Source organism: Panthera pardus, unplaced genomic scaffold (genome assembly GCF_024362965.1).
Source record: "Panthera pardus isolate Hobbes unplaced genomic scaffold, ASM2436296v1 HiC_scaffold_11, whole genome shotgun sequence".
In the NCBI taxonomy this organism is placed as follows: Eukaryota; Metazoa; Chordata; class Mammalia; order Carnivora; family Felidae; genus Panthera; species Panthera pardus.
This window is the reverse complement of record NW_026526666.1, coordinates 33,413,757-33,480,915: the sequence shown is the minus strand read 5'-3', so window position 1 is coordinate 33,480,915 and position 67,159 is coordinate 33,413,757. Positions and strand designations below refer to the sequence as shown.

The 67,159-nt window shown below is 47.0% G+C and overlaps 1 long non-coding RNA gene across 4 annotated transcripts; it reads left to right on the top strand.

Moving 5' to 3' along the window:
• Positions 1-10,902: 10,902 nt before the first annotated feature.
• Positions 10,903-45,821, top strand: LOC109246222 (uncharacterized). 4 transcript variants are annotated; one of them, XR_008418768.1, is made up of 7 exons: positions 10,903-11,147; positions 32,041-32,206; positions 33,166-33,259; positions 33,871-39,414; positions 41,007-41,053; positions 42,191-43,514; positions 45,652-45,821. It is a non-coding gene; the product is annotated as an uncharacterized LOC109246222 (long non-coding RNA). The 4 variants fall into 4 exon arrangements; XR_008418767.1 differs by lacking the exon at positions 45,652-45,821 and adding an exon at positions 32,647-32,694 and having other exon boundaries at positions 42,191-43,257; XR_008418769.1 differs by lacking the exon at positions 45,652-45,821 and having other exon boundaries at positions 33,871-39,363; positions 42,191-43,257.
• Positions 45,822-67,159: the final 21,338 nt, after the last annotated feature.

Here is a 67,159-nt window from a genome sequence, read left to right as displayed (position 1 = left end):
TCAGGGGTGCCTGGGGGGCTCAGTCGGTTGAGCGTCCAACTTCGGCTCAGGTCATGATCTAGTGGTTAGTGGGTTCGAGCCTCTCATTAGGCTCTGTGCTGATGGCTCAAAGCCTGGAACCTGCTTCGGAATCTGTGTCTGTCTCTTTGTCCCTCCTCTGTTCACACTCTGTCTCTCTGAAAATAAATAAATGAAACATTAAAAAAAATAAGAGAAACACATCTCTGGATGTAAGGCACAAATTCTGCCCCATCTACTGACTTTCTGGTTTCTGGGTGAGATGAACATTGTCAGGGCGCGGGGGACCCTTAAAATCACCACTAGAATCCCCAAGGGCAGGAAATCCAGCCGTAGAGCAGAGGGTCCCAAATGGCTGCTCAGACTACGCACATTTCACCCAGAGCTTTCCGGGTCCGGTGTTCTTGTTCACTCCTGACGTTTTCCTATGATGGATTTCATGGCAAGAGAGCTCTTTGCTCCCTGCCTGGCAGTATCCGTGGAGGTGTGGGTTCAGGTGGTATGGGAAATTCCTGGTGCCGTCCTCGCTGGCGGGACTTTCCTAGCTGAGATCCACAGCCTGAGGTCACACGTGGTCCCTGTCAGCTGTGTGGCATAAACAAAAGTGCCCACCTGGTTCTCATGAATTTCACCTGCATTTTATTTCTCCTTGAAGCAAGAGCCCAAACGGAGGCTTAGGCCACAGCTCCAAGGGTGTCCAGGGAAACCAGAACTGACCCCACACACACATACACACCCGTGAGGCAAGGCGTTTCTGCCACAGGCTCTAGAGATCAGCAAAGGAGAAGCCTGAGCCTTTCTTTTTTGAAAGAGGAGAACTGTTGCCCACCCACAGAGCACTTCCTAGCAGCTGGTGCTGCACCGAGTGCTTTGCCTACATTATCTCCTCTCACTCTCAGCACTCTGAGGAAGATACTCCTATTAGCCCCATCTTACAGATGAGGAAAATGAGGCTCACCGAGGTCCACTTTCCCACAAACACACAGCTGGGAAGTGGTGGAGATGGGACTCAAATTCAGGTCTGACTGCAGACGTCAATCTGTTAACCATTGTGCCACATAGACTCTGACGGCTGTGGCAGGCAAGGGAGAGGCTTTGTACTGAACGTCTGGCTGCACAGCCCCATAGGGCTTGGCAGCGGGAGACATGGGACCTTGGAGCCATGGCACGTACCCATGTGGGCTGCAGCTGTGGCTGGAGCCCAGCAAAGGCCTCCACCTGGACGGCTTTTAACTGGGAGTGGGGAAGGGCGTGCTCAGGCCATTTTGCTTTCGGAAATGCTTCCTCCTACTCTCTATTTCTTCATGATCTTTCCCAGGTCAACAAATGGCCGTTTGTTGTTGTTACTGTCTATAAAGAGTAGCCAGATTAACAGATCTGGCGTTTGGAAAATCACCATAGGTGCCCTGTGTCTGCTTTTCAGTGTACCCGTGCAGCCTGAACCTGAGGCCTTGGCTCCCCAGGGCCAGCTGGGACATCCTGGAAAATTCTCCCAGGGCTCTCTGTTCTAGCAGGGGCTCCGGATGCAAGCCTCACCTTTTGCATAAGAGCCACCATGGCAGGCAGTTGTCCAGGCTGCCCTGGGGAGGTGGCAGGTGCTAAACGTCTTCCTAGGTGCTGCATGGAGCAGACTTGGCTCCATGGTCCAGCTCGGGGACCAAGAAGGCCTAGTTGTCTCCCAGTGTCTCTGCCCCCTCCTGGTCACCCCCTCACTCCCCTCTGTGGCTTATTGTTCACACCCTCCCCCCTCTACACACCCAGGCACTTTCTGCAAAGAGGGCTTTGGAGATACCAATGCCTAGTCAGTCTAACCTTCCCAGGGTGGGAGGGCAGAGTGGAAAATTTGCAGTGTATACAAAGCCTGATGCTTAAGCAATAAAATCTCTGCCTCGTGGAAGTCCAGGATCCATAAGCAAGGAGGGTTGGCACAGTAGCACGTGAGCAGGAGGGCTTCCTGCCTCCAGAGGTTTTGCTTCATAGGTGGCACCTGCCCTGAACTCTCCAGAACCGCCCCCCATCCCACTGTACCCTCTGTTACTGCCTCTTTCCCTCCCCCTGTGCAACTCCCCACCCCCTACCCTTCCCGCTGTGTTTCAGGGAGGTTTCCCAGCACCATTGTGGCTGACAGATCAGACCCATCTGAGTCAGACTGAGCCTCCCATTTAGTCACTTAGGCCTCTGGTATCCGGGTGGCCCAGGCCTCATGCCAATCCCACGACTGCTAATAGCAATTTGATCATACTCACTTTTATACTTAAATTTCCTTTCTTCCAGGAGCCCCAAGCTCTTTAATGAATGCGAGAATTATGCTGCAGGACAAAAAAACAAACCGAGGGAAAATATCCACCGTATTCCAATTCTGCTCCTCCTTCCCGGACTTACACACTTGCTCTGAAAGGTGGATATTAGAAATTCATAAACTCTGGTGGGCGGTATGGATCTGGAACGGAGACCTGAGGCTTCATGTTGCCCCCATGCCCCACCAGCTTTCACCTTCTTCTTTCTTGGGTTTGCGGCTCCAAGACCTTGGAACTCCATTTAGATGAGTCTAATAGACTTGTGTCTTAGAAGAAGAAAGTTCGGTATGGTTATATTAGCCTCCTGTGCCCCTAGAGGTGCTCACCAGGCCCAGCTGGTGGTTGTATGCCTTAGAACAGGTGCCTTGGAAGACACAGTCACCTCAAAGGGCAAGAGTGAGATTTGGGCTCCCCCCCGCCCCGCCCCAGCAACCTTGTGTTTAGCACCTGTGAAGCTTTCCGAGGGGTGAAGACAAATACAGAACATGGATGGCCTACTCCTCTGTGCCTGGCACCACTGGGTGCGGAGGGAGGGGAGGTAAGCCTGTGGGGGCTTTGGCTAGTACCTGACCTGCCCTTCTTTTCTTTATTCAAAGGTCCAGCCATTTTGTATGATAGGAAGAAAAGGATTAGTCTTGGAATCAGGCATGCAGCTTCTAGTTCTGACAGCTCCCTTTCTCACCAGGGGTTAGGGCAGTATCCACAAGGTTTTGCTTGCTTTCTATAAGAGGAGAGAGTACTATCTAACTTTAATTATCGAGATTTGATCTTCTGGCTCAAACTCATTCTTCACACTGATGACAAAACTGTCTTCCAAAAAGAGAATTTGCTTCCTCACTTGAAAAGTCTCAGTGGCTTCCCACCACTGTAGGAAGGACTTTCACCTCCTTTAGTAAAGCATTTAAGACCTTCTATGATATGTCCCTTATTCCCTTTTCAAGCATGTTTGCCACTGTGACTCCCTCTCAGAACGTGGTCACACCAGACCACTCACATACACTTTCATGCTTTTGTCCATTTTCTTTTCTCAATTCTCTGTGGAAATCCTCCTTACCATTCAAGGCCTGGTTCAAATAGCATCTTTCTGGGACAGTTTCTTTGATCCCAAGAGTCAGAATCCATTGTTCCTGCCACTACACCCACAAAGGCCATTGCTTGTGCCCGTGCTCAGTCATAGAGATGCGAAACGTGTGCTTTTGGAATGAGACAGACTTCTTGGGTTGAAGTCCTGGCTCCCTCACTTTCCTGCCATGTGACTTTTGGAAAATCACTAATCTACAAAGAGTAAAGCCAAAGCCCACCTTACCTAACAGTGTCGTGAGGATTGATTGAGTTCGTGTCTGTAACATCCTTGGGAGAAGAACATCGTGGGCGAGCGGAAGGTGTCAGTGTTTCCTAATATCGCATTCTAGGTCAACCTGCCTGTGTCCTAGGTGGCCAGCTCCAGGTCAGGGCCACGTCGGGCGTTGTGACACTTGCCCCGCCCACCTGCACTAGCACGTCTTGTAAAAGGTGGGCATTCGGTAAGCACTGAAAACATTTGTGAGCGTTTTATTTCTCTGTTCTTCTGTTTCTCTCTCTGGACAGTAGTGACAAAGAGTAGCGAAAAAGAACATTCTGGGGTCTAAAGAAACCCTCCCCAAGCACTCCTCCCAGGATAGAGCCCATTGTTAATTGGAAAATAAATAGCTCTCAGCTGAGCATGGCTTCTCCTTTCATGGGCCCCCCCTGCAAGCAGTGGCTGTTTGGGAGACAGTTATACCTCCTTTGAGGATAATAATGAGTGCCCCAAACTCCTTTGGAAGAAGGTTGAGAAGATAAATGAGATAATCCACCTGACAGCTCTTTGAGCTCTTATGAAAAAGATACCCTTGAAATAGAGCATACAGGTGTGCCTTGTTTGGGTTTGTGAATTTGGGGGACTTTATGAAAATCTGCACCTACCAAACAGACAAATTAAGGGGTGAAAATTAGCATCCCACACAGCCTCTTGGCTTGACAAAAAGATTCACAGCAGGATGCCTTTAAATAGCCAGCTCCCCTAGTGCATTTAAAAGATGACTCAATTTATAAAGAATTTGATTTACATACACCCGGTCAGGAACACATCTACTACAGGAGGGGAGGCGCATATGTTTTTTATAATAAAGATTGATAACTGTGGGGTTTTCAAAATATAAAATATTTCTCTCTCTCATGATCTTTCATCATGCCGTTAACACTTCCACTGCTGGGAAGCAGCTCCGAAAGCGTGCAGATGTTTGTGCGGAGGCTGAGCCGAGCCCTCCTGAGCACACCTCACGGAGTGTGCGGGCATGAAAGGACCCTGCTTGGCAGAAGCCCGATTGAAATAAAGAAATAACTGGCTTGAGATCACATCCGCATGCAACACGCTGTTCCTAATTGGGCTAAAGCATTTCTAACTCAATAGAAGATTAAACATCAGCAAGCAGTGAATGTCTGATGAAAAAGTAAAAATCAGCCTCATTTAGGAGGGAGACCATATACAGCAGATGCAGAAGCCACTAGATATGAGTGAGCTCCTTGTTCAGATTTTCTCTTTAGAAGTGTTTAGGTATGTCCTCTGTGTGTGTGTGTGTGTGTGTGTGTGTGTGTGTGTGTCTATTAGCAGATGCTCAGCGCTCGATGGGGTTCAGGGGCGTGTGCTGGTCAGAACAATGACCCCCCCACCCCCGCCCCGGGTGCCTGGGAGGCTCAATCAGTTAAGCTCTTCATTTCAGCTCAGGGCATGATCTCACGGTTCATGGGTTTGAGCCCCGCGTCGGGCTCTGTGGTGATGGCTCGGACCCTGGGAGCCTGCTTCCGATTCTGTGTCTCCCTCTCTCTCTGCCCCTCCCCCACTCATGCTTCTATCTCTCAAAAATAAACAAAAAGGTTAAAAACAATTAAAAAAGAATGCAGGTGGAATTAAGTTTGCTAATCAACTGACCTTAAAATCAGGAGGGCCTCCTGGATTATCCAGCTAGGCCCAGTGTAATCTCATGGGCCCTTAGAAGTTGGGAGAGGGAAAAAAAAAATCAGTGACGGGATGGGAGGGGAAAGGGCTCACTGGCCATGGCCGGTTGTGAAGACAGAAGGGGGCTGAGAGCCAAAAAATACAAGCAGCCTCTGGAAGATAACAAAGGAGAGAAAACTGATTCCAGAAAGGATCCCAGCTCTGACAACACCTTAACTTTAGCCTAGTGAGACCCGTTTTGGACTTCTGACATCAAGAAGTGTAAGGTAATAAATCTGTGTCGTTATGCATTGCTAAGTCGGCGGTGATGTTACAGCAGCCGTCGAATATTGATACAAAAGTGGGTGGGCTGGTTACGGCAGCTTCCCTGGGTAGTTCGTGCTGATGAGGCCCGTGTCAAATCTCTGGTGCTTTCATGAGCACAGAGGCAGCCTCACATTCAACCGCTGCAAGCCCTAACACCCGGTGCCCCATTCTCCTCTACTCCCACATGCAGGGGAGAATAGGGACATTGTGGGCTGGCCTTTGTGGCCTCTGTGCCACAGAAGCTGGGGAAAGGCCTGGGATTTCCTCTAGGGCAATGAGTCCTCTCTTTCGGTTAACCACCCACATAAGGCCAGCCCTTGAAAGCCAATGGCACACATCTATCTGAACAATTCCAAGCTCCTCCCGTCTCCACAGTTACTGTGCCTCCAGGCCCCTCTGCCCTCAGCATCTACCTCTCCAAGCAGAGCCTTGGATGGAGCACACTGGCCACCTCAGAAGTCCTCGTGTCTGTCCGCCCCTCCCTTCATCTCCCCAGCAGGTAGATGTGGCTGGTTGGCCTGACATGGAAAATGATTTTTTGGAGGCGCACCGGAACCCCGTTCTGCCTTTGAGATGTGCCTCAATGACCCCCAGGGGATTTTGCGCCCTCCTCTCCCCTCTGTGCCAAATCTCCCCACCATGGCAAGCCGTCTTGGGCAGGCTCTACTCCTAGACTGGTGGGTGTTGAGGGGGTGAGGTCAACGCAGAGGAGAAAGAGCAGGAGGCTTGTTTGGTTGGAAGTTCAGCTGTATTTCCAATTTAGCTTTTCTCAGCAATAAAGCTCATGTTTTGACTCCTCAGTGGTCCCAAACCCTACATTAGAAAGGTGCATGATTAGTTGACCCCAAAACAGTTACCATGAGCAGTGTCTCCCCATAAAGCCAAAGTTCTGAATTTCCACAATCGTCTATGGTGAGAGGAACATAAATGTGAATCTCTGCTCTTCATCAGCTGTGTGATCTCTAGACCTCAGTTTCTTCATCTCTGAACTATGGATGATAATAACATCTAGCTCCTGGGGTTGTTGTAAGGGTTAAATGAGATGATCCCTTTGGCCCGAAGCGTGGTCGCCGTGTTATAGTAACACGAAGGGAGAGCGACTGCTTCTGTTACTATTGTTTTTGCTGTTCTAAAAGGTTAGCAAAACAGACCCTTTCTACCACAGAAAGGTAGTTTCAGCTGAAGTCTTTAAGACAATGAGTGTCAATTTCGTCCATGTCTTCATAGTGAGATGCTGGCCGCCAAAGCAGGAGGTGAAAGGATGTGGCCCAGAACTGGTGTTCCAACAATGAGCTGACAATCGGAAGATTCAGAGGCCAAGAGAGTAACCGAGGCTGGAGAGAAAATTTCTTTCAAAAGAAATATGTGTTCTGTGGCACCTTCCTCCTTGCCCAGCAGGGTGGTGAACGTGTGTTCTGTGGACTTGAGGGGTCCCCTAGGAGAGTGGACTGGAATTGTCTTCCAGGTCGACGAGGCCCTCCTGGAAGGGCGGTGCGACCCCAAAAGAGAACCTATGGGGAAGAGGTCTGCAGAGGTCCGCAGGCAGGTGGGGGATGGAAGCAGCTGGTGGGGGAGGGTGCAGTGCCTGGGTCAGCAGAACTTCAGACGAGCTGGAAGATCCAAGCAGAGCCAGAGAAAGTCCGCTTTAAGTAGGGTGATCACTAGTCTCGTTTGTCCAGGACAGTCCTGGTTTGTATCTGCCGTTCTCGTGTAATTATAAAGCACGTCCACTTTCACTCTTAAAAGTGTCTCCGCTTGGACAAGAGATTACTCTCCACCGAAGTCAGAGGTAACCACACCCAACCCACGGGAGGGGTCTCGGTGCCCCCTCCTCCTTTTCACCCCCCTTTCACTCTCACAGAGCCTTCTTCTGCTTCCATGAGGGGGTTGCGAGAAGAGTAAACCTGTGGCTCTCCTGGCAGGAAATAGAAGAGCCCAGCTTGCCTCCACCCCTCACCTTCTGCCTTTACTGCTGGAACCTTCCAGCCTGAAGCAGGAGCACACTGCAGGTGACAGAAGTGAGTTGGTATTTTGTTTATTACATGAACTGGACATATTAGCTCAGGCTGTGTCTGTTCCTGTGGTTAGAAGTGACCAGAAGACTTAATTACCTCAATGGAAAGGTAAAGCTGTGGGGTAGCCTGAGATTTCCCAGGGATATGGGGGAACGCTCGCCCTCAGGGTGGGCTTGACCGGGCAGTGGGGGAGCAACAAATATAAGTCTTTTCTGTTGACCCCCTTTATTTCTTGTTAAAGATATCAGTTATGTTGTTACTATTGACCACTCACCGTTTTCATTCTGGCTTCATGGACACCCAGGCAAATGAGCTCTCTTGCTACCCAGAGCTTTGGCCTCAAATCACTGTATGACCTATTCTGGCGAACTGCCACGGTCCTCATGCAGACCTCCGGGAATTATTCTCAACTGCAAATTTCAGGCCTAGACTAAAGACTAACATTGCTGGATGTTCTCCTCAAGAAGGCCAAGAGGAGAAGGAGAGAGAAAAAGGAAAAGTTAAAAACAAATAAACCCAGAGCACCTCAGTGGCGCAGTCGTTAAGCATCTGACTTTGGGTCAGGTCATGATCTCACGATTCTTGAGTTCGAGCCCCACATAGGGCGAGTCTGAGCCCCACTTTGGGTAAAACACAAGCCCTGCTTCTCTCTCTCTCTCTCTCTTCACCCCTTGCTCACTTGCACCCTCTCTCTCTCTCGCTCAGAAAACAAAACAACAGAAAACAACAACCTTTCCTGTAGGGATGTACTATTTCTTTCCCCAATGTTCATAAGCAGAATTATAGCAGAATTACATTCAAGGATTCATCACTGGAGTCCCTGTAGCTAGAAGGTTGCTTAGGGAAATGAAAGTCGTGACAAATGCAAAAACGTTTGTCCGTGATCACGCACCGTCTCGTTCTCCCACCCGACTACGGAATGAAGCCCCTTTTGGATCAGACTCCTGATGGTTGTGGGATATTATAAATATCTGACAGGACAGTGGAAGTGATGCAAATCCATTTCCAAGTCAAGTTTCAGATCTTGCAAGCAATGGAAGCTTTCGTGGCATTAAGGAGAATGAAGTTGGAGAATGGCTCAAATCATCGCAAGCTGTCAAAAATAGGGGCATGGCGGGGTGTACCAGTTAATGATGGGAAAAACAAAAAATTGGCAGAGACAGGGACACCAGAGGCGCTTCAAAGAAAAAGTGTGTGTATCAAACAGTCATGAGAAGCCTTTGGGGAAATTCATAACCCTCTTGCATACTTTTGTGAAAATGTCTCTTTGTGCGATTGGCTATCAAAGTAAAATACAAAGCTGTTGTACAAATATTTTTTTTAAATTTTTCTTAAATAATTCATTTTTTTTGTTCAGTAAGAACTAATGCATAGTTGTATTTATAACTTGTGTTAGATCGGAGAGTTTTAAAAGCTTAACTTAATCTTTTGTTTTATTTTTCAAGTTCAAGCTCCAACAGAACTTTTTCTCCCCCTCCTATTTACAATAAAATTGTCTCTCTCAAGTAGTTTCCTATTGGGTGGTTCTCTCAAAATAATGGAGATTTTCTGCTCCAAAGCCCCTAGTATAGATTATAGTCTTTGCATCATAGAGAGCTTCACCAAGGTTGGGACCAGGGGAGACACCTGAGTGACTCCTGCATGACTGAGAGAGTCACCGAAAGGAACCACCCGGAAAGGAAGAAAGCCTCTGCCCCAAAGACAAATTCCAGCTTCTACCCTTAGGGATGGAGGGAGCCCTTTTTCTTTTCAGTGGCCAGTTTGTCCCTACTTGTCAACCACCAACCCACAGAATTATCAAAACCTCCCCTCAGAGGCTCCCACTAGAGGAGCAGGCATTTTGTAAGTGAGAAAAAAGGTGTTTGTATCCTTTGTAATTTTTATTGCTACTATTTGCATTTTCTCTGCCTGGAAACTAAACTCCCGCCCTGTTGAGTGAAATACCAGGCACTGTCTTCCCTGCTGGAGGCACCTGCCGGGCCTCCTTGCTCCCTTGGCCCAGTGCCCCTGCCCAGTCTTAGCCCTGAGGGTCTCTGATGGCAGGAGGAGGACTCCGGTCCCCATAAAGTGACAGAACAAGAGAGGCTCAGCTTCTCGGTGATGCCTGCTTTACTACGGAGGGTTCTCTGGGGTCTTCTGGGCCTTCTCTGATGTGGAGGGTGGGAAGACGTCAAGAGGTCTATGGACGCCATCTCCCTAATCAGTCGCTCAGACGTTTGAGATTCTGTGAGGAAACAACAAAAGGGGGTTATCCACGCAGCCCAGGTCCCTTCACAATCCCTTTGTTCCTTCCGTTGCAATCTGCACCTTCTCCTACCCCCCTGAAGACCAGGTCAAATCTCCTTCCTTCCTCAGCCTGGAGTGGAGTGGGGGGGGGGGCAGTTTTGGATGCCTCCTAGGGGTCAAGGTATGTCTGCTCAACCCTGTGACCTTATCCACCTGAGGAGGCAAGACTCTCCCACCACAGCTCAAGGGTGCAAGAAAGGTTACGTTTTGTTTACATCAGCATCCTTTCCATTTCAAATCCCTATTCTGCTTGACGGCTGGTACTTCCCTTGACTGCTGGATAGGCTTTTTGTCCTTGGTGATTATGCCCCCATTCTGAGTGGCTCATGATCGCAGCTGGAGAGTGGGGGGAGTGGGGAGCGGAGAGAGGTGGCCCCTGACCCAGGTCCTCTGTCTATGCCAGCCTCCCAGGACTGTATCATCCCGTCCCACCCTTGGTCACAGACACTAATGACTTCCAGGCTCCTTCTGAAGAGGGTCTACAGGAAATTCCACTGCCCACCCACGCTGCTGCTAAACTAAGGGAACTCTGGGACTGTCACAGGCCTTCCCCACACTAAGGGTCAATTCCACCCCTGCCAGCCGGCCCTTGCGGCACAGGAAGGAAGGGCAGAGATGACCTTTCGTTTTCAATTCTCCTACCTCTTGGGTGGTTCCCTCTTTCCCCTAAGGGAGGACCCTCTGAGACGAACCTCTGCGGGGCAGCAGAGCCATGGCAGGGCTTTATCAGGGGTCCCTCCTCAGTCCTCTCTTTCCCTTCTGCTCTCACTGTCTCCAAGCCAGTGTGGGGCCTTGACCTCCTCCCAGGGTAAGGTCTGCCCTACCTTTTGTCTTCACTCTGGAGTCTCAAAAGCTAAACGTTTGGGTGCTGGGTGCCCTAGTTCCACTGGGACAACCTCCCTCTGAGACAGAAACGGTCATGGCCCGCTGCCACATGTGGGAGAGTCACCGTGCAACAGAGACTCTAGGGAATTTATCAACATATTGTCCCTACACAGGGACCCATACCGCCAGTCGTGCGAAGACAGAAAGATAAGCGTGGGCTGTGGAAAAGTGGAGCCTGTGCTCCATGAATATGCAACTCTAGGCTTCGGAGCTTAGCATATTTCATTCTGTTGCAAGTTGAAACGTGTAGGTATATCTCCTTGGCCCAACTCAAAAGGTAGATGTTTTCTGCCTTCTGCGAGTACAGACACTTGGCAGCCAGCTTTCTCTGAACGTTCGTCTGGAAAAGAATCTCCGCTTGTTGTGAGTAGTTAAGTTTATTCAACATATAAATCTCTTAAAACCCATGCACTTAAATGCTTGCGGTTGTGTGGGATATTATCAGTGTCAGGGATGGGCGAAGTTGAAGGCATTTTGGGTCAGTCTACTTTCTTTAAATCTTCTCCAAACATTTTAGGTTTGGCAAAACCTGAATTGCATTTTTGCCAAACCCTTGTGCCTGTAATTTGTAAACCCCTGTGTATTTTCAGGGAAATGTAGTCCATATGTTTCTGATTGATTTACACTTAACTCATCTAAACGTTGTTTTGCTAGTGTTATTTGATGTCCGAAGGGTCTCAGAGCCTGTTTACATCTGTCTAAGCTGCGCTTTTCCCCCCTGAGACTCGGGAAGATCTGTTTTGCCAAGAGTAAACTCAGTTGAAGTTTAGTTTACTAAGCACCGCCCCTCCCTGCCCCCACTTCCCACGTTCGGATGGGACTTGGGTTGAATCCGAACTAAAGAGCTGAGGAAGTTGCATGGGGCTTTGAAGTTGACCAAACACTCTCCACCACCACACTTCACTAAGGGGAATCAGCCCAAAGCCTCCCCACTGGGGATTGTGACCCATAACACTGGCACAGAGACCAGCCCCCAGGCCAGGCCAACTTCCCAGCCTGGACTTGTCCCCAGCGGCACTGGCACTTAGCAGCAACCAGCCAACCACCCCACCTTGACAGTCCCTTCCAGTAGGACATGTTCATCCAGGTTTTATGGGGAGGAAAGCACAGACTTTGAATAAAAGCCATCAGCCCTCTTGCGAGGTCTGCAATAATGATCTTGTAGAGAAAGACTGTGGTTTTAGAACAAAATAAACAAAAGAAATCCTCAGCTAGGGCCCCACATCACCGAACCTTAATTTTAGATAGTCTGCATTTGCCTTGCAAATGAGTCCAAAAATTACCAACCCACAAACATTTAAAGCAATCCTGCCCACTGCCAGAAAGAGTATGCGGGGCAGAAGGAATGAGCCTGGCCCCTTCTGCTCTGCTCAGTGGAAGTGGGAAAAGGGTGTTGTTGGAACTTAGCTGGTGCCCCACAATTTTGGAAACATGATAACTAGAAATGGAGACGTACTCATTGCAACCATATGATTCATCCTTGAGGGAAATGGTGCTTTATTTTGGAGGAAGCACTTTAATGGGCATTGAGGCATGTTCAAGTAAAGTCTATTTGGACTGGAGAGACTCCAGACAAAGAGGAGCTAGGTGGCTTGTAAAATAAGGCGAGGGGTTGTCTTCTCTGTACGCAGAGTTGCCGTTGACTTGGAGACCAGCCTAAGATGTCTCTACCTCTTGCTTTACCCTGCAAGGTATGGGCAACCTAGGTTCTAATAAAGGGACACAGTCAGAGCATTTAACTGGGGGAAAGTTAGGCTAGTCCCTGAAATGTGGGGCAAGTTAGAAGATAGGAACAAAGATAGCTCGGACTCTCCCACCAGGGTTTAAGCTTTCTGTTTCTATGTTGTACTTCCCTTCTGCTATCTTTAAGCTTCGGATAATCTTGATATTATAGGTTGGTCTTGATTATGTTCTGGGGGAGTAGGTGAGGGGCCTGTGCCTACGCCATGAGGGAGACAGAGGAGACTGAGAGAGAATGGAACAATGTGACAAGTGACAGATAGGCCTGACCTCTGGAACATGGACATGTTCCTCGGGGATTCTCAGAAATACCTGGGATCGGGTAGACACACTGAAGACAGGCTTTTCTGAAGCCTCCTGGCATGAGAGCTGAGTTGGGAAGAATTTTCCCCATCTGGAGAACTTGGGGACATCAGCCTCATATCAGTGTTAACTCTGGTGGGTGGGCCAGTGGCAATATTTGCAAGTCCACATGGGATACCAACGGTGCTGTTCCAAGGTCCCCCATATGGGGTCCATGCAGGTTGCCGTCCCACGGTGTCAGGAGCAGACATTTCTCCTGCCTCCCTGGGCCATCAGTGTGCGTATCTGGACCGCATGGTATCTCCCTTGCCCCCCTTCTAGTTTCTCTGAACCTTGTTTTAGTGTGAAGTCATCAAGCTACACTGAGGACTGAGAAATGCGTGTACTCTAAGCATGTTGTGAGCCACAATTTATCATTTTGCAAAGTCTCCTTCTGGTGGTGCGCTAAGAAGAAACCCATCCCTGCTGCTCACCGGCAGTATGGCTTTAGGCCAGTCCCTTCAACTTCTCTGACACTCCATGTCCTCCTTTGTAAAGCGAAGATCATAATTCCCTTCCTTCGGGATTGTTGTCACACACTTGATAACATGTTGTTATTACAGGAATTCTTACAGAGTAATTCTTATCACACATTATTGCCTAAATCCATGGCTGGTGTCTAATTCTTCTGCATCAACTTTGTCCTTCCTCTCTGGCTCTAATTTGTTTAATCTCAGAGAGTGCTGATCCTTGAAAGGTCATCTGGAACACTGGTTCTCAAACCTGGCTGCACATGAGTCACCTGCAGAGCTTTATAAGGCATTTAAAGGAGATGCTGAGGAATCCGTGTTTCTAAGTTGCTTTCCTAGTGGTTTGGCTTTGTCCACAGATGGGGGTTTGAGTTACCCCTTGCCTAGATTCTTACTCTGCCATTAGGCAAGAATTCCTTTCTGCTATTCCAGGCAGGTGGAAACCTGCCCTGTGTTGGACTTTAACAAGCAGGACTCCATACCCCCCTGGGGACCCCTTGCAGTGTCTGATATCCTTTCACGGCGCCTTTTCCCTGTTGCACTCTCGGCTTATTTCTCCAAAGATCTTGATTTAGTTTGTGATTACCATCCAGGCATTGTCTTTGTCTCCCAATCTGGTTACTCTCCCTGTCTTCTCCTTTGGGAGGCGGGTTCAGACATTCGTCTCCTTATTTTCTGAGGCTAGAGTTTTGCTAGACCCTTTACTCCAGCTCTTCATTTCTTCCCCGCACTTTCTCCCGTCTGGAGTTTGGGTTTATTTTTCTTCCTGCCTAACTACTTCTAATATACTAAGTCAATAAACAGATTCTCTGTGGTTACATATGGCAAACAGCTGAAATTTACAGTTGAGAGTAAAATTTCCTCATTTGGGAAAAAAAAAATCATTTCACAGATTTAGAAAGTGGTCATTCTGATCTCCAGGGCAAATAAAAGTGTTTTATAACCTTGCACAAAAGCTTATGCCTTGATTAAATTTTATTATGAATTATTAATTAAACCAAGAAAACACAGAGGCCTAAACCTTTGCTTCAATTTGCTCCAGATTGAGACACAAACCAAAGGCGACAAGAAACCCTGAAGGGGAGGTTTAATGATAGGCAACACATATAAAACTATCTGCACACTTTCATCTGCCAAGGGCTCCAAACCAGCCATGCAAACGAGCCCCCGCGCCTAGGCCTGAATGCAGGCCAGCAATGAACCTGGAAGAAACGGGAAGTCTTCAGCCTCTCTCTCCTGGATGCTGTGTTTGGGTTTCATGGGGGCATCGTGACTTTGAGGACACATCAGCTATTTATCTCATGAGCAGCTGTGGTTAGGTGGGGAGTGGTAGGAAACAGGGTGGAAAAGCAGCCCGGTGTCTTGGAAGCTGAACCAGAGGTCAGGAGAAGCGGGCCACCGTGGTCATGGCTGAGTGACTGACTCAAGCAGGGCCACGCAATACAGTTGTGCAGGTTGCCTGGAAGCAGGGGCAGGTGAGTACAGAAATCCAGCTCATGTTTGCCTGACTAGGCCTTGCTGCCTGCTGTAGGGCTGCAGCCACTAGGGGGAAAGAGCATCTTCTTCCGACTCGAACAGGAGAGTCGCATACTGGTCAGGTCTTGCTTGGAGGCCAATTGCGTATGTAGGGGGTGGGTAGGAGGAATGGGCCTGCATTCTCCTGAAAGGAACATCTTTTGTTTTAGAACACAGAGGGGTTGTCTGGGCAAGTGGTAGCATAGAATTCGATGCACAGATGCTGGGGGTGCAAATACGGAAAAGACCCTGTCTTCAAAGAGCTCACAGGAACTTGGGGAAGCAGGCAAATAAACAGAGTATTACAACACAGTGGTGGCAAACGAGATACAAGATGTCTATGCATCCAGGTGCCCACCCAGCTGAAATTGGACAGGAGAGAATCGGGGAGGCTTTCTTGAGGGTGATGTCTAAATGAGTCACGAGGAGTGGAAAGGGGTCGGGAATGAGGGAGCGGAGAGTGGGAAGGTACTGAAGACAAAGGGAACTACATGATCAACTAGCGGGGGATGAAAGGAGGTCTACCCGATTGGAAGAAAGAGGGGCTCTTAGAGAAGACATGGAGACCTTGTGGGGTTCCCCACCCATGTCTGGTTGTGGCTCAAGCCATTTTCAAATGTGTGCATTTATTCAAATATAAAGGAATTGGTGATGACTATTCCCTTTCCCCACTGGCCAAAATTGGAGGGCTTGGGCCCTCACCAATTTCCCAACACAGTGCTTGGCCCTTGACGTGCTCCAGGGCTAGCTTCTTCTCCTTCCTTACTTCTCCGGCCCGTTCATTTTCAATATGGAAACAGGGATAAAAGACATCTATCTGTGCGTCTTTTACAACATCCAAAAAAAGAACAGATACAGGATGTGAAGGGTGATGTCCTGGCCCTTTGGCAATGGGCAGCACCTATGATTCTGTGTCCCTGCTTCTGAGTTGGTTCTAAGAGCATACTGAAGTTGTGCTCCAGCAGGAAGCTGGCTTCCCTGGAGTAATCACTCAGAGAAGAGGCGAGGAGAGCTCTTCAACTGCCCAAGAAGCCAAGTTTCCATTATCTGGTTATCTTCCGGAGTTCACCACCTCTCTCTGGGATTATCCAGGCTCCCCGTCCTGCCTCCCCAAGAAGATCCTGCATGGGGATCGTGTGGCATTTATTTGGCTCTTATTTATATTGAATTCGGTGCTCATGGAAAGTGGCACTGCTTCCTAGCATGACATCACATAAATAAGTTTGAAGATACTGCTTAATAAGAACCCTGTAAAGAGAAATGGTAGGAAGAATTGAAGGATGCTGTTTCCTCTCTAATATCTGCCATGAATCATTGCTCAGAGGGAAGGCACAGAACAGAGGCACCCAGGGACAGCACTCTGGCTCCCGGGGGGCAGAAGAGGGCCTTCCTGATAGGGCATATGTTACCTTTCTCCCCCGGCTTTGGTCTGAGGCTGGCAGAGAGGGAGGTGGCTGTGAGGCCGTCTGATGAGTAGGCTAGCCTGTCTGATGGACTGGCTAGTCTTTGCTGGCACCCAGTTTTGTAATCTACTCTCCTGAATAAATCCATCTGACCATTGCCTCCAGTCAATTAACCACATCTAGTAAATGCTTATTGTGGGGCCAGCCTAGTGGGGGCAGCTCTGAAAGAAGTAGACTGTTCTGTCTCCACAAAGGATTTACCTCAACCCCGTGGGACTTCTCTTTCCTGAAAAAGATCATACTCTTTCCCTGGCCTCTTCTGCAACCAAAAGGAAAATAAGGCACAATATTCTTAGTTAATTTGGAGTTTCTTGAGGGAGAAAATGTTCTTGGAAAAACAATGCCTTATTCCTTTCTTTAGAAAATTCTTTCCTGGAATACAGCTCAATTATGAGTCCCCTAAAGGCTCCCAACGTGGGTTTTTTTTTTTTTTTTTTTTTTTTTTTTTTTTTTGTTAAAAGAGATGGTGTCAGGCCAGGCCTTTAGGGAAGTTGAAGAAGACTTTTGTTTGCTGCGCATTGCTTTCCTAATGGAGCCCCTTCTCCAGAGCTGGCATGTGAAGGAGGGGTGGGGCTGCCTCAGTATCTGACCCCAAGTGAGTTTGTCTGAAGAAGATGTCCTGCTGTCCCCCAGCAGAATATTATGGAAGCCGAAGAGCTGCCCTTGGAAGGTAGACGAGTGGGAGGGGGGGACAACAGGTGGCCTCACTTCTTGGTAACGAGTGGATAATAAAAGCTGTGTCCATACCCCAGGCAAAGTGCTCAGAGGTCCTCCCAGGGGGGCTGCTTTCTGAGGGGATGCTCTTCCAGTGCTCCCCAGCCACCCGGTAGAGCCAGCTGCTAGCAGATGGAAGGGGTTGGAGGGTGCAGGGAAGTGACCAGACATTGAGAGAAGTGTGCTCAAGGAATGAGAGGAATTTAGGCTGGGAAGCAGGTGGAGGGAGAGTGCAAGTGAGGGAGATGGGGAGAAGGGTACCTGCCTATTTGATTCAGGTCCTTGAAATGTCTCAATGAGGGTTTCAGAGATTATTTGCTTCAACCCTTGAGTTCAGAGTTGAGGAGACTGAGGTCCAGAGGAGTTTTAAGTGGCCTTTGGTCACATGGTGAGTGTGCAGCTCAGCAGCATCCAAGATCTGAGCTGTAGTTCCTGGTCTTATCTTTGCTGGTGACAGTTGAGGTTCCTTTAGCTTGTCCCTCTGAGATAGAGGAAGAGCCATGAGAAAACCATTGACCTCGGAGTCAGGTGACCTTGGTGGCGGGGCCTAATTGCCCAGGTCCCACTTGGACAACATATTTCCCCGGGCTTTCCAGACAAGGGCAGAGTACCACCCCCTTGCTCTCAAGCTGGTGACCTGTAAGAATTAGCAGCAAGAGAAGGCTCGGGGCTGATCTGGAGCCCTTTGGTGTGTTTCTCCCTTCCGACTTTTGGAGGTGGCAGTTACTGGGCAACATGACCCTTGAGGAGGAGATAAACTGCTTCAGATAGGAAGGCTTTATCTTTGAGGTTATTGCAAATGTGCCTGACTCCTTAATCTAGTTCTGTCCAGATCTGAACTGGTAGCCAGATAAACTGCCGGCTGCCTGATTTCTTGTATTTATCAAGTCTAAACAATTATCAGAAGGCAATTATCCCCTGGGAGGCCAGTGGCTCAAGAGATAAGCAGCACCCCGCAGGTCTGGTTTCTGACCCGGATCCATAAGTTGTCACTCAATGCCCTGTGCAGATTTTCTCCTCTTTCCCACAGTCCTAAATTTTAAAGGAGGCTTGATGTTCCGACATGTCTGTTTTGGTGTTTCCTTGCCCATAGCTGAAAATAAAGTCCGATGGTTCTTATAGGGAGATAAATCCTTTTTAAAGGCCCTTTTGTTATCACTGTGGAGTTTGTGAGCACTAGAAGTGGGTTTTAAGGGACCCTTGAGACCTTAGATCAGAGTCTGCTATATCTGGAAGGGACCAAGTGATCACTTTGCACAGCCCCTCCATAGTGTCGGTGAGGAAGCCCAAACAGACAGATTTGGTGTGTTGTGAAAGGAGGGTGCTCTTTGGAGTTAAACTGAGGTGGGTCTGAAGCTTGCCTTTGACACTGGCCAGCTGCCTGACCTTGGGTAACCTCTCGGAGCCCCCATTTCCTCATCTATCATGTGGAAATAGTAATCTGAACCTCACAGCATTGTTGTGAGAGGTAAAAACTGTTTGCCCCTGGTCGAGGTCACACATATAACTGGGGGCAGAGGCAGTGTCAGAACCCCAGTATCCTGACTCCCAGATCTCTCTTCTTTCCATTACATTGTGGAATCTTCTTCTCTGGAGGTCTGCAACTTGCCATTAAATTAAAAGTAAAGCTTCTTCTTTGTCCCGCCCAAAATTCTAGTTCAGTGTTTCTCAGACGGCTCCTCCAGATGGTCTGAGGCTCAGTTCTGCTTAGGACTCATGTTTATACGATGACAGCATCTATATTTTTTCTGGATGAATTAATAATCGACTTGCCATTGTATTTAGGAAAAACCAGACATCACCTCATGGACGTCTCACTGAAAGGAGGCGTCATTTATTCCACTTATTCTGGAAAATTTTCTACTTAGTTTTGGTGGCAGCAGGAACAGGGGTCTTGGGAAGCTTTTTGCGCAGCCTCAGGTTGTTACTCGTCCTCAGGATGACAGGCCTAATCCAAAGTCGGGTGGCCTGAGTCTAAGGTCCTAGGAGCTCTCGCCAGGGCGTTGTCTGCGCCTCGGACACTAGGTGGCGCCACAGGAACATCCTCGCGGCTCGAGGAGCGGTCGCAGGTGGAGAGGACTCGCTGTTGAGCCGCGGAATTCTCGGGCTTTCCACTCGGGGCTGGGGTTCCGGCTGGCCACCTCTCGCCACCCTGTCCTCCCATCAAAAGCACGGCTTTCCTCTGGGGAAAGCCCTGGTGTTGTCTGGCGATGGGAGTCATACTCCCATTTGGTTTTAGGATTCACCAGTTCAGCATTTTAAACCCCAAAGGACGAAACGTGTTTGTTCCTCTTCGCTGCCCCCGCCCCCTGTGTTAGTAAAGATTCATTTGCCTTGAGTGGCATCATTCCAGGGGTTTGGGGTGCTAACTATAGCTCCCTTTTTTTCTCTTTTGAAAGGCTGCAGACGTCATACACGGTATGCTTGCATGATGGACGCCTCCGAGCCGGCCTAGAGAGATTGTCGCGGGGGCTGTGGGGCCGCAGGGAGTTTAGGTGCCCGGCTCAGGTGTCACGACGCTATTCAGCCAGGTGCGAACCGACTGGCCTCTCCTCCGGCCCTGCGCCGCGGGCGCCCCCTGGAGGCGGTCGGGGGAGCGGGGATCGGCGCGCCTCCCGCAGCCCAGGGGTCCCCGCCCCTCTTCTTTTAGGTGCCCCTCAGGATCCCGCAGAGATTCCCAGCAGCCTCTCAAATCGCAATAAAGTTTCCCTACTTCAAAGTCAGTTGCTGTTCTCTCACGTCCACATCACCATTTACACCTGGCCAATTTCCTCTGCTGCATCCAGACAAATGGCTTCTTGGCCCCCACTGGGTCACCCCCTCACTCCTCCAGTTCGGCTCCTTTGTCCAAGGTCCCTTGGTTGGTCTTGCCCCTCAGGCCCTGGTTTAGGCCGGATCCGGGGTCCCTCCCCACACCAAGGCTTGCCGCCGCCTCCCCATTCTGGAGAGTCAAGAATGGAGCCAAGTTTGGTCCCTTTCCTTCCTTAGTGCTGTATGAACATTCAGGTATTATGCTTTCCCTGTTTACCAGGGCTGTCAGATCTGGAAGTGATTTGTGAATAAAGGCAGCTTTTTTTTCTGCCCCAGAAGTTGCCTTTTGACTAGGAAGTATTGTGTCCTGGGAGTGCAGGCCTGGGAAGTTGATGGAAACTTCAACTACATTAGCCTCAGCTGTGAGAATAAAGAGACACTAGACAGAGCATCAAGAGTCCCAGGGGAAGGAGAAGGGCGAGGGAGGACCAGGAAGGGTTACAAGAACCAGGGCCCCCATGTTTGCAGACCTGGGGTGGAGGAATCCTGCCTCTGACATCTGTGACCTCTGGGACTGTGACCTCAAGCAATTCAGGTTGCTTTACTTCTTGAGCCTCAGTTCCCTCTTCTGTAAAATGGGAATACTACTACCTACCTCATAGGGTTGTGGTGAAGATTATTAACTCATGCTATGAAGTGCCCTCCTGGCAAATAGCAAAGGCTAATATATGACAGCTGTTCACGTGATCCAATCTAAGCCACTGCTCTAATCTTTCACCTTGCTGATTACAGACATCTAAAAGTACCAGCTTTTCTCACTGTGGAATTAGGAGAAAGTTCCCTGAGTTACTAGTATTCTCCTTCATTTTATGGGGCTACAATGTCCTCTCCTCATTAGAAAGGAAGAGAGGGTAAATGGCTTATTTTCTTCTCCTGGGACTCTTTTTTTTTTTTTTTTTAAATGTTTATTTATTTTTAGAGAGAGCACACGCATGAGCATGCAGGGGGAGGGGCAAAGGGAGAGGAGAAAGACAATCCCAAGCAGGTTCCATGCTGCCAGCTCAGAGCCCCACTAGGGGTTCCATCTCACAAACTGTGAGATCACGACCTGAGCTGAAATCAAGAGTCAGATGCTTAACTTCCTGAGCCATCCGGCACTCCTCTCCTAGGAGTCTGGAGGAGAGCATTTCATGATGTAGCCAGTCACTGGGGATAAATAAACAGGGTAATGTGGGGGCTTGTCAGCTTCCTCCCTTATTCAAGGGGAGTCTCACACAGGCCCCTTCCGTCAAGAAACGTTGCTGTAGCATCTTGTCGGAACAGACCTGTGCACGGCAGCATGCCCATCTCTGGTTTTGGTGGAAGTCAGCAGGTTTGTAAAGATTTCTGAATGGGAGACTGTGTCAACCATCCCTTTGACTAAAACCCAAGCCAGACATTCCTTTGCCTCTAAATACTTCTTGCTACCGAAAATATAAAAACAGTCTTATCTAAATGCCTTGTTTTGTTGTGTAGAGATGGTCATGTGCTGTTAAAGAACAACTACCCCTGAGGCACCTGGGTGGCTCAGTCAGTTAAGGGTCCCACTTTGGCTCAGGTCGTGATCTCATGGTTCGTGAGTTCGAGCTCCCATCGGGCTCTGTGCTGACAGCGCAGGGCCTGGAGCCTGCTTCGGATTCTGTGTCTCCCTCTCTCTCTTCCCCTCCCCTGCTCACGCTCTCTCTCTCTCTCAAAAATAAATGTCAAAAATAAAATAATGACTACCCTTATCTTTTTTTCTTCCTATTTTATTGAGATGCGATTGATACATAACATTGTGTTAGCTTAAGGTGTGTACTGCCCTCGTGTTGAGTTTGAAATATTAACACGTCGGCACCTTGCATTTGAATAATGCTGTGTTTTTATCTTACTGATACTATGGGGTTGACAAGCACATACCTTTCACTCTGTAGATGAGGAAACTGAGACACAGGAAGAGGAAACTGATCATCCACTTGTTCCCAGTCCTGGTCCAGTATGCCCACAGGCATCTGAAGGTCTCTGAAGGTCTCACCAGCCTCTGTGGTTGGTCACCTCGTCCTTCCATGGGCAGAGTGAATGGACTTGGATTCCTGCTGTGATCCTGTCTGGAAGGAGACAAACCCTTCATCCAGCTCAGGGCCAGGAGTGCATTGCAGCGCTGAGGACCATATGAGACAGTGAACAGGAGAGGCCCAGACTTGCTGCTCTTGCCTCAGTACCCCCCCACGGTGGTCCTGGGCCCGTGGCAGAGAACTGAGCTTGTCTGGTAGTAAATACTGTGAATTGGCCGATGCGGCTAGCTAGCCATCCTCTAGTACGAATGACTCAGTTTATTAATGCTCTGCACAAGATGGCTCCTTCACTTGCCAGCAGCCTTAAGCAGTATTTCATTAAAACTGGCTTAATTATTTTTAAAAGACGGCCCAATTAAAAGCTATACATACTTTGTATGTGTGTGTTTATATATAGAGCTGTATATATAATATATATTTCTAAGCGTGTGTATGTGTTATATATATATATATATATATATATATATACTTAGCAATTTAATTATATGGCATAAATTGTTGGAAAAATACCCGAGAGCTGGCCCCCTTTCTGTTGCTAGATTCAGACTAGAGGCCACCCTGTGAGGGGGTGGCGTTGGTGGCTTCTCAATGACTCCGCAGTGGAAGTCCCAGCTGCGCAGAGCCCTGCCCCAGCATCAGGGCCCCAAAGCTTTGGGAGAGGCAGGTTCTGACCTCTGCTCTCCTCTTGGGATGCTCCTTTCCTGTCCCAACAGCACGGAGGGGCTTGAGCTGGGGAATGCTGGGGGAAGGTGTCCTTGCCAAAAGAGACATGGAGTTGGGGCTTTTGTTTCTGGAGCTGGCTGTCGAACTCTCCTAATGAGCAAATATGTTCTCTTTAAGGAAACAAACAAAGCAAAAACACTAATTCATCTGGATTTTATTCATTTGTTTTAAATACAAACAAACAAAAGGAGAGGGGAGAAGTGGTTATTTCTGCACCAACTATTTCAAATGCAAGTTCCTCTGTCGCTCAGGGTGTTTGGATGGTGCTTGTCACCATAGGACCCACAGGGCTAGTTCCAGCCGTTATTCGGTAAGGCTTTTTTTCTTTCCAAAATTCCCAGCGTTCCTTTAAGGCCCATTTAGCTGCGGGTTTTGTTTATTCTCCCGGCAATCAGCATTTAAAATAAGACAAACAAGCATTTTTTCCTGGGCTGTGAATCCCTGCTGGCCTGCCTCCACCCGCACACCTGAAGCCAATGTGTCCAATTGAATTTCTTCGTAACCCGCATCCCCTTCGGAGACCTGCCCCCTCCGTATACCAACGTGGAAATAGAGAACTTAAGCAGGGCAAATGTAATTTTAAGAATTGCTAATGATGCTGGAAATCTGCAATGCAATTAGCATCATTGGATTTGTCGCTCCTCCGCTCCTCCGAAGGCACGGTCCTCGTCATACCGCTGTGGCAGCGGCGCCTCCGCGTGGGCCTGGGCGCCCCGGGTATGCTGGCAGCGTTTTGCACCAAAATATGAACATTTGGTTAGGCTTCCTCTCTTTCTCTCTCTCAGCAACCGACTTCTTTGTCTCTTTTCCTGGTTGCAGGGGGATGGATTGTTTTCCATTGGTTATATCCTTAGCATTCAGTCCTCAGGGGACTCACTCACTCTGTTTTCTAAGTAAGTGGGACCCCCACTTTGTGACCTCATTTTGCCCTCTTGGATTTTAGGGCTTCCCTTCACCAGCGTTCCCCCTATGCTGGAACCCCAGTAATTCTTGGTGCCTCAGCAGTGGTGAAAGCCGCCCCCACCCCGCCCCCCACCACCATTACTCACCCTACGTTATACTTTCCTTTCTATACTTTCCTTTCTCTCTCTCTCTTTTGTCTTCTCTAACTTCCATTTCTTTACTACCCTCCATGGCTCAGAAGTAGTATGAAGGAGAGTTAAAAATAGGGAGATGGAGGGAGCCAGAGGGAGAGAGAGAGTGAGAAAGCAGAAAAAGAGAAAATGAATTATTGGATTCAAAATAAACCTTTACTTTTTCATAGGCGAATTATTTTTGCTCCTTGAAAAAACTAACATGGGCCAGGCACGGAAAACCATGTGATAGCTGGGCAAGCCGTTGCAGAATCCAGAAGATGATCTTGAGGTGTCTGTTCAGTTTAGCAAAGGTTTCTACTCTGGGGATCCTCTTTCAGATCCAGGGGCCCAAATCAGAAGCTTGTAGAGGGGAGCTATTCTTCCAAGATTCCAGATGTGTCTGCGAGACAACACGTTATGGGGCAAATTGATTTCACCCTTGGGAAACTGGAGATTTTTCAAAGTTATGTCTGCAAAGCCAGCTAATGCATTTCCCCATTAGTGCATTAAAGTGTGCCCTTATTAATTCAAACATAAAGGCAACAAAATAAGCTGTTAAATTTAAAATATAATACATATATAATGAGGAGAATGTGTGAAAGCCTTATTCAAATGAAAATACAGGAGTGTTTGAACTACTGAGGTATCTTTTGTATTGAATTATGAGCATATGTAATAGATTTAATTATTAATTTCCCCATTGTTCTATGCACACAGACAGGGTTCAAGGCACAGTCATTCTCTGGCTTTCATAGATCTAATTTGTATAATTATTGCCTGAATAAAGAATTGCTCCAATTCCGAGCTCTCTTTCTTTCTTCCCCCCCTTCTAAATACTATTTCAATGCTGCATTCCAAAAGGGGAACACCTGCCACTTCTTCAAAGTCAGCTGATCATTTGGAATGATGGACGGCGCTGTTGCCGATGACGTCCCCTTTCAAGTCTCTTTGTCTAAGTGAATTATCGTGCATCCTTTTAATTTTATTGAACAAATTACATTTGTCAAGGTCTATCTTTGTAAATAAATGATAACTAGAGACACATGGATGCGTATTTCTGCTGTTCAAGGGCTCTTGTTCCATTTCTGGAAGCCAGATGAACATGGAACAAAGGAGAAACTTTCCTCTAAAAGCAATTATCTTTCTGCATTCCCATCAGTATAATTATATTGCAGGGAATTTTAAGAAGCTGTAGAAGTAGAATTGAATGCTTAAAACTGTGTTTGCTGAATTGCTATGCAAAAGTTGAGCAGGCTGTATTGCATCACACTAAATAGTCTCGCTCTCTCCTGGCCACATTTCTCGGAGTTGAGAGTGTGCCTGAAGGATGGAGACTGTGGGAGGGGTAGGGAGGAGGAGGAGGAGGAGGAGGGCCATATTTAGGGGTTCATGTGTTTCTTGAAAGGAATATTTAATGACATTTCTGAAAGCCGAGGCTGTTAGCAAAGTGACTAGGGATGTGTACCATAAAACTACCCATTTCCAGACTATTTGGAAAGCTTCTGACTTGCATACTGCTCTCTGCCTGGAACAGAAACTTACTAGCTTATTAACGAATCCGTGAATGGTGGTGGAATAAGGAGGGGATTGTTCATGACATCATGGCGGCAGCAATTGCACTGCCCCCAAGAGCAAGGAGACAGCTGGTTTAGGGAGATGATGAATGTGGTTTGTGTGGCTACTGTGTCAATATTACGTGGCATCAAGGATCGTTTCTTTATCATCGGCTCTCCCCCACATTAGTGAAGTAAACTATATTGTCTTGTCACCGATAGCTGTCAATAGTCTGATCCGTCCTTCTTCCCAACTTTTACCAAACCACCTGATGGACGTTTGGGGAGTGGTGGGGAAGCACCGGTGAGAAATGACAATTGAAAATGACCGAATCCTCGTTCGCTTAGTACTGGCTGGTATACTTACTAGACACTTGATGGGATTCCACTATGGTCTAGAGATCCTGAGAGAAAGAAACCTAGAAGCAAGGATGACTTTGCATCTTCAAAGAGAGATGGGCAAAAGAGTGAATTAAAAGCCAGGAAATAACATTCCTGGTTCACAAGAGCCCATGTGGAGCAGTGTAAGGAGCAAGGTCCCAGAGGTCAGAATCTGGGGCTGCCACTTGGCCTCCTGAAACTATAAAATGAGGACCAGATGATCAAATAGCTTATGTTCAGATTCTGGGTCCAAGATCATGAATCCTAATAGATGGGGCATTAATCTCCATAGGAAAATGGTAGAGGGAAGAGCTAACCCCTGGGGTTGAGTTGCTGGAGCTTTATGAATGTGCTAAAGAGAAAAAATGATTCGTTCTCTTAAGAAAATTAGTCCAGTGCTTTCTAGCTCCAATTTCTGTGGCTGAGGCTTGGTGATAAGCAAGGGCTGAAACCCAAGGGGTCATGGTCAGAAAGCAGTAGGTCTATAAAACAGGTTTAAAAGCATACCTTGGGAATCTCTGTTGTTGAAAAGACTCTTCTCTCTAGAGAAAGTGGCTGATGTGATTTGTTTAATTCAGATCATCTCCCTAAGCAGGCAGTGAAGGGGACGAGCAGAGAGGGCCAGCATGTCCGGCTTAGTATTGAATTCAGTTTCCCCCAAAAGTAGCAGCACTTTAACTGGTGCTAGGAATAGAAATTCCCAAAGACATGATCCCTGTTATCAGGACCAGGTTGTCTGAGTCGGGTGGAGAGGCCAGGTAGGAACTTCAGGGATAATAGGACAGAGTGATGAGGGTCATGACAAGGTTCTCCTGAGAGTGGAGGCTGATCTAGGAGCACAGCAAGGAGCACCTAACTCAGTCTGGAGGTCTGGGAAAGTCAGGGAAGGCCATGAAGGGAAGGGAGGCTTGAGTGGACATTGTCAGATAAAAGTGGGGGTAGAGGAATGGTAACAGGGAAGGATATGTGAGGACCAATGACAACCACATTCGGGAAGCTACTAATCTTTCAAGCTGGCAAGGAGAAGAGTACACGTGGGTGAGGGGAAAAGAATGAGGCCGAGGAAGTCACCGTGTGCCAGACGAGGAAGGGTCTTCCTGGGGGCCTCGCCAGGAAGCTTGAACTTTATGACCCACATTATGGACAAGTAATGAAGGAGTCTGACAGATGAGTGACACATTCAAGGGCAAGCTTTAGAGGGTCATTTAGGGGGCCCAGTACAAAATAAAAAGTGGGGCTCCCTATTCAAAAACAGGAAAAAAAATTGCTGTTAATGGTACTTAAAAAAAGAAAAGAGCTTTTTCCCTTTATTCGGTAGTCTCGACCTGTCATGGTGTTTTTTTTAAACTTGCTATTTAATATTACCTTTGTGAGGCACAGGGATATCCATGGGGCAAGTGTAGACCCTCACAGAGTCCTGGGGCCCTACCCCAAGACTTGGGGTCTTGTGGTCACTAGCTGCTGGGATCCCACTCCCAGAAGCTGCTGGACTAATGGGCTGTGCCCCAGCTCCAGGTGGAGTCAGGCATCTCTACTTCCCAGAGGCCAGATGCCCCCCACCTCGGCAGGCAGTTGCCCCCCAAAAGGGTATCACAATGTCTGTGTCAGGACGCACTAGTTGCAAGGCTTGCCTGCAGAAAGTCCCTGCCAAATGCACTGTCAGCCTAGGGTGGAGGCAGCCATCATCATGCCCACCCCCAGGCATTGTGAGGGCTGCTCACCCAACCCTGACCTCTCACACCCGTGACCAGCCCCCTGCTGCTGGTGGAGTTGGCAGTGGTCACTGGAAGGGGTTAAGGAGGCGGGAGGCTGGGTAGGGCCTACGGTGCCAGGACACAGGTAAGTGGGTGGCTGGGAAACTGTCCCAGGAGGTAGGAGGTGGTGGAAGTTGTGACCCATATAAGCCAAGGCCCTCAGTCCTCAGCACACAGGTCATTGTCTCATGGACTTTACTTCCAAAACACTAAATTATTAAGAATTTCAAGACAGAAGGGTGCTTGGGTGTCTTGGTCAGTTAAGTGTCCGACTTCGGCTCAGGTCGTGATCTTGCAGTTCGTGAATTCAAGCCTCACGTTGGGGCACTGACCGTGCAGTGATTCTCTTTCTCTCCCTTTCTCCCTCTCTGTCCCTCCACACTTGTGTGCTCTCTCTCTCTCTCTCTCTCTCTCTCAAAATAATAGATAAATAAACTTTTAAAAATACATAAAAAAAAAAAAAGAATTTCAAGATGGCACCATGGTGCATTAGACCTCAAGTATGGGGTCTTTCTGAGCATGAGGTCCTGGGCAGTGGCAGTGGTTACTTACCCATGATGCTTGTTGGCAGCAGGAGGCCATAGGGGAGCCAGGCTCAAGGCAGGGAGTCCATCAGGAAGGGACAGGAACTATCTGGGTGATGACTCATGTATAAGGCAGGGCTGGTGGGACTGGGGAGGACATGAGCCAGTGGGATATAAGGTAACTTCCAGTTTGCTAGTGTGGGCAACTGCTACTTTCTTATGAAATACCTTCACAGGAATTTTATCATTCGATGTGCAAAATAGTCCTGCGGAATACATATTTTTGTTACTTCCATTTTACGGTGAGGAAATGGCTCTGAGAAGTGAGGTAATTTATTCAAGTTCATCCAGTCAGAAGACTTGGGACTCAACCCAAGGCATTTCATCTCAATTGCATACTTTATCCACTATGACGTTTGGCCTCTCTGCTGCTCTTGATGGCTCTGGCCTAGTTCGTTCGTTTGTTCGTTCATTCATTCATTCCTTGAGCAAATACCTATGTGCCAGGTGCTCACCTTGGTGCTGGAGATACATTTGTAAGCAAGCCAGACAAGGCCTCTGCTCTCACGGAGGGCACATTCTAGCAGGGCCCAGGTGCCAAATTTAATCAGCGATTCCCATAGGGCTTAAGGGCTGGTGGAAGCCATTATTTATTTTTCTCTTCTGTTTTTTGTCCCAGTTTGTAATGAATTAGAGTTTGATTAGCTGCAACAGAGCAATCATGATGACAGGGAGAGGAATAAAGTGTCCTTTCGACCACCCTTATCCAAAAGCTGTGTGTAATTAAAAAAATCAAACCCTCGTTCTCATATTCTCTACCTGGGCTGGCAGAGGTCTGTTTATTCTGTAGCTAAGTAATTATGTTATTTTGTTCTTTCATTAAAAAATATATTATCTGTTTCAAAGAATGGTGTGAATCTCAGACTAGGAGACTGGATACTCCTGATGAAGGATAAATTTCAGAGTATTAAGTTGTTGCCGAGCCAACAGCAACGGTTCTGAATGCTGTTCAGATGACTCAACAGTATGGGTCAGGAAGGCACTTAGCTGGCTGATGACTCAGCCTCTCCCAGTGTCTTGTACCACAGAAGACTGTCAGGAAGGCCTGTGTCAAATGGCGTTAGGATGAACCAGTTTTCCCCCTTGATGCACAGCCCCTGAACTTGAATGGCTGCCAGATGGCATGGGTGCTAGAACATGAGCATTTAGGGTATGATGCAATCACAGGAAGTTTGGAGACTGAAATCCTTTTAAAGGCAATGCTATGTTTGATAGGAAACAGCATTATAAAAAGACTAATCACCAAGTGAGTAGTCATGGGGAACTAAAATCATTCTTGCAGGAGAACCTCCTGGGCCTGGTGACGTCTCTACGGCCTGCCTCGTGTCAGAGATTCTGGCGGAATGTAACATGAGCCCGTGACACCAGCAGGCCCGAACCAGGCTATGCATTTCACAATGTCTCAGCATGGTCCTTAGCTTCTGAGCTAACGGCCAAGAGGGGACTGGAAGAATCAGTATGGGTCCTAGAAGGTCTGGTTCAGAGAGGGCCTGGAGACAGTAGCGACTCAAGAAGGCTGATTCGAGCCAACAGGCGTCAGGGGATCTGGAGACCATCCTGATGCCGATCGCACGTCCCATGGGGACATCATCATCATTCCGGGCCCGATGTGGCCGCCTGTTGTGTACAGGAGGCCCTCTCGTTATGTGTTTGCTGTGTGAGGCGTGACTCCTCCTGATGGCCTTCCCTTTCCAGCCCTGTGGCGTTGCGTTGCCCTGTTGTCACAGTCCCTCTCCATAGTAACAGACGCTTCCACTGAGTTAACACCTCAACCCATTAAGCTTAAGTGCTTTTCAAAACATTTTATTATTGGCTGAGTGTTTGTGAAGCAGCTTACCTTGGACTCCCATCGGCTTCAAGAGGTTTTGTGCCGTCTTGTATTCCAGAGGAGCTGTGGCACAAGCCCAGCACATTCTAGCGTGTGTAACTCCGCCCCTCCCTTCCCTCTCTCTCCAAAGAGCGTGATGCCACTCTTGGGAAGGCCACGAAGAATTTTGATTTCGTCCTTTATACCACTGCCTGGCCAATTTAAACAGGGACATTATCCCCTTTAAAAAAGTGTTTTGGGGGCAGGTGGGTGGCTCAGTCGGTTAAGCATCTGACTTCAGTTCAGGTCATGATCTCACAGTCCATGGGTTCGAAAGCCCGCACCGGGATCTGTTCTGACTGCTCAGAGCCTGGAGCCTGCTTCAGATTCTGTGTCTCCCTCTTTCTCTCTGCCCCTTCCCCGCTTTTGCTCTGTCTCTCTCTCTCTCTCTCAAAAATAAATAAACATTAAAAAAGAAATTTAAAAATGTTTTAGGGGTGCTTGGGTGGCTCAGTTGGTCAAGTGTCTGACTCTTTTATTTTTTAATTTATTTTTTAATGTTTACTTATTTTTGAGAGAGACAGAGACAGAATGCAAGTAGGTTGGGGGAGAGAGAGAGGGAGACACAGAAGCAGAAGCAGGCTCCAGACTGTCAGCACAGAGCCTGATGCGGGGCTCGAACTCACGAACTGTGAGATCATGACCTGAGCTGCAGTCGGACGCTCAACCGACCGAGCCACCCAGGTGCCCTAAATGTCTGACTCTTGATTTTGGCTCCAGTCATGATCCCCCGGTTCTTGAGTTAGAGCCCTGCCTTCAGCTCCACGCTGAGAGTTTGGAGTCTACTTGGGATTCTCTCTCTCTGCCCCTCCTCCTCTCCCTCTCTCTCTCTCAAAATAAAATAAATAAATTTAAAAAATGTTTTTAATTGTATGTTACATGGATGGAATCTGCCCACCAGAGTCAGGCAATGAGCACGTGACTACACGAGTGAAGCTTTCCGTGCTGATCTATCGAGTGAGAAACCTCGTGGACAATGTTCTCTGCATCCCTTCTGAGACCCTTCCTGATATCAAATGTTTTAACTTCTGTTGGCAGCCAGACACCTCTGTGTGCATTCCTGCTGCAATCACGATGTGATAGTTTGGCCATCCCAGGAAATAATATTCCTTGGAATATTATAAATAATAATATTTATTAACATCTTGCAAAACTTACTTAAGTAGCCACACCAGTCTTTATTATGTAAGTGTAGTGTTATGTAAGAGCCAAGAATCTTGAGTAAAGTTGACCCATTCATGATATATCTTCAGAGACCCATTTCAATTTGTGCACACGGGTAAGGGGTGGGGGTAATAAATATCAGAAGGTCATGGTCTGCAATAGATATAACAAATAAGGTACTGACTGTAACAGAACCACGACATGTTTCTGTCCCTGACGTAGGATTTGCAATATAATTTGCATGCCATGAATTAGATAGGTGGGTTATGCAAAGACTTGAAAAAAGAACTCTCAAGCCACGGTATATTTTGGCAGATAAATTCCAGCCATGAGATTTTGATTTCAGGCCCTTATAAGAGGATGGTAACACAGGGGCAGCATCTAATCTTGAGGCAGGTAGATAGTGGTGAGATGGCTAATCATGAATAATTTTAAAATCAATCCCTGGCTAAGTGTGGTGAGCTGAAAATCACCTCCCGGCTTTGGGCTGCAGGGGGCGCCAAAGCCATCGTGGGCACACAGTAGGAAACAGAGGAAGCAAAGCTCTCTGCATTCCTTCCTCCAATCCCATGCCTGCCCTTCAATCGCTCTGAGACCGAAGATGTCTTTTCCTGAAGTTTCCTGGAGCCTCAGAGAGCCCCACATCTGGAGGGTCTCTGAACTGGAGTGTGATGAGAAAACCCAGGTCAGGAGGAGCTGGCAAGGCGGGAAGAGTGGTTCCAGCCATAAGACTGGAGGAGGGGTGTTGGGCCACAGGTGTGCCTCCACCTTTGTGATGGGAGATGGTGGGCAAGGCAGTGTTTGCATTTTGCCAATCAGACACTCTTCTGAAAACCCTCCCCCTCCCCCACCCCGTGACCCCCTATCCTCAAGTATGGCCTTGATTGGGTGAACCTAAAATATTCCCACGGTATATTGATGACAGCTAAATTGTCATGGCACACCTTCATGTTTATTTTGAGTACTGCTTTTCAACCATCCCACAGATTCTCTGTATTTGTGGCACAATGTTTTTTTGTTTTTTTTGTTTTGTTTTGTTTTAATGTTTATTTATTTATTTTTTTAGAGAGAGAGCAGAGGAAGTACAGAGGGAGAGGGAGAAAGAGAGAATCTCAAGCAGGTTCTGCTGCTCGGAGTGGAGAAGTCCTATGCGTGGCTCAAACTCAGAAAGCATCAGATCATGACCTGAGCCAAAATCAAGAGTCGGACGCGTCATCCACTGAGCCACTCAGGTGCCCCAAAAGAGAAGCTTAATTTACTCTCCTTATTTCTTTTGCTTCAAAGTTTATTTATTTTAAGAGGGTGGGGAGGGGGCAGAGAAAGAAGGAAAGAGGGAGAGAGAATCCCAAGCAGGCTCTGCTCTGTCAGCACAGAGCCTGACATGGGGCTCAAACCCATGAACCCATGAGATAGAAACCTGAGCCGAAATCAAGAGTCGCCTGAGCCACCCAGGCGCCCGTATGGCACGTTTCTTTTTCACCCCCGAGCACCAGGCCACGCACCTGTTTTCACTCTCAGGTCTTCTTTGTGTCTTGTCTTTACTCACAAGTGATGATGATGATGATAGCAGCTGACATTTATATAACGCTAGGGGCTTTTCGAACATTAACTTGTTTAGTCTTCATAAAACCCCTTTTAGGTTGGTACTATTATTACTATTCCCCTTTTGCAGATGAGGAAAATGAGGCACAGAAGTTAAGTCACGTAAGATCACATTCTGGTAAGTAGTGGAGCCAAGGATTCATGTCCTTTCTCGCTGGCTTTGCCAACTGTGCTCTTAACCACTTGGCATCTTAACCACTCCTGCATCTTGAATGGTGTAGGAGCATGCATCAACACTGTCATTCAGAGCACCCAAAAAGGCTGTGGAAATGTGTGCCAGCCATAAAATATTCCTTCCCATGCTTGTATGGGTGCCTTCAGACATTTATTGACCACCTACCCCCTACCTGACCACCACGCTGGGGATAAGACCAAGACAGACATGAGCTTATAGTCTTTTTGAAGTCGACACATTACACAAGAATCACAGTGATATGTAATGAAGCGTATGCTGGACAAAGTTTAAAAGAACAGTAGTCACCTTTATTGAGCATTTTGCGACGTATTGCTAGCCACTGTTCTTGGGGCTTTGATGGGTTTCCTCATTTAATTCTTTCATGCAAGCACAGTTTTTATCCCCATTTTACAGATGAGGAAATGGAGGTAAAGCAAGGTTGTGTAATTGTTGAGCGATACAGCTATTTAACGGCGGAGCCAAGACCATGGAAGAACACATTTGGAAGGTAAACCTAGCTTGAAAATTAGGGACTTTAGTTCCAATCAACTGGCAAGCGGTACTCATTGAAATAACCAGATACGAAAGGTTCTTCATTCATTTAGCCATTCAAAAGCTTTTATCAAGCATCTTGGATATGCAAAACATCCAAGGAGGGGGTGGTGGCCTGTGGTGGGTGGATACAAATGTGGATAAGGTAGAGTGTTTACATTTGCAATTAAGAAAATACGATTCAGTGGCCAATCCGATATTAAGTATTTAAGGTATAAGGATAAAAATTGCTCCTTGGTCTCAAATTGATGAGCATTCGAATAGAGTGAAGGCAGGCAAGTTGGCTCATGTTTATACGTGCACACACAGCATGACGGAATGAAGAGTGTGGACAAGAAGGGAGGAAGCTGTACCTATGGCCCAGGTTTTTGCACTGGAACTCCAACTATGTGGCTTCTAGAACATTAGCCACAAAGGCCCGGAACCCTCACTGTATAGATGGAAGTTGTCAGAAGCCAGAGAAATGTTTGCAAACTGACAAATACTGCTTCAAGTGTCCCTTTCAGCCCCTAAGACTGTATGAATCTTAACCTGTAAATGATTGTTAATTTTTCCATACATAAACAGGGTACTTGTCAAGGCTTTGCCAATCTGCAATTTGGGGAACACAGTACTACGAAGTCTTCCCAGAGTCAGTGAGAGGAACTTCAAAGGAAGGAAGAAAACATGAAGGAAGTGCTCCTGGGGTATCTTGGGTTGGAGCTTGGAGGCGACGGAGAAGAGAATTGTGGGACTGCTGGAAGCCATTGTTGGCTGGAATGAAGGAAGGCTATAGGTAATAGCGTGGGGCCAAATGGTAGCATTTGGGATGTCTGGGAAAGAAGAATATGACCAGGAGGAATGTTTTCCCAGGTTTAAACTGTTTTCCTATTCATTACCATAATGCCTCCGTCAATTACCTGCATAAAGTGCCTTAGGCCGTCTGTACAATGTTTGGTTGCTTTGGGTAACCGGGAGGGGAGTGTCTAATACCAAGTTTTAGAAACTACAGCAGAGGACGAGGCCTCCAAAGCCTCCTACTTGGAGCAGAAGTTTTATAATCTACTTGCACAACTAATCTTTAACATTCATCTGGAGCTTTTATATCTTTCTTCTTCAAGAACCCTCTTTAAGTTGGGCCCTGCTCACCAGCTAGAGTTGGGGGCAAGAAGGCAGAAAGGAGTGAGAGTTTCCTATTTTCTTTAGAGAGCGACTTATATCCTGAGCACCACCAGTGGTGGAGACGGACAGAAAGAGGAAGACACAGGAGAAGGAAGGCAAAGGCACATATGGAGGGCACCACCCAGTAACTCCACTCCGGTTCCTGTGAGCTGTTTCCTTGGCTGATGCTGCGTTAAGAGCTACGTGGGTTCATTTATTATGGTCCTTTTGTCTGTCATTCAAGCGTGTACATGATTTTTTTTCTTGTGTTCTTTTTTTTTTTTAGCCTTTATTTATTTTTGAGAGACAGAGTGTGAGTGGGGGAGGAGCAGACAGAGAGGGAGACACAGAATCCGAAGCAGGCTCCAGGCTCTGAGCTGTCAGCACGGAGCCTGACGTGGGGCTCGAACTCACGAACCGTGAGATCATGACCTGAGCTGAAGTCGGATGCTTAGCCAACAGGGGCACCCAGGTGCCCCTCTTATGTTTTTCTTTCAGCCCCAAAGCAACCAAGCACAGTCAATAAGCAGCTACCAAGAGTGGGGTGAGGGGAATGTCCTACCAATCATCTGTCTTAAGGATGCCATCTTGGCAAGACTGTCCTGTCTGTGCCAGTCAGGGAGGAATAAAGGCAGACCATCGCATACATTAGATTTAGAGGCATTCTGAGGGAACTTAGGAGAGGGTGGATTCTTCTGGAGAACTTTGCCTTAAGCCCTGAATGCAGTCTCTCAAGAGCAGAACATGGATATTTCCTCAGACAGCCAGAGCATTTTTGTGTTATCTTAATAGTACATAAAAGCTATTTGCTGTAATAAAAATTACACCAGGCCTGGCATCTGAAGACTCAGGTTCTGAGATCTGGCTCTTTTACTTCCTAGCTACGGCCAAGTTGCCTCTTTCAGAGCAAAGTAATGAAGGGCAAATGAGAAGCGTTATGACAACACATTGTAAACTGTAAAGTTGTGCAAATATTAGTTAGTTTGTTATTGTTACCTAGCAATACGCAGGGATTGTCCTCGTCTAGGTTCTAGTTAAGTAGCCAGGGTCTGTGTAACCAAGTGCTTGGCAGTTTCCATTATAACTGAAGGGTGAAATTAGATGATAATACGGGTTTCATTTTGAAGACGTAGAAGAAACCACAGGTAAACCACATACCATTTTCCTGAACAGTTGCTTTGGGTGGTAACTACGAATTCCTTCTCGCCAGGGATTGGGTGAGGAGGATTGTGTTTAATACCAAGGATTGTATTTAACTCCCCCACACCCCACCTCAGCATTTTGTCTTGGGTGTTGCTGAAGGCTTGGCACCCTTAACAGCTCCTTCCCCTCCCAGCCATAGCTGCTGCTGCTGCTTCGTCGTCTTCTTTCTTTTTATTTCTTCTACCTTCTTCTTTTAAGTAGGCTCCACTCCCAGTGCAGAGCCCAATGCATGGCTCAAACTCACGACCCTGAGATCATGACCTGAGCTGAAATCAAGAGTCAGCTGCTTCGCTGGCTGAGCCACCCAGGCATCCGAGCCATAGCTGCTGTGCTTCTTAAGCATCTCCCCTCCGTAGTGAGTGATCTTTCTCGCTCGTCTTCCAAACCTGATCCCACTGTAGCCTGGGCTCAGTGGCTGACCCTCTGCTTCATTTCCAGTTCTTGCTCTCTGTCTCCTCCCTCGAACGCAGTGCTTCAGAGTCTCCCTTGCTTCCTACGGTCCTCTTCCCGCACATTCTCATCGCCTGAGAGGGGAGGTATGAGACTCGGGTTCCGTATTCCCGTCTGGGAGCAGTCTGCATTCTGTTGGAGGATGTATTTAGGTGTTTGGACTGAAGGGTCTTTTCATGCTCCTTAGCATTCACCGAAGTGCACTTTCTGATGGACGGATGTTCAGGGAGCACTTTTACGTGGCTGCTTTTCCACTCCTGTGACTCTTCCATAGTTCACCGGGCAGTCTCTTGGAAGCTCCCATAATTGCACACTACATTATGTTGCGAACAAGGAGTCACTTCTTTCTGTTTGGGAGGACACCACTGAGTCTCAGTCAGCCCTGAGAGCCTTTCCTATGCTGCCCTCCCTGCCAGGCCCTGCTACCCCATACACCATTTTCTTCATGGTGTTTTTTTGCATATTCCCAGGACATATTATCCTATGTCCACTTGTGCCTAAACTTTCAGATCTTTCCAGCAGTCCACCTTGACCTCGAGGATAACTTTCTTTCTTTTTTTTTTTTAATGTTTATTCATTATTTTTGAGAGCGCACAAGTAGGGGATGGGCAGAGAGAGAGGGGGACAGAGAATCAGAAGCAGGCTCTTACCTCACAGCAGTGAGCCTGATGTGGGGCTTGAACTCATGAACTGTGAGATCATGACCTGAGCCGAAGGGACACTCGACCAATTGAACCACCCAGGTGCCCCAAGGATCACTTTCTTACATGCTGGCTACATCAACTGTCTGGCCTTGCCTCCGTTTTGATACCTTTGGTCTCTGCTGAGGTTTGGGGTGAATGGTCCCCATCTCAGGGCTCACGTCACCGGTGCCAAAGATCCCCTCCCTCCCAACTCCGGGACTTATCTGCGTATCCTGTCTCCAGTCCCCACAGTTGGAGCTGGGAAGAAAGAGCTTCTGGGCAAGATGCCACCAGCAAGCCTGTCTCCCTAAGAACAGACCTCTTTTCTCGCTGGTGGAAACCTACCCCTTCTCTCACAGCTGTGTGAAAAGAAGCCAAATGCCCATTCTTAATGTGTAACAACTGAGGCTCACATGCAAACTGCTGTTATCTCAGCAGGAGAGCAATTTGCAACCATTTAAACTCCTTTCACTCTTCCTTTCTCCTCCGTGCATGGTTATACACACACCAGTCCATATTTATTAGTGCAGATGGTGAGAAACTCGTCATTGAAAGGGCTTAGAGCACAGAAGGAAATGGATTTTTGGCCTCACTCTGGCCTTATAAACAAGAAGGCTTGAATGATTTTTAGGTTCCTGATTCTTGCCTCAGAAGAGCACAGTTTGCTTCTCTCCAAACACAAGAGGTTGTAAATTGGTAATTCATCTCAGCCAAAGGCCACATGATGAGCAATTGTAGAAGTGTTTTTTCCTTGTTGTGCAAAGAAGGAACCCGACATCTGAGTGTGGGTTCCAGCTGGTGTTTTCCTTTCACCATTTGCAGCCCAAAGGCACGGTCTTGGCCAGGCCTGGGCTCTCAGGACGACTCCTGCCTTTTACCTGCAGCACCATTGCCACCATAGCCATCCCAAGGGGAAGTCAGCTCAGCATTTCCACGTGACGTCTTCTTCTTCTTCTTCTTGCAGCTAAAAAATAAATCAGTTCTAATAAAAACATTTATACTATATTCTTTATTGTCAGCTAATCCTGCCTGAACTCATTAAATGGCAGTGTGTGGGTTATTTGCTGTCAGTGAAATTATCAAAGGCATTTTTCAGCTGGGGCACCGGGAAAACATATGCTTCAATGCCAACTAAAACAATAATGAGGAAATGTTATGATCAGTCTTGACCAGATGACCCTGCCCATTTTAGATTAGTTCTTAATTTCAGCACAAGGGTCATCCTGTGAATTCTTACAATAAGTCACTGCTCACCACTCACATGAAAAAGATGTGACTTATTAGAAAACTCACTGTACTCATTGCAGTTAATGAGATGTGGAAAGCTTTGTAATTTGATTTGCTGGGCCATATGCTGTAAAGGGATACTGCTGATTTCATTCCTCCGTATTTAATTTAAGCAGTATGCAATACCTTCTTCATATGGCTACTTATATAATAAAAATTAACTTGGGGTATAAAAAATACACCATTGTGGGGTTTATTACTTGGTGTGGTTCAGTTTCAAGTGTTTTTCATGGAAACATCTGTAAGTAATGTGTGTGGGTCTAATTTTAAATCCCGCCAAATATTTTCCATTTAACATTTGGTTTAACTGACAAGCCCGCAGAGGTGGTTTTCAGAGTTGTTGGTAACAGATACGTACAGTATTCCCAAGGCTATAGCCTTCTTTTTTTTTTTTTTTAATGGCAGACAGATAACAGTAATCCAAAACTCGGTTTTTGAACTTTTTAGCATTTCAGTGGATACAAACGGCAGTTGAGAATGTAGGCACTTCTAACCCTTAAAGACCAAGCTGCGGTTTAATCTAGTATCCCCTAAAATTACCTTGTTTATGACTTTTGTTTCAACATCTGCGGCCAAGGATTCGGGTGGCAGATTCTCTGCAAGGCTGACTGTGGGAAAGAGACCCTTCAGGACAGGGGCTTGCCTCCCCTCTGAAGAGAGGGGGAGGGAGGAGGACTAACAGTCTGAGACATGGGCCAATGCCCAGGGAGGTCTGATCCTCCAGAGAGGTTCTAGAACCCCATTCTATTTTTCTACGGTTGAAAAAAATATATATATTTTTCAAATATACAAATATACAAATATAAATAAATGTGTATATATCCTTGCTCAATTCTTAGGGGGCACCCAGGCCCCCTGGACTATCCAAGGGTCTGGTCAGCAGCTGGTCAGTAATACAACCACCAAATGAGGAGGTGAGGTTGCCGGATAAAATAGAGAACCCCGAGTTGAATCTGAACTTCAGATAAACAACAAATATTTTTTTTAGTATAACGACGAGCCGCAGCGTGCCACACTTTTGCTTGCTCAGTCGGGCACCCCTACCACCGGCCGGGTGACTGCGTGTCGTTCCAGGCCAGGAAGCCTTATCCGGGTTGTGTGATGTCGGCGGCAGGGCAGGAGCCACAAGCGCCCCCACCCCTCCGGGCTGGAGGTCGGCGCCGCGCTCCGCTTGGAAACGCGCCCCGATCGCACCGGGGCGTCGCGGCACCGCCAGCTCAGCACCGGGCCGGGCACGAGGCGGGGACCCCCAGAAACATACCGAAACCGTCTCCATGGCTGCCTCTGAAATAAAGCGGTGTGTGTGGGAAGAGAAACTCGAGGGGGAAGTTCAGCAACCAACGCAGAGGTGTAGAGTGAAACCTCGGGGGGGGGGGGGGGGGACTGTCGGTTTTGCTTCGAGGGAATGGAGTTGTGCAACTCGCGTTGCGAAATTTCACCCGGTTGATTCTGTGAGAACTGAAGTTTGTTTTAATTGTCAATTAAAGCGAAGGGGGCCCGGGGGCGCGGGGATCCGCAGGAGTGGGAACCAGCGTGGGTCCGATGACGGGGCCGGCCGCTGGGGGTCAGGATGCGCTTGCCGAGCGTCCCTGCCGCGGGCCGGACTTTCCCGAGACACCGAGGCCCCGCCTGAGAAGTTGATGGAAGGCGCGCCTTAGGTGTCCCCGCAGCCGGCCGTCCTCCCCGGGGTCCCCCCCACCCCCCCGCCCCGGGAGCCCCTTATTTGCGAGGCCCATCTAGGCCCGCGCGCGCGTCAGGTACTAAATTGCCTTTATGAGAGCCGAGCAGGCTTGCCGATGACAACGCTCTGATAACAAAAGAAGTGTGGCCTTGTCGAAGATTTTATGTAAAAGGAAATGGTTCATTTGAATTCAGAAGGAATATTAAAACAGGCCGGGAAGATCCAAGCCTTGGATATTCTGCCTTGTGACTCGCTTCTTAGAACTCGTTTAAGAAAAAAGAGAGGCGGGGGGGGGGGGGGGGTTTGGGGGGGGGAGGAAAAGGAAACACTACCCAAAATATCCAACCACGGTTTAATTTTTGTTTGCCGCTGCTGTTTTCTTCAGATCAAGGTTGCCTTCTTGTTAACCCTGGACTGCAGCGGCAGAAAATTAGATTGCCTTCGCTGAGGGATTAACCAGAAAGAAGAGTTAGGGAATGTGGAAGCCTTGAGAGACTGGATATCAGCGAGTTTGAAATGTTTGAAAGAAAAAAAAAAAAACCTTCAGTGGCTTAAGAGCTTCACTAAGACACTTTAATTTTATTTATTTATTTTTTATTTTAACGTTTCTTTATTTTTGAGACAGAGAGAGACAGAGCATGAACGGGGGAGGGTCAGAGACAGGGAGACACAGAATCTGAAAGAGGCTCCAGGCTCTGAGCTGTCAGCACAGAGCTGGATGCAGGGCTCGAACTCATGGACCGTGAGATCATGACCTGAGCCAAGTCATGACCTGAGCGGAAGTGGGCCGCTTAACCGACTGAGCCACCCAGGCGCCCCACTAAGACACTTTTAAAAAAGAACCCAAATTGCCCTTATTTAAGAGCGTTGGAGATCCAGATATGAGTCCTGTTACTTTGGCCAAGAAGTCCACTTACTCATTCTGTCTTCTCTCCCCGTTTTTATTTAAAAAAAAATTTTTTTTAGTGTTTTTATTTTTGAGAGAGAGAGAGAGAGTTCGAGCAGGGTACGGGCGGGGACAGAGAGAGAGAGAGAGGGACACACAGGATCTGAAGCTGTCAGCACAGAGCCTGACAGGGGTCTTGAACTCAGGAGCAGAGAGATCACGACCTAAGCTGAAGTTGATTGCTTAACCGACTGAACCACCCAGGTGCCCCTCCCCTCTCCCCCATTCTGTGTGTCTTTAATGCTTAACGGAAATGCTTAACTCAATCACCAACCAGGAGTCTCATGCCAACTGTATGATTTGTTTTGCAAAGACTGATTTTTTTGTTGAAGCCTCACATTTCTGTTCCTTTTGGTGATGGTACGTGGAAGAAAGAACTGGTGCCTTTCTCAGGACCTGAATAAGAGGGAAATGTGTCACATCTTTCCACTGGGCCCAAGTGTTTTTCTGTGGCAGGGCTGCTTGGTCTGGGAGTGATGTTAAAGGACTCTCTCACAAACTGCTAACTTGGCTTAGAGACGCTCTATTCTGAACATTCATTCATTCACTTATCCAACCAGCATTTATTAAGCACTCAGTGTATGTGTGGTACAGTGCTAGGTGTGAGGGATACGGTGTCTACTCGCACAGAGTCATGATCTCATCTTCCAGGAGCTTGGGGTCTGGTGGGGAACCAGACCATGTGAAGAGAGACCGAGGTTATTCTACTGTGTTGGAAAAGTCAACCTGCTTGTCCTCTCTGCCGTCTAAAAGATGAGAAAAACCCAGGCTGGTCCGTATGGTTTCATAAGCAAGTGGTGTATCAGCAATAACAACAAAGTTCAGTTTAATTTCACAGTGGCAGGTGTCCGTCCTTGCTGGCCGACCCCTGCCTTTTGTAGGGGTCCATTTTCCTCCTCCAGTGACCCAAGTGCCCTTTGAAGCCACACCCCCTGCCTGCAAACCAGTAGGATAAAATGGGGATGGGGGCAGTGAGCAGGCTGACACCCGTACTGTCTGACTTTCTAACCAGCTGTTGAATGGCTTGACACGGCATTACTGTGAGAATGGGGAGCCGTTCTTTTCTTTCTGGAAGGAGAAGCCAGAAGTTTATTTAATCTTTTCTAGGCAACTTATTTTATTGCATTTTTAATTTCCTCTCTTGCATTAACATGACCCTTTTCACTGGCTTCCCACGCCTGGTGCTTAATTACTTATCATTAGCAATGTACACGGGGGCCTTGCTGCATATTTATAAATGTGATCATTAGTACATGGAAAGACAAAGGCTTCTTTAAGACTGTCATTAGTTATTCTGTTTTCATGGAAATGTTCATTAGGAGAAACTACCCACCTGGTTAAATAATTATAATTAAGAATTGGTAATGTCCTTTGCATTTTTAACTTGATCTTCCGTCTGTTTGTATAAAGCTAAACAAGCCTTATTTGGCCAGTATTCTATCTTTCATTTTCACGAGAATCGCCGACAAATGCAGACTCTTTGTCTTTAACCTATAGGTGGTGACGGAGGTGCACGATGGATACAATTTTTGTAACACAGCAGTTACCTCCAAACCCACTAACCAGCCACGAACGGCGAGTCAGGGAACGGAGTGGAGCATCTCCGGTCCATTTTATTTTCTGGACTTCTGTCGGTGGTGCAAACTGAACTGCAGGCTTGTAACCAAACTTTGCAAAGGGTCTCCTTCGGCTCCTCAACCACAGAGACGCCAGGCTGCGTGGCCACTGGCCACACCTTTCCTCGGGGCGTGCCAGCCAAGGCAAGTGGCGGTTGGATGGCGAGCGTGGTCCCGTGTCCGCGTCCAACTCTTTATATGTTGTTGACTAGGGGTAACCGCAGCAGTGTTATGGCCGTGGCCCCGCCGACGCGCAGGAGAAGAGAATCCACGAGAAGTCTTCGAATTGCTAGCAAGTGGCCCTGAGGCCCATACGTGGCTACGTGTCAGCTGAGCTGAGACAAACGAGGTGACAGAAACACAAGGGAAGGAAGCACGGTTATGCAGCTGCCCGCTCCCCTCTGCCCAGACTGGTCCTCGGCGAGCCGCCACCCTGGACCGATGAGAATATGCCAGTGATAAACCACAACTGTGGGAAACACTGGGTGGGGGCATAAATATCATCTGTAAACAATTAGGCAGCCACTGCTCATTCAGTGCCGTTTTGAGAAGCTAAGGAAGTCTGCAATCAGTTATATCTCCAATTACCATAAAAATATATTAGCCATTCATTCATTTATTAATGATTCATCAGTTAACCACACATAATGAGCAAATAATTAGCAGTGCTGTACGGTTGCCAAAATTGAAGAAGTGTTGGCATTTTAAAGATGAAAGGTTGCATTTATGCAAAAGTCTGGCGATGATAAAGTTAATATGGAAGATAATTATAAAAGTGGCTGTCCTATATTACAGACTGAGGTACCACAAAACTTGCCTAATTGAACTGAAATGAATATTCTTCCAAAGTCTGCGTGTTGCCACACACAAACTGCTGAATTTCTCCCGAAGATCTCCCTTCAGTAAGGTGCACTGCACAATACAAGTTAATAAAATGCCAGACAGCTAGACTGTGTTCTTTGTTTGCTTGGTTCAGGGCCTCGTGGAAAACAATAAATTGCATTCATGTCAGCTGAGGCCCATCCCTTTGCTAATTACCGTTTGGTGCTGAAATGACTTCTGTGAAATTGGGAGCATGAGGAAACATACAGCCATACAAGGGAGGCTTTTCAGAGTTTTGCAGTAAATGTGAGATAGGCCTCAGGCACACAGATGTTAAAACAGTGAATTCCCCCACAGATTACACTAATGGAAACCCTGTCAGGGTAAGTCAAATCCGGGTCTGTGGTCAAAATCTAATTAAGGTTTCCGTACTTAAAAAGAATATGAATGCCTGGGGGTGGCGATGAATGTATAAGAAACTCACTTGTTTGTAAAACTGTTAGCATGAATAGTAAGTACCGTGGGGCTGTTACCTGCGATGTAACACCTGCTTTCCGAGCCGCTCTCTGCCTTGCCGCCTGTATCGGGGCGGGTTATTCCAGAGGTCAGCGAACTCGGCTCAGGCCACCGTGGCCTCCCGTCCTCTGTGCCCGGTACCAGGCATGATTTGAGGTCACGGATGAAAATGGATCCTCAGAAGTCTCTCTGGAATCCCAGAGGATGCTTTGCTTTGCCACATGAAAACCACCCCAGATGATTCTGCCCAACTGCCTGGCGCCACTGAGGAAATAGTTGTTGCTGAGGGTGTGGGGCCGGCCAAATCTCCCCTCGTGGGGAAACAAAGGGTCGTCTGCTCCGCGGCGCGCCCTTCAGCCTGCCGGGACTACCTCCCCGAACAGCTGCGGCGTGCAGGCGGGGCCCTGCTTCTAATAGAGGAAATGAATTTATAATGCTACAGCCTCTTCATTTTCACCACGCACAAATTTCCCCTTAAATACTTAAAAACAACACCCAGGGCTGGATATACCTTAAATTTCGAATAAATGAAATCTTAATCCAGTCTGTTGCTGAGTCTGAGTTGTTATTAAAGAAATAAATTTGAAACAGCAAGTGGTTTGAGAATTTTTGAATTTAATTATTTAAATCTACTTAGGGTAACTCTCACGCGCTATTTCAGTTTCCCATTGAGAACATGAATTCTGGGAAAGGTATCCCACGCAGGGCCCTGGAAATATTAACTTTCATGTACAACTGTGGGCTCAGCCGTAGACAGACAATGCCACCCCCTCCCCCGAAAAGCAGAAGAAAGAAACTGTGAGACTCTTTTTATTTTTTATTTTTTTCCTCCCGATGTAAATTTCAGCCAAGTGATACAGGATATGTTTTTTAAAGAATGAGGAAAGCAAGTTCTCTTCTTTGGACTTCTCTGGCCCTCTTCAGATACACTGTCTACGTGTAAACGCTTTGAAGGTCTTTAGAGAGCAGTAGGTTTATACAGTCATTCACTGAGAAAGTCAGGGGGCAAAAGGAGAACACAGATGATAACCTGAATAATTGAAATAGCCAGTAACTTATGTAGGGTGTATCTTGGCCTAGCGATCCGTCTGGGGCCGGAATTTCGACATTTGCGAAAATGGGTCTTCTTCCGGGAATGTCCCAAGGGCAATAGCCCCAGGCTTGGGGAGGGCCACCTGGACCTTTTGGTGTCACTTTGCTCCTCCCTTGGAGAGATTCTGCTTCATGACTAGCCCCGGTGGCACCGTTGCCTTAGTTCTGAGAGCAAAGGGCTCCCTTCCTTCCTGATTGTAGCAGTCCGGCTCTTTAATGGTGTCCACACTGGCATGTGGCAGGGGGAAAGTGCAAGAATCGGGCACGAACTTGTCACTTCATCTTTTTCGCCATTTCACCAGGATTTTGGTATGGCACACGTAGGTTTTGGACCCTGGCAGATGGGGTTAAGCTGCCAGACACCTTGTGAAAAATCTTGCTGGGGATTCAGACCTGAGCGAGACAGAAGCCAGGTGTCCAAATCATTCCTATTCTCTGCTGACCATCGGAGAGTAGTCGGGACCTCGTGATTCATCACAACTGCCAAGTGGAACTTTCCCACACCCAACCCGGACTAACAAGAGGATATTGACTTGGAGTGATTTCTAGATTCAGAATTCTATTTTTCCGCTCGGTATAAAAATCTTCACAGAAGCCAACATCTTTAAGAAAAAAGCAAATCTTAGTGTGGGGCCCAGCCTCGACCTCTTCCCCAGTAAATGTAAAGGGCTACAGAAATGGCATATTTGGCAACAGTCGTCGGGTGAATGTTTTACAGTGTGGCAGAGCTGAAGAGCACGAGGTGAAGCGGGTTCCACAGGAAGTGAGGTCCAGTGGCTAACAATGGCTCGGAGGTCAAAAGTCTCTGGGTTTATGTTTTTAATAACAGTAGCACAGACTTGTAGCTAATTTGTGGTATTTACTTTTTTAAAAAATCTGCATGCATTTATGCAATGACTCTCTTTTTTCCAGGTGCAGTGCTGGGCCCTAGGACTTCAGAGAGGAAACGTCAGGGTTCCTGCTCTTGGGAGACTCTCATTTCTGCTTGGGAAGCAGGCGCTCAAACTTCACGTAGCCAGATTTCTGCATCATTACAATGCCTGGCATGCAGGAGGCCAATAAATGTTTGTTGAATGAATGGATCTGTTAAAAGGGGAGTTGTCGTGTTTCCTGTCTTTCTAAGGAGTTACTGTGTGAGTTAGAGAGTTAACATTTATAATTCATTTTATGCCCCTACATGCTCTATAAGTACAAATTATTAAATATCATCATAGTGAACTAGGGTCCTAAACAGCCAATTACATTTTCTTATGAAGTTGGTGACATTTAGATCCTTTGTTGGGCAGATGGTGTCATATTGCACCTGTTGGAAAAGTAGGCATTTTGGGAAGGGACGTTAATTTAGAACTATTTATAATATAGGAAAACACAGGGCCCCTTAATAAGTGTATTCGTATTGTTTTCTGAGGAAGTAACACAGCTGACCTAGGTCTAAACTATTATTGTTATTTTGTTTCTACCACACTAATTCTTTGTATCAGAGCTTCAGAAATTAAAAGACCATCATTTCTTAAAGCACTAGTCCACATTTCTTCTTCATTTCTGGTATTCTCTTTTCCTCTTTTATTTTTTATTATTAAAAAAATATAAAATAAATTATATAAAAATATATAAAATATATAAAAATATAAAATAAATTAAAATAAAATTTTTATTATTAAAAAAATTTTTTTTAATGTTTACTTATTTTTGAGAGAGAGAGAGAAAGAGACCGAGTGCAAGCAGGGGAGGGGCAGAGAGAGAGGGAGACAGAATCAAAAGCAGGCTCCAGGCTCTGAGCTGTCAGCACAGAGCCTGGCGCGGGACTTGAACCCACGAACCATGAGATCATGACCTGAGCCAAAGTTGGACGCTTAACCGACTGAGCCACTCAGGCACCCCTGGATTGACTTTTAATCCCAATTTGTCCTCAGCTTTCTGTCTCCTTGGCATGTTTCTCTTCTTTGTGTCTGTCTCTCCTCATCCTTCTCTCTTCCTTGTCTCCATCCTCCTCCCTTTCCCTCTCCTGCCAAGATGTGTCATTCCTCAGGGACACGCCCACACCGCTTCTGAGCCCAACTGTACCATGGTCCGTTGAGGTCTCAGAGCAGCTGTTTCTGCATGGATTTTTAAGCTTCCATGACCCACTCTTCTCCCAGCCAGCTTCTGGGCAGGAAGCACTGTAGCAGCCCCGATGACTTCCTCACTGCCCTGCAAATGCCCTGTCTGCTTCCTGGGCCTTTGCTCTTGTGAATATGTTACCTGGAAGCTGTCCCCTCCTGTCTCATCTTTCTAAATTCCACGTATCTGTTGACCATGTCCTCTTTGAAACTGTTCTTTGTTCCCCTGATCTTCACCCCTCTTCTAAGCTCCCACTGACCACAGTTTAGCAACTCCTTCTGCTGTAGCCTATACTTTAGTCTTAGCTATCCCATACAAACCCTAAGCTTTTTATAGCTACAAAAAAGACACAGCGCTTATGTGCCAGGTTGTGTCTTAAGGTGCATTACATTATTATCTCATTTCATCTTCGTGACAACCCTACGAGGTGGTCATTATAGATCATTATAGGTCATTACAGAGCTACTTTATAGATCAGGAAACTAAGGTGCAGAGGCCACGACTGACTTACTCATGGTCACATAGTTAATAAGAAGTGGAACTGGGTTCTGAGTAGTCACTATGCTGTAGCCCCCAGGTCCCCCTCAGGAGTGAAGGGTTTACTCCTCCAGCTGCTAGGAGAGCTGTTGCCTGATAGCCCTCAGCTGTCAGCCCTCTCTGCTAATTGCCTCTGCTTCAGTGACGCTCTTCACCCAAGGCATGCCCCTTTGCTGGGGCATCCTGTATCCAAAGATTGGTTTTCAGGAGGGACAAAGATCTTTCTACCTCACCCCAGCTTGGGACAACTTCTATGCACAAACCAGCTTCAGAGGTCTCTGTCAGGTTGGCTGAGGCCTTTGTTGTGACTACACTGTAGCCCAACTTCTCCCTTGGCCAAACCCTTTTTCCTTCCCTTTGCTTTTCCTTCTACAAATGGTGATTTCCTAGAGCAGATACTAATAAGTATCCTGTACATAAATCTCTGATTCAAAGTCTAATTCTCAGAGAGCCCAACCTAAACAGTTTGTATCAGGAGTGGTATGAGAAAGGAGATCTAAGATGGGATTCTGGAACTTGGTCACCTGATAGCCACTGGTAATGAGGACTCCCATCTCTAGGAGTAGGAGGAGCAGTGATAGATCCTGGCACAAGGTAGCAGTGGTGACCTTGGATGGGATGCTGGTGGAAGGGAAAGCACTAGTGGGTGAATCTATTGGGCATTTGACAAATATGGGGGACTAGCAATTATAAGAACAGTGGCACTGAATGGCTATATTGCTGGGGGCAATTAATGCTTTGGAAAAGGAGAGTAATTAGCTAGCAATTAAAGGCTCAGTGTGAAAACCACAAAGCTTCACGGATTGGATATAAAGTGAGCCTCAACTCTTGTTGTTAGTGGGCAGAAAAAGTTGAAAGTCAGGGCTAGAACTTAATCATAAGATGAGCGAGTTCCAGGAAAGGTTGAATGTTCAACCTAGGTAGATGTACCATGCCAGGCCAGGGTTCTGATAGGGAAAGAGCAGGACCTTGAGATAAGAGATAGCGACATCTGAGTTAATCCATTTGAACATCTGGAGGCCCCAGATTCCCCTAAATCCTCTGAACCCAAGAAGTAGCCCACTTCTCTTTGTTAAAGACTAGCACTACCCTCTTCTCTTGCTTGAAGGAGAAGTGGAGGCCTCAGTCTTGCAAGACAAATGTGTCCCCTTCCCTTTAAGATCTGTCCCCACATCCCTTCTCTTAGCAGCCAGACCAGTACATAGGATTAAATCCCAACATGGCCTTGCTGGGGAAAGTGCTGGTTCTTCTAGGGGAGGAGACATACTATGACTTGAAGGAATTACAGGATCTAGCCAACAGGTATTGGCAGGGTCTGGAACATTATTTGAGGGACTAGGTTCTGGGAATACTGGATCTAGGTGGGTGGAATATAAAATTATAAAAGGGAGAATTTTCTGATATGAGTCACTCATCTGGGATACAGGATGTCTGGTAAGGATCCTAGCATGTTGCTAATATTCTGCTAGGATGGCTCCCAGAAACTTGGAGAAAGTAGTGGTCCACATAAAATGAAGAAGAAATGAATCACCATGATAGTTGGTGACAGAAATGATGAAAAGTTTCAAAGAAATGGGCATGACAGAGTGGGGATATCACATAAGGTCAGAAATCCCACCAAATGACCAAGTTCAATAGGAGGGTCCAGAGAATAGACTGTACACATTATGAAATGCAGCTTCTGGTATGCTTTGGGATTCTGCCTGTTGGTCATCAAATGGTTATGAGACTAGAATTGTCCATCATAAACGTTTTTTTTTTTTTTTTTGGTCAGACTCAACAAGTCATAATGTTAAGGGGGTAAGCCCAGAAGTAGTCCATTGAAAAATGGAAGGGGTACACTTGGGATTGGACATAAGCAGGGCCAGAGGGCACAAGTAGATGGTGTGACCATGTGGCCCAGACCCCATGTCATCATTCACCACCACTGCACTGCCTCTCCCTCACTGCACACCTATGGCTGCGTGGAGGTCTCTTATGTTGATGGAGTTGATGGAGAATATAAAGGGCCCAGTTTGGTTCATTGATGTGTGGACTTGGTCCGTGCTACAAATCAAAAGTGGATTGTTATGCACTGAGTCCTACTCAAGGGTCACCGATCAGTGGAGATCCTCCCTATGACCATAGCTTCAAATGGTGTACCTGCTCATCCACTTTGTGGGAAAGGAGAATATACACAAACTCATGGGCAATGGCAAATGTCTTGGCTAAATGGTCAGGAGCCAGAAGAAAGAAGATTGGAAGACAAGGAGGTCTGGGGAAGAGGCATTCTTGTGGGCGTGGGCATGAAGTAGGAAGATCTTGGTATCACAGGTATAACATCCACCAGAGAGCGTCCGACACAGAAGAGGCATTAAACAAACAAGAATATAGATGGACTAGGCTAGTTGACATCAGCTAGCCACTGCCATCCATCACCACAATGCTGGCACAGTGGGTGCACGGATGCAATGGCCATGGTGGATGTTGGAGGCCAGACATGGGCCCACAGCCTGGCTCCCACTCACCAAACTAATATAGCTATTGCTGCTACCAAATGTCTGATCTGTCAACCAACAGGGAATAATTCCGAATATGGCATTATCCTTTGAGATCACCAATCATCCACTTGGTTGCAAGTTAGCTACAGCGTTAGGAGGGGCAGAAATCCATTTTAACTTGAAAAAATTATATTCCGGGGTTTGCCTTTTCTGTCTGCAGAGCCTCAGCTTGTACCACTGGAAGTGAGGGCTTGGACTATTTGATAGATCAACAGGTGTCCTGCATCGCATCATGTCACACATGGGACCCACTTTATGGCAAGGGAGGTGCACCCGAGGGGACACGGCAATGGGATACACTCATCCTATCTCATAACACTACCTAGATAAAGCTGTCTGCTGGAGTGATGGAATGGCCTGTTGAAGGCAACACTGTAGCATAGGCTTGGGGAGGGTATCTATGAGGATCAGGAGCTATCTTCTAGGAGGCAGTGTACTTTCTAAATCAACAACCATTATAAGGAGCCGTGCCCCAGTAGGAAGGACACATGGGTCCAGGATCCAAGGGGTGAAAGTAGGGGTGGCTCTGCTTATCGCTACTCTCAGTGACCCCCTTGAAGACTTGGTACTTCCCTTCCCCATAGCTCTTGGCTCTGCAGGCTTTGAGGTCTTGATTTCCAAAAGCAGGAAGCTTCCATCTGAGGACATAGCAAAAGTCCCACTGGACTCTAAATTCTGGCTCCTGGTAGGACACTTTGGACTCCCTGTGCTAGGAGACCATCATCTTAGCGGCAGGATTTGACCCTGACAGAGAAGAGGTAGGGCTGCTCTTCTACATCAGGGCGGGCAGGGGGGAACCTATGTTTACCACTCAGGCGAACCACGTAGGCATCTTTAGGTATTCTCTTACCCAGTTTTGGTATAAATGGAAAATACAGCAACCATGGCCTGTGAAGAGGCTCAGGGGCTCAGATCCTTCAAGGATGAAGGTCTGGGACATTCCATGAGGTAAGTCACCCCGACCAGAAGAGGAGCTAGCTGAGGATGAAGGGAGTCGAAAATGGTCATTAAAGGAGGGGGATAATGATATCAACCAACTACTGATAGAGTTTGCCCCAGAGAGAGCCATCTGGGCCGTGTCTGCAGGGCTGGGGCTGGAAGGGATAGACACTGCTTCTCTTATGGGCTCAGCTTCTTTGTCTGATCATTTGGCTCAAAGTTAGTGCTTCCATTTCTGATATAGCAGGTCAGACTTCTGGATGGCATTTATCATCTCTCCATAGCCATTTCCTATTATTTGGAGCCTATTATTCATCCATTGAACATTTATTACACTCCTACCATGTCTTAGGCTTTGTTCTTGGTACAGAGAATAAGAAAATGAATAAGACATGGCTCTCGCCCTTGAGAAAATCACAGTCAAATGGAGGAAAAAGATACTTAACGATTATAAATACTGTGGTAAATGGAGTGGTAGAAGGGAGTATAGAGGAAGGATGCCTAATCCCACCTAGTGGTCAGAGAGGAAAGCCGGTAATGCAGTTTCCAGGAGGGGTTGATGCCTGAGATTAGTCTTATCCAATAAGAAAGGGAGACCAGGGTGCTGTGGAAGAATCTTCCAGGCAGATCAATGGTGCAGGGCAAGGTCAGGGGAAGCAGGGGTCAAAAAATGAAGCCTCTTATATTCTATGTTGAGGAGTATCAAGTTTATCCTGTGGATGATGTGAAGCCCATTGACAGGTTTCAGTGGGGAATGGGGTTCTGATGTGTCTGTCTGTCTTTTGTCTTCAATCTCCTGCTTGCAGCCGCCTCTCATTCCACTGAAATGCAGCTGCTTGTGTATCTTTTGGCCACCATACATGACACCTTACAAAAGCGTTTTACATTAACAGGAGGTCTCCATTCTGACAGATACTAGTGAATCTGGTTGCTGCAAAGACAGCCTTGAGGTCACTATCTGTTGGTAGGGACGGTAGCATTGAAGTTGCTGATTCTTTTCAGCTTTTCTATATTGCAGAAAATTGCCTCATCCTGCCCAACCCCCCTCCCTCTAACTATTCGAAACAGCGTACTCAAAGGCATGGCAGGGGAAGTCAGTGATTGATAATGGGTCAGAGTTCCAGAAGAACATTGGTTCTTCGAGATAGCCATCCAGAAGCTCCTGTACGTTATTGATGCTTGGAAAGTCCACGTGGGTGCTGGCTACCAAGGCGTGACCTTGGTTCCAATGATAGTACTACTTGGAACTTAACAAACACCTACAATGCAGCAGGCTTTCACACTGGAGTCCTCACCATAACGCTACTGGGTAGTGACTGTTTATTACTGCGCCCATTTGTCGAGTCAGTAAAACTCACTGATGATCTTTCTGAAGACAGAGAATCCACATGAGATTACCACCCAGTTCTAATCACAAAACCTAAGATTTCAGCATCCCAAGGGAGCGTACAGAAGGCAATGAACTTTAATGATCAGACAATATTATATCCAGTGATGAACTGATAGGTAAAGAAGGGAAAATGTCAAGGAGGACCATCATGTGGCAGGAAACAAGGAGACATGTGAACTACTTTGCCAAAAAGCTCCTGACCGAGGTTAACAGTCAACACTGAATTCCAGGTAGAACTCGATGTTCTACGTACATGAATTCAATATGAGGTAGAGGTCACCTTTGGCTTCTTCCTTGTTTCATTCGCTAATAATCATACAGAACACAAAATGATTGAATAATCAACAATGAGATTAAGAGCTAAAGCCAGTCTACCCAGCATGAAAACCCTGCTTGTTTGCAGAAGTGTGGTGTTATTGAAAAATTATGTCACCAAAGATGTCCCACCTCGGCCAGCTGTTCCAAATTAGGGATCCATAGAAACCTCTAAGAACTGAGCCGTTTGTATCCTGGGTCAGCACTTGGTCTTTCCTCATTTCCCATGTAGTCTACATAGATCGAATGCCGAACTTGTCCCCACATAGCCCGAGGTATCATCTATGTACTATGCACAGAGATTCAGGGCTGACTGGCTGTGATGGTCTGCGACTGAAAATCCGGTGTGAAATCACGTATCATAATTGAGAGATACAGGGTACCCTTTAGAAACCAGACAACAGTTTAATACAACTAAGACTGTATATAAGACAACGACAAGAAGTGAGTGCTACAATTGACACTGTGGGGCCATCCATTTGTGAGTAGCTTTTTGTAAGCAAAATACCTAGTGTCACTGGAATGTGGGAGAAGCTTTAAAAAATGGGTTTCTTTTCAACCTATTGAAACTACTATTAAATTTAATTCAAATGTCGATCTGCATCAAAATGGTCAGATTTCCAAATGGCTGGAGGAACTGGAGGTGAAAGTCCCTCTCTGTCCCCTCCTTCACACAATTGCTGCTCACTTCTCTGCAAAAGCCCCTTTCAGTCCCTAGTAAATTGGAAGCTTTAAGCCCAGAATAATTTCCATCCTGTTTCCATTAGAAGCTGGGTGGTTCCCACAGTGGTTCACTTGGTTGCCTTGCCCGGAAGGGACCAGAGTACAGACATCAGCTGCCATTGATTCCTGTTGAGCTGGGCTCAAAGACGGACCCAAAAGGGAAGTGCGTGCTGCTTGGTTCCCAAAAGATATCGGAATGAATAAAGCCTGCCTGCCTTCCTGGTGGAGAGAAGGACCCTTTAAACACAGTGATCACATTGGACACACATGGACTTTTAGTCCCCAAATCTGATGGGTCAGTTTTATCCATTTTGAGTTATAGACAAAGAGGTAGAGATGTGGCGGTTCCAGACCCAGTTTTGCTATCAACTTTAGAACCTGGGTTTCCTTACCTGAAGCGTGGTGGGATGAGGTAATGATCTCTGAGTTTCCTTTCACCTTAACAATTTCATGAAAAAGAATCACATATGGCCACCCTGGGTGGTGATATTGCTACTGTATGTTTTCTTTAAACTGAGTCTCAAATCCATTCAATATGAAATAGATTAGTAATGGGAACCAGAAACTCTGAAGAGGCCACCCTCATATACTGGGAATTTACTGTCTTGCCCTGTGTATTTGTGTTCATTTCTGCCGACTTCTAGGTGGGGGTCGATTCTAGGGAAGTAACATTTCTATGAGTCCAAGTGGAGGGAGAAGTTTTCTCCCTCACCTCCCCTACCCAAACAATCCAGCTTAGTTCATCATCTTGTGTTGACATTACTTATGAGTGCTAATGAGCTCATAAATGCTAATTAATAACTCCATGTGCTTCTATTTACTGGCAAATATAGGGATCCAGGTGCAGTGTAGACCTGGCCCCAAACACAGTACATCTCTCCATCTCTGAGCCAAGAACATGGGTGGGAGGTCTCTTGTAGTACTGCCAAAGTGGGGGGCCTTACCCTCCTTTTAATACACACAGGAGCTATAATTAAACTCTTACAAAGCACCCTCTTCTGATTTCCCACTGAGAAGAGAAACCAGGTCAAATGCGGCAAGTGGCAGGGTTAGGCTGGATTTGCAGTCTGGTGGGGGGGGGGGGCGGCGGTAGGGGCGGGGGTGAGGGGGGAAGTTCAGGGGTGGGCAGGGAAACCTCCCTCGCCTGGCCTGGAGACGTTGTCGCCTTGGCACGGAGCGGGGCATGCACCTCAGAGAGGCAGGGTGGCGAGATCTGCAAGGCTCAAGTTCAACGGGGCTTTGAGGAGCCTGGCACTCTTCTCCGACACCCGCTGGTGAGCTCTGTCAAGCCTGGAGCCCAGCCTGCGGGAGTCCGGGCCCTCTAGAAGTGTGCTGTGTTGACACTGTTGTGCTTGCGCTTGTCTTTGGGACACCCTGAGCTCTCCTCAGCAAGCGGCACGAGGCGTGACCTTGGTTCCAATGGTAGTACTACTTGGAACTTAACAAACACCTACAACGCAGCAGGCTTTCATGCTGGAGTCCTCACTGTAACGCTACTGGGTAGTGACTGTTTATTACTGCGCCCATTTAAGCATTTGGTAAACTGAGGCAGAAGGGTTCTATAACTTGGCCAAGGTCGTAGAGCTAGTAAGGTAGCAAAGCCGGGATCTGCATGTGGCTGCCACCCTGAATGACACCCGTCTCTAGCCCGCTGCCTTGGGTGCAGCTCCCAGTGCTACGGCAGACTCTGGCCCAGAGCGGCCCTACTCAGGTGGCTCTGTGGCCGCAGCCCTGCTCCCTGGGGGCCCTCCATCTTTTTCAGGACCTGTTTTCCTTCCAGCCTGGGGAGCTGGGGCTTGGATCCAATTCCTCTTCCCAGCTGCCATCACCTCTGAACCCCCAGCGTCCTTCCTGACTTGGAAATCAACTTTCCCCCATCGGCCCTCTCCATCCTTCTCCCCTGTCTCCTCTCAGGGCCCAAATCCATCCCTTAGAAGCACTGGCCTGACCCTGTTTTTAAAGTCACTGCGAAATCAACTCAGGATTGCCCCCCTCAGAGAGAGAGCTGGTTCCAGGGGAGCGGAGATGAAGGTGAACGCTCACATCCTGCGTTAGATCCAGGCTGGGGAGCAGCGCAAGCTATTGCTTTTGGATGAGCTTCCCAGGAGTAGAGGCACTTTCCTTTGTAAAGAAAGAGGAGCTTTATAAATGCTGTGCTCTTTTCAAAGAGGCTTTATGGGTGGCAAGGCCCAGCACCGCGCTCAGGATAAAGCTGGAGAGGCAGAGAGGGGGTTGCTAACTATCACTCCAGTGCCACACGCTCTTTAAGGGTGGGGTGTGGGAGCCAGGAGGGGAGATTCCCCTCAGTCCCTGTCTCCCTGGGTGCAAGGAACACAGGAGCCTGTGATGTGTCGGTTGCTTCTCTCTTGGGCAGCCCTACTCCCTCTGTCCGGCTCCTCGCCCTGCGTGGCGTTGGAGGGAGAAGGGGCCCAGGGCCGTGTCCGCCAGCCCCCAATGCCAGCAGCCGCACAGTCCTGGGATAATTGCTTATATCTGTCTCTTCTCTTTTCCAGACCTTGGAGAGTGTTCCGGGAACAGACATTCTGCAGTGTGATAACCTGCAAGGGCGGCCCTCCCATTTACATTTCAAACTCCAAGTCAGCTGTGTCAAAGTTTGAACCAGGACTGTGGAGGATAATGGGTCAAATGCAATTAGCAGCCCAGAGAGCTGCACGTTGCAGTCTGATTTACTTATTTATTTATTTTTTGCCCATCAGATTCCAAGAATCCTGGTGCTTAAAAGCAACTCAACAATCGCTCTATTGTACTGAAATAAAGCTCAGTTAATTCAGAACTCAATTGCACCACCAGGTGGGGCACACTCTGGCCCCAAACAGATGGGGTTGAAAACTCCCCCAAAATGCAGTCTTGTTAAACTAAAAACTTGATCCAGGAGTGGAACAAATAGGAAGCCATGAATGGAATGGAGTCAGGGCCACTCAGACAAATTCTTTCTTCTCCTACTCCTTTTCCTTGCTTTAAAAAGAAAAATTCCCCATGCCACTTTCATCAGGGTTAGCCTCTACGCAGAGACGCAGCTATCCACCCTTTGTGGGTCCGTGTGTTACTTTAATTAGTCTGAAAATTAAAGTGCGACTCTGGGCCGATGGGAATGATTTTGAAAATGCATGTGCATCCCATGCAATCCTCTCATTTAATTAATAGTCTTATAAACTATATGGCTCACTTTAAGGCGGTCTCGAGGTATAACAAGTCCATTTAAATATCCACTTAATACTTAACGGGATGTGAGGGACACACTATAGCATACGGTCCCTTCTCAAGTTTCACTGTCTGAAATTTTTCAAAGCTGACCCAAGTCAACCCGAAAAATGTTTAACACCCTGGGCTTGAACACAAGAAACTCTGTGATGAACAGACATTCAATTACATTTTTTAAAAGTGAGAAGCATTTTTGTCAAATAGCGACTCTGGAAACTAATTGGCACCCTCGAAACTTGTGAGCGCAGGGCCAAATCTTGTGGGGAACTTTTACTACAGTAACACGACTCAAAAGAGAATGTGAATAAAAGGCATCTTTGTTTCCCAGTCAAATTAGCTGATTAAGAAATAAAACATCTTAACGTGTTTTTAAATGTAGAATTAATTATTTATATGAAAAAAATTAAATCCGGGTTGTGTGAATTCTGCTCTGTGTGTGAATTGAATGGGGCAGAAAGAGTGATCCTTGTGGATCTGTGTCTTAGGTTGTTAAGCAAAAGCCAACTATTAAAGAGCTCCGGTTATTGAAAAAAAAAAAAAAATTGCATTCTGATCACATGTTGTGCGCCCCATTTTGATTTTCAAAGTCCAGATTAGTTATGGTACACATGAAAAATGTGACTCAGAACAAGAAAACTACTCTGTCTAAGCTGAGTCCTGACAGTCCAGGGAAGAAGGAAACACAGCCATACAAAGAGAAAGCCAGCCCCTGGGAGAACACAGGCCTTTGGCTCCTAAGGAGCCCAGGAAAGATTCACAGAAAGAATTTGAACAGGCTGCTCTTTATTTTGCTAATGGGTGAGTTTGGAACTCACGGAAACAAGAAAAGCTAAGTTACTCCTTGGACTCAGAAAAGAAGTGGGCCGGTGACCTTTGACATCTCAGAGCCCCTGTGTCAGCCAAGCCCTTTGGCCCTGACCTCTTAACATTCCAGTGTCCTGAACCAGGCCCTGCCTGAGCCCAAGGCTGTAAATTATCTTTGAGATGTGGATAAACATTGACTGGATCAGTGTTCTTCAAGGTGTGGTCTAAGGACCCCAGGCATCAGGATGACACCAAGAGCTTTCAAAAATACAGATTCCTGGGCTCAGGAAGGAATGGGCCCCATAGGGACGGGGCCCGGGATTCTGTAAGGATCCTGAAGTTTGAGAGTCACCTGTACCAGCATCTACTTAAAGACCACTAGATAAATTTACTAAACACCTCTAACGGGTTCCCTTTAGTGAAGGGCATTTACTAAAATGTGGAAAGCCTGTCCACAAACCCTTCATGAAACAAAAAAGTCCTCCAGCCATTTTCTTCGTTTCCCATGGCATCTCTTCACAGAGGGAGTATAGGAATACTTTGTCCTTTAAAATAAGTTCAGTGAGTACTTGAAAAGTCATTTGGCAAGAGATGAGGGATGAGACAAAGGGGGAAGATTAATGACGAACAGAAGCAGAGTCCTTGCTAAAATAAAAATGGATTCACACCCAACTTCTTATGAAGGGTAAGACATATGGCAGCTCATGTGGGAAGCGAGCGTGTTTAGTAGAAAGAGGTCCTGCTGCAGAGCTGTGTGATATAGGGTACAGCTTTCTCAGCCAAAAACAGAACATCACATGTCTTTGATGTGACGAGAGGCTGACTTTCTAGAACTTGAGCAAACTCCGTCTGAATGGCTTTAATAAGTTTAATAAGTTTCTCACAGTTAAGATGATCAGGTTTGGGGTTCAGATCTTGGTTTTGCTCTTATCTTTGGGTGTGGCCTGACAGCCCATCACTCTCTGTGACTGTTAATGGAAGCTACCGATAGTTCCAGGTTCCTCGTTTGTGAAATGGAAGCCACAGTCCTCCATCACTTGTGAGAACAGTGGAGGCAAGTGCCGGCTGCTGGAAATTGTGTCTACGTTTTAGCTACAAACTATGAATGGCTGCATTATTCTTCTATATCCTCTTTTGGGCTTTTTAGAATTTTCACAGGGAAAATGCCAAGACCTACCTGGAAGCTGTTTTTTGTTTTGTTTTGTTGAGGGAAGAAGTGCAATCATTTTTACTTTGTCATGTTATTCACCGACCCTGGAGTAGCAAGTGCCCAGTAGACGTCAGGATTCCATCTGTAGGATTCATTCCAAATTACAAACGCATAGATACACAAAGGATATTTACAAACGTGGCTGTTACGCTTACCATAGCAGCGACAAGAGTTCAGTGTTAGTCCATGGAAAATTGCTGCTTAATAAGAACTTTCCCAAACTCATGTCCCTTTGAGATAGAAATTTCCACCCGAAGTTTCATCGCCCTACTAGAATTTCCTTTGGAATGTTTGTGCTAAATTCCTTTCTCCCTGATTGAAGTATACAACACAAAATCTAGCTTCAAGACTGAAAAAGTAATGCACTGCCATGCACAGATATGTAGGATAACTTGGGGGAGGCAGTGGGCAGGGGGGAGGCTGAGGAGAGTTGGGGAAATGAATTAAACTCCCAATAATTAAGAAGCGATTTACTTGGCACATTCAGAATAGTAAGGCAGTGTATAACTTCATTTATGCCATGGGCAACCCCAACAAGAGAACTTTTTCTTTTCTTTTCTTTTCTTTTCTTTTCTTTTCTTTTCTTTTCTTTTCTCTTTTCTTTTCTTCTTTCTTCTCTTCTCTTCTCTTCTCTCTTTCCTTTTTCCTTTCCTTTCCTTTCCTTTCCTTTCCTTTCCTTTCCTTTCCTTTCCTTTCCTTTCCTTTCCTTTCCTTTCCTTTCCTTTCCCCCCTCTCCCTCCCCCTGCTTCTTCTTCCCCCTCCTTTTCTTCCTCTCCTTCTCCTTCTCCTTCTTTTTGGAATCCTGGCTTGGTATGTGAACTTAATTAACACACGAGTGATTCTGCCCTCAGGGAAAAATGGTAAATTTTGTAAAATGTAATTAGAGAGAAAAAAAAGGAAAGTTTCTTTCCTCCTTGTTCATAGCAGTCTGTATTTCCTCTCTGTGTTATGCATCAGGAAAACATGAAAGCCACATAAAGCTTTATAAAGCCCAATCCTCAGACCCCACTAAGGCACCATACACACGGACTCCTCTAAATAAGTCTTATGTCTCATAGACCCTCCTAACTGCTTTTTATGTGAGACAGACCAGGGTTAATAGGTAGCAAAAGTTAGCCCTTTAGATGATAGCATTACATCTTATGTGTCTTTTTAAAAAATTATATTGCTCTCATTTGGAAGTAGCCCAAACAATTCCCTTTTGAATCAAGCCCTATAAGTTTGATCAATATCATTATTTTCGTGAGGCAAGTTTGGACCACTAAAGTTGTCTTGCTTCGTCCCTCTTCTCTCTCATCCACCCTCTTAAAAAAACCAAGGAGAGTCACAACTCTGGCGTGTAGCTTGAGTGTGAATCTCTAGTACGGAAAAGTCTATGAAAAGATGACATTTATAGATGGGTACATATATATTTAATTTCTTGTGTGTCAGCGTGCATGTATATATATTTCTGCTTCTGTTCGTCCAGAATACAACATCATAACTAAGGACATTTTACTTTATCCAAGGAAGAGTTTCTTCAGGTCTCTTTAATTGGTAATTTAATTACAGAGCTAATTAGGAACAGAGTGGGTGTTGGGATTACAACGATTGTCTTTAGCTGGAAATTCTTACCACTTTCAAAGCAAGGAAGTTTTTAAATTATGGAACACTTAAATAATGGATTAATAAGTCAGTAACTACAACCATGTAAAGGTAGATCGTTCATTCCCATGCCCTTCAACTGGCAAAACTGAGTAGTCTGATCTGTTCCACTAAGTAATTCTCGCTCTGCATTTCCAGCCTCCTGTGGGGGGTCTCTGCCGAAGCCCTGGGGAATTTATGTGGTAAACTCCAGGGCTAGAATTCCTGGCCAGATTTTCGGCAGAAGGTGGAGCAGCTGAAAGTTGTTTGGGACAAAGTATGGTCCAATGCTTAGAGCAAAGGGGAATTCTATGCCTAGCCTCCGCCACTCATTGATACCCGGAGAAAGCAAAGGGAGAGCTTCTGTCTCTGCCTCGGTTTCTGTACACCCCTGGCCCCTGCAGCTGGCACCAATGCTCCGGGGTGACAGGGTAGCGTTTGGAGGTGGCAGAAGGATGGCATTGGCACGGGTGTCATTAGTACTTGCTGGGTAGCCCTTTGGGCCTGGGGTTCACTAGACAGGAAGGGCTGCCTCTGTGTGAGCAAATCCATCCCTTATCTGTCCCACCCATGGAAAGAGGGCTCTCTGGGGCTCAGCTTGGTCTGGGTGCAGGCAGTGGAGACTAATAACTGAGCACAGCCCCTGTGTTTTGAGAAGACTGCCACTGATCTATTTAGGGGGAACAATCATTCGTTCATTCGTCAAACATTGGGGAATAGGTGTGCGAGGGGTCATCATGTGCAACGTGCACAGAAAAGATCAGAAATACCCAATGAAAATATGACTCTGTGCACCCAAATTATAGGGGATTCCCTAGAGACGGAGTTTCACAAGTAGCTGAAAATGGCCTTGAGCAGAATCCCATCCCTAAGCCTCTTTCTTAGGAAGATCCCACCTGGATAGGTGGGGGCCCAGAAAGGCCAGCAGTCTGTAATGGGAAATGCTCAAGGCCATCCCGGTCCAGAGGATACATTTGGGGAAATACAAATTCTCAGTTCTCCACAGTGACTGTAGGGGAAGGCGTGTGTGAGAGAGAGAACGGCAAAAGAAGAGATAACTGGGGTGAGATGAAATCCACAGGACAGAAGCTTGGTTTTAGCCAGAAGCCTTGCTCAAGCCTAGTCTCCCTCAAACCTAGGCCCGTAATTATTGTCCATGAACTGAACTGGCTCGAGCTTTGCCAGTTTCCTTCTGCTGTCCATAGTGTGGCCAAGAACGGCCTCAGCGGGCAGAGCTGGGAAGAGGCACAAAGACCAAGCTCGGGGTCCTGACCAGTTTACAAACCAGCTGTGACCCCCGCTCCCTCCCCGCAAAAGAGTGGCTTGAAAATGAAGGCAAAAAATAATAGTGAGCCTTCTCCCTAAACGGAGAGTTACTGGCTGAAGGAGTTCTTTTGTAAGCCCAAGGGCTAGAACTGGTTTCTCCTCATTCACCAAAAGAAACAATTTTCTGATTTCTTTTACATTCTCACCCTAAATAACTCACTTTTTTTTTCTTAAATAACTCATTTTGTGCTGATGCTTCCACATCCTGAAAAGGATAGATCCCTTGTATTTTATTTTGTTTGTTCTCTGCTTTCTTCAAAAATGGTTCAAGCTGAGGTCCCTCATGCTCTCCAGCCCAAAGAAAAGGAGACCGTGTCCACCCAAATGGGCAGAGGCTCGACAGGAATCAGCTTGAAGAAAAAAGTTCTGCCCACTAATACTGTCTTTTCGTTAAGAATTCACAGTTCCACCGGAACATTCTTTCGTTTATCTAAGAAATCCACAGATATCTGCCCAAGGACTTATGAGGGGTAAGTGTCCTAAAACTTGAATCCACACCTTGCCCTCTATGAGCTTCTAGTTAGATTGGAGAGATGGTGTGTGCACAAATGTCATGTTACATGTGTGAACGGCAGAGTCAGGAGAGAGAAAGCTGTCTTTAGGCTGTGCTAATCAGGAAAGGCTTCTTGGAAGGGGAGGATGGAGCTCCAGTTGGGGCTTTGGCTGGAAGGGAATTTCTCGGGCACAGTTAGGGGCAGAGCAGTCCAGGGAGGGGCTTGCATGGACTGGATACGGTTTGCCAAGAATATTGGAAACTACTTTCTATGCAGCTGACTTGTTTAATTTTTACCAGGCCCCAACAAGGAATGATTATTCTCTCCAAATCATAATAATAATTAACCTCTATTAAACATGTACTATGTGTCAGGCACTGTCCTAAATGCTTTACATGGATTAAGTCTTTTTTTAAAATAATTTTTTAAATGTTTTATTTATTTTTGAGGGAGAGAGAGAGAAAGAGTGAGCGAGCAAGCAGGGTAGGGGCAGAGAGAGAAGGAGACGCAGAATCCGAAGCAGGCTCCAGGCTCTGAGCTGTCAGCACAGAGCCTGATGTGGGGCTCGAAGCCACAAACCATGAGATCATGACCTGAGCCCAAGTCAGACACTCCATCTACTGACCCACCCAGGCGCCCCTGGATTCAGTCTTTGTAATTGTCAAAGCAACTCTTTGAAGAAGGTTCTATTATTATTGTTATAATTCCCATTTTACGGATGAGGAAACTGAGGCACAGAGAAGCATGTAACTTTCTCAAGTTTACCCAGCAAGTCAGGGGCAGAGCTGGGATTAGAACCCAGAAATGTTGCTGCAGAGTAGTCCTTCACTTTCCATTCTGTTCTCCGGCCTCCCACGGGAAAAGCTGCAGAAGCGGGAAGGGCCAGTGAACATGTCTACAAACTCAGTGTTGACATTCCTTCGGAATGTGTTTGCAAATGTCACACAAATTGGGACTTTTTTTTTTTTAATGTTTATTTATTTTTGAGAGAGAGACGGAGTGCAGGCTAGGGAGGGGCAGAGAGAGAGGGAAACACAGAATCCAAAGCAGGCTCCAGGCTCTGAGCTGTCAGCACAGAGCCAGATGAGGGGCTTGAACCCACAAACCGTGAGATCATGACCTGAGCTGAAGTTGGGCGCTTAACTGACTGACTCACCCAGGAGTCCCAACTGGTACATTATTAATAATGATCAAGCTAGAAATGTTTAAAGTTTATGTTTGATAACAGGTATGTTATGACAGAGGTGAAAAGGTCATTTTTAACTCATGCCCTCTCATTTCTGCTGACTTTCAGAGCCGTGGAGAGGGATGGGGGGCTCCGGAGGAGGTGGGAAGGGTTTCATGTGGGGGAGGTGTTAGATCAGCACCTCCCTAGCAATGGCCCACAGAATTGTCTTTCCCCAGAGAACAAACCTCTTTCAGGCGAGGAGGGTGGGAGTGAATTATTTAAGGAAGTCACTTTGTTGAATTTGGTGATGCAGGAGGAGTGGAACTAGATATTCAGCTGTGTCCGGGCTTGTCTTCTCCAGGATGGAACTTGTGAGGTCTGAGGCCATTTGGGTGCGCGATCCCAGGCAGTGGGCCTAAGGAGAGGGGCCAGGCTCCGGTAATGAGAAACTGCCACTCTGCTGCTTTGCAGTCATGTAGGAATGACCTTGATAGATCATTTGGTCTAAGAGTCACTCGAGCAGTGAAGAATTCGAATAGCACCCTTAAAGGGGAAGTGTAATTTTGTCTTAAAATCCCTGTGCAGTTCTCTGCAGTTTTCAAAGTCGTTTCCCCTGTGTTCTGTCACTGGATCCCAGAGATTCGGCAGGGAGAGCAGGGCATTTTACAGGCAAGGAAATGAGGCTGAACGAGTTTAAGGCAATGGGCTGACAACACACGTGTAGGGATTAGGCTTGGTGCTCTGCCTGCGGAGACCCGCTCTTTCAGGGACGCTGTGCTGCATTTACAGAGGCCCCTTCTGGCATCTGACAAGCAGGGCCTGGGTGCTCGAGAAGGGGGCAGGTGGGCAGTTTAAACTTGATATGGTCTGAGGCTCTAGAGGAGACAGATGATGAGCCTCGCCCAGGTGGAGCTGGAGAGAGCATAGAACAAGTGAAGAAAGAATTCAGAACCGAGAGCTACAGGCTTCATTTTGAAAGTAGGAAATATCAGGTTCAAATCCCGGAAATAAAACCCCCAAGACAGAACCTTTGAAGAGAAGATCTTAACCACCTCTGTGGGAAGGAACCTAAGTGGGAAACAGCAAACCTTTAACAGGCACCCACTCTGCCCCTGGCACCTGTAACACTGGTCTTTATAGGACTGGTGGTACGTGTGGGGGTGGGTAGAGGGACAAGCTAAGTGATAACACAGGGTGAACTGGAGGAGTGAGCATGTTCTGGGAGCCCGGAGGAAGGGCCCCAAATACTCAGGGGGGCCAACTCTGTGCCAGAACTTTCTAGATGTCTTCATGTGTGATGCCTCAGAGTAGTCTCACATCATGTGATGTAGGCATCGTCATCCAATTTTCAGAAGAGAAAATGAGGCTCCATGAGGTTGAGAAACTTGCTCAGGGTTTAGAAGCATGGTAATAGGTAATACCTAAACAGGGTTTAGGAAACATGGTAATAGGAGGTAGAAGGAGGCTTGGAGGGCACATTTGGTTTTTAAATTTTTTAAGAATTTTATTTATTTATTATTTTTAGAAAGAGCGAGTGGGAGAGAGGGGCAGAGGGAGAGAGAGACTCTTAAGCAGGCTCCACACTCAGTGTGGAGCCCAACACGGGGCTCGATCCCACGACCCTGGGATCATGACCTGAGCTGAAATCAAGCACTGGGCACCCAACGGACTGAGCCACCCGGGTGGAACGCACATTTGATGGACTCCAAAGCTGATGCTGTTCATTCTGAGTGCCCAAAGTGCCCAAAGTGTCACTTTTTCTACTCCACTCCTCAATACCATAGCCTGTTTTCTCCCTTGGATGGGGAGAGCAGACAGGCGAGACAGGAGCGGGTCGGGGGTAAAGGGTGAGCGGACACCGTGCAGAACGAAGTCACCTTAGCATTCCGACGACGAGTAAACTTTGCTGACCCCTGACCCCAAATCTCTGAGGGGCAAGTAAAGGGTCCCAGGAAAGAAAGTTTACTGGCCGGTGTGCGCTGAGTTGTGGTATTTATTGCCCAATCTGATGTTTTACGTGCATTTCCTGTGACCTCAGGCTTAAGAAGAAACAGAGACTTTAAGGCATGGATTCCAAAGGGCATTAGGTCTGTCCTCCTGCCCCTGTTTAACCTCTTAAAAACTCCTTTAAGGGGGTCTGTTGGCCTGAGTATGTGAAGAAAAAAAAAGTGCTCCTTGCTCCAGGAAACCTCATGGACAAGACGTGACCTGTTGTGGCCCAGTTGTCTTCCGGCAAGGAGGCCTGCGTTGGACAAGCCGAACGTTTTCGTGGCTCAGCCTCGCCGCCAGCATCTTGGGGCCCATGGCTGGGGCGGGGCTGTGCAGAGCAACCTGCTAACAGACAACTGGCCACCTGGGCAGGGGCGCTTGGGGGGTTAAGTCCGAAACAGCTTCCCACCCGTGGATAATTATTTCATCGGAAATGAAACCTCTGGTGTTCCCTGGCCTCATTTTGATACTTGCCATCCTTCCTTTCCCTCTTTGGAGTCCTACAGTAATGTCATTAAAGTCCCCAGAAAATGTCAGCCGAAACCAAGGTTTCTGTCGGTTATAACCTATGAAAAATGTATTGGATTTAATATGTTTGGTTTGGGAAATCAGTTTTTGTCCACTGTAACCAATTGTCCATAATAACCATGTCTGTTGTAAGTGGTGTGCAGTGTAATAACCCTCATATAAAGGGTAAAATGAAAGACAAACCATTTCAGACGGTAGCTGGAGCCGTATCAATATAGATCACTGGCTACGTATATCAAATGATTGATGGCCATTTTTAAGGCTTTTTCAATTCAATGCCGCGCCGTCTAACGGCAGTAAAGCACACAGTGTTTGCTGATACCCTTCCTGATAAACCGTCTGGTTGCAAGTGAGAACAGCTTAAGGAATGAAAAGGCACCAGGAGCCATTTCTTTCAAATGATCCATTCCATTCCCAGCGTCCTGGTGGGAACACGGCCCGGCCCTCATTACAGGAGAGGGGAACGCGCTGAGGGCTGGCAGCAGACAGGGTGTGCCCCCTGGCCGGGGGGACGGGGGCCATCTCAGCACAGCTGCTGGCCCCACAGGGCTTCACCACCCCTGCTTAGCGGACTTTGAGGGAGGGGCAGTTCTGGTGGCCCTCTCATAATAACAGCAAACACTTTTACTTGTTCATTCATTTAATCCTCAGACGAACCCCGCGAGGTCTGTATTCCTAGCAGTTCCATTTTTCCATTTGGGGAAACAGGCACACGGAGGCTAAGCACCTTGCACGAGATCACAGTGAGTGAGTGACCAAGCTAGGGAGTGCACCAGGTACTCTGGCTCCAGAGTCTGAGCATTTGGCTACTAGGTTATTCTACCTCGCAGGTCAAGGAAGTGCATACGAGCTCATTTACAGGTGGGATCTCAAATCACAGAAGCAGAGGGTAGAATGGAGAGCTAACAATACTGTATTGTACACTTAAGATTTGCTAAGAGGGGAGATGTTCCATTAGGCGCTCTTGCCACACACATATACAAAGTGATAATAATAATGATGATAATGAAAGGGAGTGGGAGGAAACTTTGGGAGGTAATGGGTATGTCTACGGCCTTGTTGGTGGTGACACTTTCACAGGTGTAATCTCATCCTCAAACTCATCGAATCGTATACATTAAATATGTACAGCTCTTTACGTGTCAATAAAGTGGTCTTTTTTCTTCAAGTGCATGGATATTTCGCTGTGATTTCCGCTGTTTCTTGCTGACATCCGCACCCACAAGCACCCGCTAACAGCCTTGGCTTGGTGAGAATGCCTTCGTCTTTATTCTAAGCCCTGACTCATCACCATGATGCTAACTGACAACCTCACTCTTCCCCCAGGAACATGTACCAAAATGCAACCATTGAGACCAGGCTGGCTCTCCTCACACCCCTCTACTTCTCCCACACAGTGCATCCACCCGCTTACTTTAAACATGTATTTACATAAGTATTTGTGAATATAAGTTTCTCAGAATAGACTATAAACTAGAGGCGGAAGTCATTTGTCCTACTCGTTGCTATCCG